The sequence below is a fragment of the Talpa europaea genome (genome assembly GCF_964194135.1).
Source record: "Talpa europaea genome assembly, chromosome: 11".
In the NCBI taxonomy this organism is placed as follows: domain Eukaryota; kingdom Metazoa; phylum Chordata; class Mammalia; order Eulipotyphla; family Talpidae; genus Talpa; species Talpa europaea.
The window spans coordinates 19381509-19452445 of NC_140078.1; the positions used below are offsets into that span (position 1 = coordinate 19381509).

The 70937-nt window shown below is 51.7% G+C and overlaps 2 protein-coding genes across 2 annotated transcripts; both read left to right on the forward strand.

The window, feature by feature from the left end:
• Positions 1-54: 54 nt before the first annotated feature.
• Positions 55-7488, forward strand: BPIFA1 (BPI fold containing family A member 1; the record flags this gene model as incomplete). The annotated part of the gene is made up of 8 exons (XM_084246662.1): positions 55-214; positions 378-537; positions 1960-2067; positions 2357-2506; positions 3376-3460; positions 4182-4245; positions 4468-4598; positions 7246-7488. 8 exons carry the CDS (start codon positions 55-57, stop codon positions 7486-7488), a joined length of 1101 nt encoding a protein of 366 aa, XP_084102788.1.
• A 20410-nt stretch (positions 7489-27898) lies between these two features.
• BPIFB1 (BPI fold containing family B member 1) lies at positions 27899-44044 on the forward strand (the record flags this gene model as incomplete). The annotated part of the gene is made up of 15 exons (XM_084246664.1): positions 27899-28013; positions 28716-28857; positions 29491-29598; positions 30469-30618; positions 31716-31797; positions 33231-33294; positions 34931-35016; positions 35947-36126; positions 37020-37073; positions 37531-37689; positions 38906-38973; positions 39829-39874; positions 40716-40785; positions 41686-41762; positions 44018-44044. 15 exons carry the CDS (start codon positions 27899-27901, stop codon positions 44042-44044), a joined length of 1428 nt encoding a protein of 475 aa, XP_084102790.1.
• Between the last annotated feature and the right edge of the window lie 26893 nt (positions 44045-70937).

Genomic DNA, 70937 nt, shown 5'->3' on the forward strand with positions numbered 1-70937 from the left:
ACGAATTCCCCTCTGGCATCCATAACACATGTCATTCTGTCTGCAGACACCAAGATGTTTCAAATTGGGAGCCTCATTGTCTTCTGTGGGCTATTGGCCCAGACCACAGCCCTGCCCCTTTCCGTGCCCCTGGGCCAAAAGCTGCCCTTGGCTGAGGCCCCAGCCCTGACCCCGGCCCTGAATCCCACAGATCTTGTTGGAAGCTTGACAAGTGGTAAGTGAGAGTCTGTAACAACCTCCTTCAGGTCGTGTGTGCATGCATGTGTGTGTGTGCGCAAGCACGCGTGCACCCATCCAATGGGGTCAGAGAGGATGAGAGAGGGCCCAAGGATCTGGATGTGATAGATCTGACCCTAGAACCCTACACTCACTTCCAGCTCTCAGCAATGGTCTGCTCTCTGGGGGTCTGTTGGGAATTCTTGAAGAGCTTCCACTCTTGGACATCCTGAAGTCTGGAGGACACACTTCCGGTGGCCTGCTTGGGGGCTTGCTTGAGAAAGTGAATTCATTGCTCCCTATCCTGAACAACATTGTTGAGTGAGTAACCCTACAACAGGGTGTGTCCCCCACCAGGGAACCCTCTTGGAGAACTACCGGCCCCAGATAATGATGCTGAGAAAGGAGAGGGTTGGCCCAGCAGGGGCCAGGACTCATCCTGAGACTCCTTGCACAGTCTGGCAGGGAGTGCAGCCCTCTGTGATTGTCCCCAACTCTGAGGCACGGCCCAGCATCATCTATAATCTACATGACAACCCTTTGAGGCCAGTTTAATAATCCCTAGTTTATATATGGGGAAACTGAGGCAGAGAGAGGTTCTGTGCTCACACAGCTAGAGTGATACAAAGTGAGGAGTCTAGTCTAAATGAGTCTAAAGTCAAGGCTATTGTCACCACACTATGGTAATTTTGTTTCCTTCACCTGTGGAATCCCTTAGAATGCAGATGGTCACGGATGTAAGCAAGAAAGTTTAAACTGCTCTCCTCAGTTACCCCACCAGTGTCATCCAGAATATGCTACCCATGAAACAGTCTAATGCAGTATTTCCAATGGACACCCGAGAGCTCTCTAAGCAAGAGACAATGGAAACCTTGATGCCAGCATGTTAGCAAGGCTTGGGTCCTTGATAGGGCTGGACCAGAGCCATCGCCAAGATTCCTACCCACCCAGATGCCTGCCCCTGACTTGAAGGCAGATGAATAGCTTTGAGTTTGATTTCCAAATGTGCATGTGCTTGCTGGGCAACCTGAGACAGGGCGCGCTCTCTCTCTCCGGGCTTGGTTTTCCTCTTAGTAAAATGAGATTATGGAGTCCACAGACAGGAGCTGTTGAGAGGTCTAAAGAAGATGCAAATCCCCTGCTTCAGATTCTGACTCAGAGACAAGGCTTACTCCCATCCTCCTCCATTCCTCCTGACTTCCTGCTCCTCTGTCTCCATGATAAGCGTTGTTCTGACCCGTAATTTAAGGTCTTAACAGAATGAGTGACTCCTACCCATAAATGTTTGTGAAGGACTTACACTCAACCGCTTACCTTTCCACCCACCCATTTGTGCATATTTCCTTCCATTTAACCACTTGCTTTTCCAAGCATCCACTCCAGATCCATTTCCCAACTTCTCATCAGTCAGTGATGGAACCATTATGGAATAGCCTCTTTCTTTGTAAGAGCTGTCATGTAAAGTGTAAACAGAATCCAGTCTCTATCCTGCAATACCTCATAGCCTTGAGATAAGGAGAAGGCCCAGGGAGTGTCAGGATTTAACTCAGTGCAGAGATTGGGAAAGACTGATGTAGAATCAGAACCCATAGAGTTTTTGCTGCAAGACCTCTCTCCTGTCTCCTCCACCACTTCTCACTGGGGGCGCCACTTCTGGAATGGGTAACATTGAGTTAAAGGTGGTTTCCGGGTTTGGAGCTAGAGGGGCTAATGTTCTTCTTCCCACCTTTGCCTGCTGAGCAGTATAAAGATCCTCAGTCCCCACCTGCTGGAACTCGGCCTCACGCAGAGCCCTGACCGCCACCGTCTGTATGTCAACGTTCCTCTGAGCATGGTCCTCAATGTGAAAGCGTGAGTGACCCCAAGGGGGGATGGGGAGACAGCTCATGTAGGAGATCTTGTTGGCTGTGGGTAGCCAAAAGTGGGCATGGGAATCTAGAGACATGAGCTTCCAATTTCAACCCACATGCTGCTATTCTGAGTGACTTCGGGTCACTTGGGAAACTCATCTGACCTGTTGGGAAATGAGATAAGTGCAGGTGTGGGCCAGATGAAGCAAAGTGAGGTTGTCTTCCTGCCCAGGGGAAGCGTCTCCCCTTGGAAGGTGGTGGGGCTGTGTAGCTGACTATCTCCCCTGCAGGCCTGTCGTTGGAAGTCTGTTGCGGCTGGCTGTGAAGCTGAACCTCACTGTAGAGCTGGCGGCTGTGAGAAATGAGCAGGGGAAGATCCACCTGGTCCTCGGCGACTGCACTCACTCTCCTGGCAGCCTGGAAATCTCCCTGCTGGATGGGTGAGGCCAGAGGGAGCTTCTCCTGCCCAGACACCATAGGAGGAGATGGTGGATAGATGGTTGGGAAGATGGACCAATAGGAGAATAGATGAGTGGGAGGGAGGAAGAGTAGGAAGGTGGATGGATGCATGCATGCATGGAAACAGGGAGGGAGGGATAGCTAAATTGTTGCTTGGCCTTCTTAGGTTGGGCTGATGAATTTTATGCTGGATTAGGTGACAAGAAATTTGAATTCAAGTCTCATCCATTCGAGGAGAAAGAGGAGAGGTAGAGGGCTCACTGTGTCAACTTGGACAGTGCTTCCCCAACTTGAGTTCAGTTTACTGAAACAGTTTGCAGAGAACTATATATGGAGCTACATCAGGGTTACTGAGATAACCCTCTAAGACAGTGGATATGATTGTCCCAGAAAGGGGAAAAATATGGAGCCTACCTGGGTCACCTGTCACCAGGGAGACTGAGTCATCATAGCCTGCAGGAGTCACTCCCACTGTGATTAACTTACTGAGCACATGAATGTGCTTCCCATGTAGGATTCGCTAAGTCCTCGTGATATCTACCTGCTAAGCATTGTTACCCATGTATGGATTTTGCAACATTATACTGAACACCTGCTGTGCACTGAAACTCTGGATTATTCTACACATGTGTCTACTGTGTGCACTGCTGTGTAGGGTGTCACTGTGTAGGGTGTGTAGGGTGTCACTCCCTTTGGATAGGCCCCTTGGTGTTTGCTGGTATGTGGGTCTAGGTAGACAAGTCCCAGTTTCAATTACTTGCTGAGGCTGCAGTGGACATGGCAGTTCCTCTGTAGCCTTCTCTGTGCCAAGCCCAGGCCACTGCACTGCCCTGTGGTTTTCCTCTTTCAGGCTTCCTGCCCTCCCCTTTCAAAGCACTGTCAACAGCCTCAGTGGGGTCTTGAACAATGTCCTTCCTGACCTGGTGCAGAGCAAGGTAAATGGGGAAAAGTGGGCAATCTCCTGATCCTTGCTCCATAGAGCTTATCGGGCTGAGAGAGATCCTGGGTGAACTTTTCTGAGTCCCTCAGTTTGATAAGTAAATTCCATCCATCAATCTATCTGTACATCTGTCCATCGATCCATTTGTCCATGTTCAAATGCATCCTTCAAAATGCATATCTCCCCTTGGAAGGTGGTAGGGCTGTGTAGCTGACGATCTCCCCTGCAGGCCTGGGGTTGGAAGTCTGTTGCGGCTGGCTGTGAAGCTGAACCTCACTGTAGAGCTGGCGGCTGTGAGAAATGAGCAGGGGAAGATCCACCTGGTCCTCGTTTTCCTCTGGCCCCTGCTCTAGGCCGGGCCCTGTGCTTGTCCCCAGTGCAGCGGGCATGGACTGACCCTTGCCCCGAGGAACTCCCAGTCCAGCCTTTATGGCCACAGACAAGAACTCTTCCAGCCTATGCTTCGCACCTCCTCTAACCAGAAACCCTATCAGAGTGAACAACAGCACATTATATGATTGGGTACTTCACAGGCCTTCAGTTTCTCCTTCTGCCCAAGGTAGATGTGGGAATATTCATCCATGGGAATGTTCAGAATCAAACACTCTTAGATAAAAGAAAATGACAGAAAATCTCCCCAGAGGACACATGCGGGGCTGATGCTGTTCCCAGGGTCTCCCTACAGATGTCTGATTCCTCTCTCCACCCTGCATCAGGTGTGCCCTCTGGTCAATAAAGTTCTTGGGCAACTGGACCTCACCTTGGTACATGCCATCATCGGTGAGTACCTTCTTCCAAGTCCTTGCTCCCTCTGCAATTACGTTTACCTTGATTCTCCTTTCTGTCACTCTGTGACCTTGTGACGTCATTCACATCCACCCAAGGCTTGGAGTGAAAGGCTTGAACTGGTCTTCTAAGGATCTCAAACAAGGTATTTCTTTTTTATTTGGGGGACAAATAAGGACAGTGAGTCTCCTAAAGAGCATGGTCCCTGCATACCAGAGGACAGCTCGGTCCCTCCAGACTCAGCTCTCCGCATCTCGGGTTTCCTTGCCTTGAATTGTCCGGACAATGTTGTATTGTTCGCCATCTGCCCTGAAATTGAGAACAGTGGGGCTCGTTGGTGGAAGGAGGTGTGGCCCCCCAAGCCCTGCCTGAGTTTGGTTGATCCCCTGAGTTAGTTCCATTCCCCTGGCCCCACACCTCAGGGGGGAACATTGGCTGTTTCTGACTGCTCCACTCTGAGACCATCACTCTGGTCTGTGATTGTTTTGATTTTTTGCTCTCCAGACACGCTGACCCATGGGCTGGAACTTGTCATCAAGGTCTAACCTTTCAGGAAGGGAGCCAGCATCTGCTGAGCTGGTGAGTGCTGCTCCCTTCTCCCCAGGATTTGGGGGCTGGCTGATCCCCTGGGCAGCAGCAAGGCACTTGGGACCATGATATTCAGAGAGAGACAAACAGCCACATAGACGTACACAGAGATGCACAGGGAAGTCTGTGGAAATGCTGACAGAGATGGCGCAGGCAGCTTTGCAACACAGCTGTAAGGATACACGTACACACACTCACACAGAGACACACACACTCACACAGAGACACACACACTCACACAGACACACAGACTCACACAAATGCCCAAACGTGTAGTCACTGAGACAGACATACACGCACACACTTTCACTCCAGCATGCACGCACTCACACACACACCCACACACACACAATATGCGGACACGCCACACACAAGTACACGTGGATCCACAGACACACACCCACACACTCAAACACATGCATAGGGAGCCTCGACACCAGACCTGGATTACCCTGGGGGCTGAGACAAGACCCCTAAACTTAGGGTCCCAGGGTCAGCCTCATGCCCTCCCTGGAGGGCAGGTTTGATGATAGACTAATACACCAGTATCTGTCGGGGGCCTCCCAACAGAACCATTTCCTGCTGCTCAGTCTACTCCCTGCCTGGCTTCCCGGGCTCAAGAAGGCCGCCACATCCTGGACTGTTTGGGGACCAGAGCAACCTTCTCTCTAAGGAAGCGGCTCCCTCTCCTTTCCCACTATGTTCCTTGTCAAATAAAATTGCTCTTCTTGTGCATGAAAACCTTGTCGTTCTTCACCATCCCTTGAGCTTTTATGGGCTGGAAAGAGCCCAGGCTGGGTGTTGGAACCACAGAGCAGTTTGGACCTTACCTTGGAGCCGGTGATGATCTTAAGCAGAACAGAAAGGTGTTGGGGTGAGTATGGAGTTGGGAAAGGAGGACGAGTGGAGCTGACACAACCACTTACCCCACAAGAAGACAGTGGGAAGCTGGAGGATGCCCTGGAGGCGGGCGTGGAGGTGGGAGGGAGGGAGCCGAGGGCTCCTGTCCAGGTCTCAGGCCGGGGAGGATGAGCTGAGTCCAGCCGAAGATTGTGCCTTTAGCTGTGGCCACTCTGGGTGGAAGTGCTCGGGAGACCCCCAGGGACACAGGGACCCCTCTTCTTGTGCTTACTTGGATCCAGTCATCCTGGCCTTGTTTCCATTCTTTCTGCAAGAGGGCACGACAGTGACAAAAGGGAAGAGTGGGGGAGGGCAGCCTGGCCCAAAGGGATCATTGCTGAGAGGCTTGAGGAGGATGGGCCCAGGGAGGAGTGAGTGGAGGTGAGCAGGAAAAGACTGCTGATGGCCTGCGTGTGAGTCATGTTTTGGGAGGAAGAATCCCAATTTTAAGAACCTCAGGAGGGCCTCCCCGGTGGCGCAGCGGTTGAGCGCTGGGTTGCGAAGCTGCCCGCAGCCTCTGCAGCCGGTTCGATCCCCGGCTGCTCCCCGGCCACCGGAGGAGGGTCCCATATGGCGAGCAGACCTCTCCTGCCGCCCGCTGCTCCCCTCAGCAGTGTACTTCGTCTGTCTGCCTGCTCTGCTCCCCGCTCTGGCTCTGGTGAATTCTCTCACCCTCCCGCGCTTCTGACTGTACCCAGTGCATGTATAAACCAAACAAACAAACAAATAATAAATAAATAAATAAATAAGACATGCCTCTAGAAAATTAAAAAAAATAAAATAAAAAAAAGTTTAAAAAAAAAAAAAAAGAACCTCAGGAAAGGAAGTTGAAACTAAAGGGAGATAAGATTATGAAAAATTGTATGTATGTAAGAAGGAAGAGCAGGGCTCTCCCCAGGATGGGGGGAAGTTTGCCCGCCAAATGAAAAGGAAATACCTTGTTTGAGATCCTTAGAGGACCAGTTCAACCCTTCCACTCCAGCCTTGGGGTGGATGTGAATGACCTTTCAAGGTCAGAGTGACAGGAGAATCCAGGTAAATGTAATTTCAAGCCTTGCCCTTAAGTCTGGGCTCTGTGAGCCTGTCTTGTCCCTTGGCATCTCCTCTCATAACCCAGAGGCCACTAAGGGCTCTGGGACCCATTGGACAAGCAGCAGACTTGCCAAGAGCCTCACTGGCTCCACCAGGGGGAGAGAAGCCTGCGGGTCTCACCAGAACCACCAGGGGGCAGCACCGGCCCAGCCGCCCAGGGGCCCTCAGAGCAGAGGTTCTCAGGAGAAAGGAGCAAGGCAGGGAATGCCCACACCTGCCTTCCAGCTCAGCCAGTGAGGGAGAAGCGACTGAGTTCTCGTCCTTACAGCACCCAGCACCCTCCAGTCCATCCTTCATTTCAGCCACTACTCCCACACGCCCGGGCCCACCACCTCGCATTATCCTCCTCAGTCTTCCTCAGAAAAACCCCAGATGTTTCTCTAACACCTGCCTTCATGCCCCTTCTACTCCCAGCTCCCATTCCTCCTTTTACCCACTATCTGCAACGGTAAAGACTCAGACGTGGCTCCCTCGTCTGAACTGGAATCTAAGCTCTCGCTCACGAGTGGGAACAGGCCGGTGGCTGCAGCAACAGGAGCCGAGGACCTCAGCACCGTGGCAGTGCCCGGATTCTTCACCCGCACGTTCACTCGCTTCCATCTTGGAGCCCCACCCTGTGGAACGCACAGCCTCACGGTCACCGCCACAGGACACTGAGGGCAGCCGCCTGGGCAGGACCTCAATAAGGACCCTGGGGAAGAGTGACGGCCTCACTCCCTTCACCTCCTGCTGCTCAGCCATCTTGGTGTCCTTGTCTGCTAAATAGGGAAGATTTCAGAATCCATCTTGGGCGGGGGGCTTTGGGAAGGCTAAACCAGCTAATGCTTGTAATATTGTGCCTATCACAGGGTCTGGGCTCAGGAGACAAAGGTATTATATCCACTCATGCTAACTTTAACATCTCAAACATATTGAGCCTCACTCCATCAGTAGTGTAAAAGTGCATGATAGTGTTAGGGGGGAAATGTTAGGGGGAAAAGGATGTTCTAAAGCTAATTCCATACAGGCTTTGTGGACTCCACCCCCACCCCAGGCCAAAGCCAAAGACACTGGGAACTCCAAATCCCATCACCACCAAAGGGAAGGTGGCTGGGACCTGAGGGTGGGGTTAAGCAGCCAGGTTGGTATAAAGCCAGACACATGGGCTTTGGAGGGGTCCCCCATTTTGGCTCTCCACCAGCTCGCAGCGTCCGGCCAGCTCTGAGAGTGCCTTTGGGTTTCCAGGTCGGCGGATCAGGTAGGACGCATTAAAGACTTTATTTCCCTATTTTCTCCCTGAGTTGTACATTTTCCTTATTTCCTTTTCCCTTGTAAATAAACCTTTTATTAACCTTTTGTGTGTGCCTGTTGTGGAGTATTAATAAGTCTCTTTTAAGCGTGCGGGTGAGGACCCACAGCCAGGCAACCTGTTCAATATCGGGGCTGCCCTATAACAGCAGTACCACAGGTAGCATGCTTGTGAACACAAAGCAATATGTACAAGACCTAGCACACAGTAGGTGCTCATGAAATCTTGCTGCCCTGAATTAACCTCGAAATCTCTCTGGAAGAAATCATTGGTTCCAGTGCCCCAAGACTGTGTACCTGCATCTATGCAGGCATATCTTTCCCTTAACAATTCTGTCCCTTTCAAAGGAAGCTTCTTGTCCTTTAAACTCTGTCCCTTTGTTCCTATGCAAACATCCCCCTTTCCGTCTTTCTCTTTCCTTAATAAATCTGCCCTTTAAAAAGGCAACTTTTGGGCCTCCCCGATGGCGCAGTGGTTGAGCGCTGGGTTGCGAAGCTGTCTGCAGCCTCTGCAGCGCCGTTTCGATCCCCGGCTGCTCCCCGGCCACCAGAGGAGGGTCCCACATGGCGCGCAGACCTCTCCTGCCACCCGCTGCTCCCCTCAGCAGTGTATTTCGGTCCTTCTGCCTGCTCTGCTCCCCGCTCTGGCTCTGGTGATTTTTCTCACCCCCACCCCCCCACCACCCCCCCCCGCGCTTCTGACTGTACCCAGTGCTTGTATAAATAAATAAATCTTTAAAAAACAAAAAAAACAAACAAACAAATAAATAAATAAATAGGCAACTTTTGCTTGTTTGTGGATAAATAAATATCTCTTTCCTTAATAACCTGTCATATCTTAATAAACTGAAAGGGAAACTCTGCTGAACCCTTTTCTTAAACCCAAGAACCCCACTCACTGAACCCCATTATAACTAACATTTGTTCTCTCTTCCCTACACCTCCTCCTAGTGATTAACCTTTACTTTGCAACTAATGCATTTCGCTCCAACTACATTCCCAGAAACTTAGAAAATTGCTTGTGTTACATCCCTAACAAAAGTTCTCTTTACTCCTTTGAGGTTGATAAGAGCAGCAAAAGCAAACATCTTCTGACTGTTGCTGGGTGATGGCCCCGGGGGACACTCCCTGCTGAGAAGGTAAAACACCTTGGCTCATGACCCTAGACTGCCCTTCCTCAGGGATGGAAACTCAAAGTCTTCCATTTCCTTCACATCCTGCACCCCCACACTTACCTCCCACCCCTTATATAATCACAGCTCTCCTGCCATTCAAACAGCAGGTTTTCTTAGGGTGCCAATCCTCCTGACTCCCTTGGTGGCCACCTTTAACAGACTCCTCTGTGAAGAGACATTCTCATGGTTTAGAGTTTGTCTTTCTGGGTGGCAAACAAAAGACCCAGTTTAGCTGCTTAGCCTTTGCTAGATCATGATGTGACTCGATGCTGGATCCAGAACTGCAATAGACTGGGCGTCCCTTACTTCCAAATGTTGTCCATTAACCATGAGCCAGGCTTCTTAGTTCCGTCTTCCCAGTGATGAAATGTCACCTCGAGGACAGCGAATACTCTTCCGGGCCTGTGCTCTGAAACACAGCTTGTCAACTTATGAAAAAAATCAAAGTTTTTTTCTTTGTTTAAAATGGGTATGTGTGTGTGTGTGGGGGGGGTGCATTTTTGTGCCATTGTTGCAGGCCTGCCCTGCTGATCTGCAAGATAAGCAAATAATAGATGACCATCATCACCGCACAGTTACGTGACCTATGGCCATCATACACAGTGCTTCGGGGAGCATCGCAGCGGCCAGGATGCTGCGCCATGGGGCAGCTCCCTCTGGACTGCCATGTTCTCCAGGTGGGTGCAGCGGTCTCATGGGAGTAAGCCTTCTGCAGCCCAAATGAGTCCTGGGGAATAGGTCACCCCTCCTGCATGTTTACCCAGCTCTCTGTGTGGAAAGGAAAGGTTGTCAGAGCCGGTCGAACATGCGACCTAAGGTCCTTATCTTAAAGCTGAGGAGAATGTGTCCAAAGGGAAGCAGCAAATTTTCTCCCCTCTCTTATCTTGTTGATAACCAGGGAATCCAAAATCTACAAGGCGAGGTGCACGCAAGGAGGAGGTAACATCTGTGCTGCTTGTGGCAGACAAGGCTTATCGATCACCACCCTTCCACTGAGTCCGGGCCTTGAGGACTTGTCCAGCAGCCGTCCCAGGCAAGTGTTCTGTTGTTCTGGTGGCTTTTTTGGAGCCAAGAAAGACCTTCTTCAACTGAAGACTTGAGCCCACTCAGGAATGGCCTCCTTCTTGTATTCTAAGACACACACACACACACACGCATGCACACATACACCCTTGTCCTCTCTCTTACTCGACCCAGGGATAGGGCACAGGCAGGACAGAGAGGCAAAACAGCAAAAGGTTCCCATCACTGAGCTTGTAACAAGATGGTATGCTGCTCTTTGGGAAGTAAAAGATGTTTAGAACAGAGTCTCCTGGTACTTTCATGGGAGCACTTTCCAGCATTCCACTGGGCCTCTGCCATGATGGCAGTTTGTCTAAGTCCTACAACCCTGCATGCAGCCCAGGCCCTGGTCCTCCACACCTCCTTGGCCAGCCCCAGGGGGAGACAGGCAATGACTGACACAGTCCAGACAGGACATCTTTCCTGCAGAGCCCACAGCAGATGCGTGGAAGCGCACACATTGGCCTTTACCTGTCTAGAGGGAGCAGAGAACAGTCTCTCTCGCTCAGTCACTGCCCACCACAATTTCACTCCCCAAGCAAGAGACAGAATACAGTCCACTGTGTGCCCCAACTCCAGTTACACAAAACTCAAATCACAATCATCCCTGAAAAGCCCCCTCCCTGTACTAGGACAGAAACCCACTGGGAACTGGGGGACAGGTCACAGCTATCTGCTAAGGAATATTGTCAAGATCTTTTCTGCCCTCTTTAGACTCTTCATTCTGGGTCAGGAGCCCTCACATGAGGGCCCATGGGCAGCCAATTTGAGGCCACCTGCTTGCACTGGGGTGGACCCTCTCCTTGGTCTATAGAGTGAAAGTGTTGGGCCCTGGAGGACAGTGGTGGTGGGGGCCAGGGGGCAGGGAAAACTGGGAGACAATCACTCCTGGGAGAGAGCTCGGCACCTGCAAGGTCCTGGGGTCAGAATGAGGGGCACAGAGGGGCAATGTGATAAGAGAAGAGGGGTGAGGGGTGGACAGCAGTCCCTGTAGGGGCCTTGGGAGCCTGGGTTTTCATCGAAAGCTTCTGAGGTCCCTGCAGGGTTTTCATAAATAGGGAAGGACAAGGTCTAAGTAATGTTTTTTAAAGTTAACTCTGCAAGTTTCCACTGCTGGGTGGAAATTTGATTTTGGTTGACGGAACTAAGAGCAGAAAGAAGGAGACAGGAGATGACACTGTAATATGTAAAGGAGTGAATGAACAATAAATGTGTGGATAGATAGATGAATAAATGGATAAAATGGACATTCCTCAAGATAGAGGAGGGACAAGTTCTAAGAGAATAAGTCGTGGCTTGGAGGTTCCCAGAAGGGTAGAGGACATCAGGTCCAGGTGGGGTCATGGTCAGAGTTTTATGCAGATACAGCCTCCTGACTGGGCCTTGGGTGTAGTAATGTTAAGATTTCAACAATGGTATTTATTATTGTTATTACTATAGCATTTGACATTTACTGAAAACATCAGTGTCTCCTTTTACATTCTTTTATGTGACCCTCAAACAGTCCCATTTTACAGCTGAGGACACAGAGGCTCATGGAGAAGAAGCAATTTTTCTCCAACTGCAAAGCTAATGAACTGCAGACTAACCACATCCAGTGGGCTCCACAGGCCTTCCTTGCCTGCTGCCCCCACAGGGCAAGGAGGCGTCCTCAGGGGTGAGTGGAGGAATCCCAGGAGGAAGACCCAGCCCAAGCCAAGGCCAAGACCAAGAGGTCCTGAGCGGTCTGAGAGGGCTTGAGTGGCATTGAGGGCAGAGCTGGGGTGACCCGGGGGTGCAAGTGTGCCAGGCTCATAGAGGTGCAGTCATGCTTGTGAAGCCAGCGAGTGTTTGGGGGATAAAGGCAGGAGCTGATGCAGGACCAGGTGCTGGCGCTGGGCTCAGGCTACCACAGAGGGGCATTGTCCATGGGCAGCAGGTGTGGCGGGACGAGATTCCAAGAAGGGAATTGACTCTCTGCCATGTTCCCAAGGGACAGGCAGGGGCAGAGCTGGGAGGATGTGCCAGGACAGAGTGAGCCAAGACTCCTACTAGATCAGGTCAGGGTAGACAAGAGACCAAAGAACAATAATTAAGAGTGGCCAAGTCTTTCCGCAAATCATCCCATTGACATAACCAACCCTAAAACACACCAATTGCTCTCTACCCTGCCCTGCGCTATGGGGACCTCAGGGGCACACTGTCAGGCAGTCCTTGCCCTCAGGGATCACCTAGTGTCAGCCAATGTGGAACATGCTATGTGCCATGGTAGGAACATGGTGGCCAGTGCCCATTGGAGCTATTGTCCGTCTTCTCTTTTCCAGTAGGAGAGGGAAAACAAACTTTCCCTGTGAACATAAAACATAAGATCTTCTGTTTTGTCTGATAGAGCTAACTTGCGTCACATGTCAGCCTTGAACCTGAAGGAACCACCATGCAGAGATGGGTTGTTAACAGCTTCAACTGGACCAGGAATTGGAGAGAGAGCTTGAGTCAAAACAGGATTCTGATGGGAGGGATAAAATTGAAGAAAGAAAGGGATAAAATTGGTGAGTGCATAGGTGGACGGATAGATGGGTGAATGGAAGATGGATGGGTGTTGAACTGGATGGATGGATGGATGGATGGATGGATGTTGAATTTGTTGCTCACAAATTCCTAACTGTTATCATCACAAACCAATAACTGCTAAGAGTTCTAGAACTACTGAAAAGATACAAGTTTGGGAACTTGATCATTAAGAACACTCTATCCTTGAAATTGTTTGGTCAATGTAGTCAATGTCTGCTCTCCTACTAGACAGAGTGCTGGTTTCTGTATTTTGCGCCAGCACAGAACCTGACACCCAGTAAATGCCTAACAATATTCTTTTTTAAAAAAAGATTTATTTATTTATGCATACAAGAACTGGGGTACAGGTCAGAGGTGTGGGAGGTGAGAGGATTCACCAGAGACAGACTGGGGAGCAGAACAGGCAGATCGACTGAAATACACTGCTGAGGGGAGCAGCAGGCAAGACAAGAGAGGTCTGCTGCGCCATGTGGGTCAGCTCACTGGCTGAGGATCAAACTCTTGCTTCAGTGGCTGCAGATAGCTTCATAGGTTGCATCTTAACCCCTTGCACCACCAGGGAGGCCCCTAACAATATTCTGTGAATGGTCTCAATACTCCTCACTAGAATCTTATGAGATAGGACTTTTCTCCACGCTTATTGTACAGTTGAGGAAACCATGACTCATAAATATGACAGATATAATTTTAATCAAGGTCTATGACTACAGATGCTTTCTTATTTGTGGGCAGCAGAAATATGGGGTGCCAGAGGGGGTGGCTATCTGTGCATCTGGAGAAGAGCAATGAGGTATAACAATAGTTCTTGCTGCTCTGCAGTAACCCATACGTCTTCTTGTAAGTCTAATCAAAGTGAGGGTCAAGTTAGTGTAATAAAAGCGTCATGTGGTGAGCTCTGAGGTTTGTATGAGCTGAGCAGGAAGTTATGGAGCCGATAGAGGACTTAAGCGTGCCTGTAGCTGTCGTGTTCGGCGAGCTCTATTATGCCCCTGGATAAATTTAAAGCAATCCTTGCCTTTAAGTCTGGACTCTGCGAGCCTGTCTTGTCCCGTGGCCACTAAGGGCTCTAGGACACACTGGACAAGCAGCAGACTTGCCAAGAGCCTCACTGGCTCCACCAGGGGGAGAGAAGCCTGCGGGTCTCACCAGAAACACCAGGGGGCAGCACCGGCCCAGCCGCCCAGGGGCCCTCAGAGCAGAGGTTCTCAGGAGAAAGGAGCAAGGCAGGGAATGCCCACACCTGCCTTCCAGCTCAGCCAGTGAGGGAGAAACGACTGAGTTCTCGTCCTTACAGCACCCAGCACCCTCCAGTCCATCCTTCATTTCAGCCACTACTCCCACACGCCTGGGCCCACCACCTCGCATTATCCTCCTCAGTCTTCCTCAGAAAAACCCCAGATGTTTCTCTAACACCTGCCTTCATGCCCCTTCTACTCCCAGCTCCCATTCCTCCTTTTACCCACTATCTGCAACGGTAAAGACTCAGACGTGGCTCCCTCGTCTGAACTGGAATCTAAGCTCTCGCTCACGAGTGGGAACAGGCCGGTGGCTGCAGCAACAGGAGCCGAGGACCTCAGCACCGTGGCAGTGCCCGGATTCTTCACCCGCACGTTCACTCGCTTCCATCTTGGAGCCCCACCCTGTGGAATGCACAGCCTCACGGTCACCGCCACAGGACACTGAGGGCAGCCGCATGGGCAGGACCTCAATAAGGACCCTGGGGAAGAGTGACGGCCTCACTCCCTTCACCTCCTGCTGCTCAGCCAACCTTGAGCTGGACGTTCCCTTGCCCTTGAGAGTCACAGGGAGGCAGGAGACTGACACTGGAGACCGGCAGCGCCACATGCTGGGGCAGGAGTGGAGCAGCCAGACGCTCGCCAACTGCAGGTGGGCATGGGAAATGGCACAGCCACTTTGGGAAAAGTCCTGGCAGTTTCCTCTAAAACTGTCATACCCCCCTCCTATGATCCAGCTATTCCACTCCAAGGTAAATAAAAACACTTATTCAGAAAACGATTCTTCTAAAATTGTGCAGTAGAAACTGTATTATCCCAGTGCGAAAGCAGCTCACCCACACGAAGACCAAGAGCAGACAAAACCACAATCAATGGTGTGGGAGAGACCAAAACCCATCCATGGGGCCTACCATGGAACTGTCTGGAAAGGAGAAAGTAGATCTTCGGGGGCGGGGGGGAGTGAAATTCTATAACTTGATCGGGGTCTGGGTTACAGAGGTTGGTGTATTTATCTAATCTCAGCAAATGGGCTCTTACTGTCTGTGCTTCTCATTGTATACTGAAATGTTATCCATTGCAGTCCACAGAGCGGGCAGTGCCCCCAAATCATTTTAATGGTTCCAGAGTCTTCTCTGGATAAAATAAGTGCTGCTTCTGCAGGACAATGTGGATGGTGTTATCAAAGTGATATTCCCCCTGTGTTTCATGTCTCCTGCTTCTTTGAGTCCCTGTGTGGCTCCTGAGGGCTGTGATAATCGGCCTGAGGCATAAGATTCCCCTAATCTGGACTGGGTGTTCCACCATAATCCTAGAATTTTCTGGGCCCCAGTTGCCTCTGTGTTATCCTCCTTACCCTTTTTGGCCACAGGAAGCCTATCTTAGAAGCCAGGGCAGGCAGTGTACCCACTGCCCCACAGAGTTTGCTCTCCTTGGGTTGAATGTGGGCATCACAGAAGAGGTGGCTTGAGTCAAGTAAACCCGGATGTCGGACAAGTAAAGAAAGGTGAGCCTCAGCCTCCTCTGAACTAAAGCCCTACTGCAAACAAACGTTGAAGTCCAGGTAATGATAAGCAAGCTGATGTAATCAGTGGGGAGGCTGCTCAAAGCTGAACCTGAGTGTGAAATGCATGCAACACAGTAGACGCACAGGCAGAATACAGGTGGTAGAGAGCATGCTATCTATAAATGCTTCACTCTGCCCTGGAAAACGTTCATAAGAAAACAGGAGGAAGGGAGATGGTTCTGCCTCCCCTGCAGAGAGGAAATCTGGGGGGTCAGGTCAGTTCTTCGGAGACCGGTGAGGAGGCTGCTGCAACTATAGCAGCCAGGAAAAAATGAGTCTTGTGTCAGGCTAGGCAGTGGGCCAAGACGAGAGGAGGGAGACCAAGGACCCCATTGGTGGGGTGACTCAGGGGGTGACAGGGGAGGTGAGGAATGAGTGAAAACAGAAGTCAGGGCCTCTGTTGTTTTTCCACCTTTTGTCGTGATGCACAATTTCCCTGGACAGGCCTCTCAAGAGCAGCAGGTGTTGAAAGTGCAGAGAACCAGAGCCGATGGGGTGGGGCATGAGATGAGCTCCTGTGATATCGCCACCTTCAGGAGGGTATCCAGGTTGACCCACTAATTTCCTCTTTCTCTGACCCTGCAAACCCAGTGACTAAGTGAGTTAATGTTAGCACAGAAACCTAATCCCCGTGCGGGTGACTTCAAGGGAGGTGCCCCATGGGTCCCCTTCCTCCCCTCTGATCCCGCAAAGTCCAGATAAACAAAGAGCAAGACATTGGCTGTTCAGGGAGATCTCAGTCCAAAAAAGACCCAAAGGCCCAACAGCATTTGGTTGAGAGTCCCCCCTGGTGCTGGTGGACACCCACCGCTGCCCTCAAGGTAAGACAAGTTTTCTGGTTCTGACAGCCTCAGAAAGAGCTCCCAAGCATTGCTGACGCAAGGTGATGGCTTGGTGTGGGCTCTTCCAAGAGCAGGACTACCTCGCACTCATGTGTGTAGTGAGAAACTGGGTGGCCTTCCCGCTCCTACTTAATCCTTCCAATCCGAGGGCTGAGTAGCTGTAGCAAGTCGCCAGCACCCCTGCTCCAGCCTCCAGCACCCCTGCTCCAGCCTCTAGCAGACAACAGGGCCAGCCAGAAATCAGCAATGCGCTCCTCTTGGTTCTCTTTGTTTTCACTTCAATTGAGGGAGCTCCGCATATCTCCTCTGAGAAATGAGGCTACAACAGTGCATCCCGCCGCAGACATCGGTGTGGGCTCCATGGGCTAATGTGAGCAACGGGCCTAGAAGAGCTGTAAGTCATTCTATCCTCACTGCAGTCATGTCTGCACCTCCTACTTATGGGAAATGATGTTGTTTTTTCACCTTTTGTCTTGATGCACAATTTCCAGTTAGAAATAGAAATGAAAATGTTTATAAATTTTGAAATGTGATTCAATTTAGCAAAATGCATGTTGCGTATATAGTAAAAAATAACCCCAGGGTGGTGGATATCGTAAAATTGAAGGCAGGTGGGATGGGCAGGTGAAGTAGAACAGCCACCAGGTGTTGGGGACCTGGTGGCTGAAAGACGCAGAGCACATGTTCCAGAGTCGTGCGGACCAGAACTCAGACACTGGCCACGTGTGCATGAGGCTGTGTGACTTTGAGCAGGTCACCTACCTTTCTGCACCTCTGTTTCCTTATCTCTACAATGGAGTAAGAGCAGTGACCTGGCAGGCTGCAGGGTCAGCCTAGCAGGCAGTGAGCACCCAGCAACGGTAGGACCCAGGGCCCTTCCTCTTATTTTGCTTCTTGCAGCCCCTCCTCTAATACAAAATGGTGCTCCAAAGTCAGATATGTGAGATGTGAAAGGAGAAATTTGTAAGGTGTGTGTGTATGTGTGTGTGCAAGTGCAATGCCTGTGCGCGTGTGCATGGTTAGTGGTGGTAATTGAGGGAGGGCATTCCAGCCCAATGGGTTAAACCACTTAAACCTTCAAGATGCTTGAAGGACAGTTCCAGATTTCCACACATGTTCTTGATTTTGCTCTGCCCTTAGTGTGGGACAAATGCAGGGAATCCCTCTGAGAAAGAATTCAACAGAGTCTCCCTTCACCCGCAAATTTATTAAGAAAAAGACACTTGCATAGACACTAACAGGCAGTTCTCTAGGGAAACAACTGAGTTTTTTAAAGGAAATGGGTGGCCTTATAGATTGTTCTTTAGTTTCTCATTGTTCTTGGCGGGATTTCTCACTTTGGGGTTGGGTTGGTTGCTGTAATAACTGCTTATCATTTCTACCCCCCACCTCTGGTTCCTGGACTTGAGAAGATTCCATAGAGGTATCCGCAGCTGGTTTGACATATTAATCCTCCCTAAGCCCACCTCCGGCTCATCCGGGAGGCAAGCAGTCCAGGTAACAGGAGGAAATGTGTCTAGCTTTCCTGGCAGGGTATTTTCTCAGCAGTCAGCGATGTTTTCTTCTGATGCCACTCTCAGCCCAGAGGGATACAGAGAATCATATTAGGGATGCAACACAATCAATTTTGCAAGTTCCCAGGAACGCAAGTGGAGCCAGCTAACAGTTAATCATGAGGAAGGGGTACAGGGAGAAGACTTCAGTGAGTTAACAGTTAATCCTAATAATTCCATTTATTCCTAAATTTTTAGTCAAGGTGAAATTTTTTGCTACAAAATGGAGGGGAGCTGATTATGTCTTCATCAATGCCACTGCTGGACACTGGGTTTTTATATTTCTTTTGCATGTTTCTGGCTCACTCTCTGTCTCCCCGGGAGAGCATGGGTTTGAGTCCAGGGAGATCTGTTTGTCATCTCTGTGTCCAAAGCACCATCACAGTGTCTGGGGGAGTGTCTAGGGGGAGTTCGCAGATACCAGCAGTGCTGCTGGCTGTGGGTCTGCCCCCCATGGAGCTGTGAAAGAGAATGAGAGAGTCAGAGAGGTGTGCAGGATGCACTCCTAAAACAGCACAAGCACCCACCTCCAGCCCCCACCAAAGTCACAGGTTCTGGGTGGAGATGGCTCTGGGCCTGCCAGGGGCTGCTGTGAGGCCCCCACCACCACCTGACCTAGAGGGAGAGCTGGGGGTGGGGCAGAGTGGGGTTTGCACCAAGGGTCTATTTCTGACGATGGCCCTTTTGGGAAAGAAGAGGCTACATAGCAGAGACCCCCTTGATCCCAAAGCAGAGCCCACCATTTCCCAGCTAAAGGCAGGCGGAAACCCCTAGGACAGTTCTCCTGACCTCCCCAGCGGTAAAACCATCTGTTTGCTCTGTGTTCAGTTGCAGTGACACAATAGCCACAACAACAGCTGCACTATCGTCATAGGAAGCCACACTGCAGGCCTTGCGGACCAGACGCTCATACGCATGCACACTCCCAGCGCCCTCCCTGCTCCGCCCCAGGCTGCTGCTGTCCAGGGGCTACACAGTCTGAGGCTGAGGCCACCCTGGGAAGGGGCGAGCCCTCAACCTGAAGGCTCACAAACCTGCCCCAAAAGCTCCAACTTCTGGGCCTCCCCTGGTGGCGCAGGCGGTTGAGCGCCATGCTGTGAAGCTGTCCGCAGCCTCTGCAGCGCAGCTTCGATCCTGGTGGGCCGGCGAGGGTTCCACATGGCGTGGCAGACCTCTCCTGTCTCGCCCGCTGCTCCCCTCAGCAGTGTATTTCATCAGTCTGCCTCTTCTGTTCCCCACTCTGTCTCTGGTGAATCCTCCCACCCTCCCGCACATCTGGCCTGGACCCCGGTTCTTGGGTTCTTGTGTAAATGAATAAATAAATCTTTAAAAAAAAAAAAAGCCTCAACTTCTAAGAATGGAGCGAGCTGTGTCGGGTAGGAACGACAGGCTCTCAGAGCGGTGTAAAGAAGTTAGGAAGTTATTAAAGAGAACGAGAGTGGAGCCCAGCCCCGCAGGGTTACCCGTGAGACACCCATGAGGCAGTTTGTTAAGCTGCTTTCTATTTTCTTTCTAGGTGGGCGTCTGGCTTCCTGCTGCATCAGCGCTGCTGAAGCCTTTGACATCCTCATTCCCAGCTGTTGTTGTTTTCTCATTTCTGTCTTTCTCCTTGATCCGCAGAGGTTTTCCTCTGTTATAGGGTTTGGCCGGGGGTCTCCAGCCAGTGGAAACCTCCTGGGTGTTCATCTTACTATGTGTCTCAATCCTTGGGTGGTTCCCCCCACGTGTACAGCTGAGCAAAGCCAGACACCCCTCATGGAGGAAAGCAGAGCCCAGCCCCTTCTGGCAGGACACTTGCCCAAGGCCACACAGGAGGGGATCACCTCTCAACACAACATTATGCTCCCCAGGGGGGTCCCCCAGCTCCTTACTGAACCTCAGAGGTAACACCCAAGAGAAGGTCTAACACAGGGACAGAGAATTGAGGGAGGAGAGAAAAAAGAGACAAGGACATTCAGAAACCAGAGACCAATAAAGGGAAGGGGGTGTCCAGGCCCCTTGGAGAGCTGGCACCAGTGTTCAAACAAGCAGGGCTGGAGGCCTGGCTTTGGAAGTCACAACAGACGTCCCTCTACACCACGGAGCGATTCAGGGACCAGCCAGGGATGCCAGGACACCGCTCGTGCTCAGTTCCCATGCCCCACCATACCCACCTCCAGCCCTGATCACTTTCTGGTGGAAATGGCCACATTCCTTGTCCCTGCCATCCACTCTGCCTCTCCACAAGTACAGAGGAGTTCCCAGACCCACGGTCTCCTGACCCACTCCTTCCAGTGAAAGCCCACTCCTCACCCACCCTGTCAGTCTCTTATAATCACCCTGAAACCCAGATCAACTGTCGCCTCTGCCGGGAGCCTTCCCTGAACTGTCCACTCCTCACCTGGGCAGCCGCCCCCATCCTGGTGACCACCTGTCACACAGTGGTGGGTGAATCCCCCCATCCAGTGCTGAGCTGAGCCACTCTAGCCTTGATACCCTTGGCCCGTGGCCCCCACTCTCTGCAGTCCTGCCCACACTGCCTGTGCCACCTCCAGTCAGCCCTTCCTCCTGGGCCTGGCTCAGCGCAGGTCAGCACTGCCACCCTGTTGGGGCTCCTCCCCAGGGCACTTCCTGCGCCTAGATGACCCCATCCCACGCTGCCCACTGCCACTGGCCTCACATGCCCAGTCCCTGTCCGCATGCTCTCCCCACTCCACCTCCAGTGACTGAAAGCTCTAGGGGCCAGGCTTATCTGCTCTTTGTCTCCTGCACGTCTGCACATCCAGGGGTCTGGTGTAGCCAGGGCTCATTGGCACTGAACCTAATCTATTCCTATCCCACAAAAGAGGGATTAGGCCCCGGAGGGCCCAGTTCTGCTTTCTTTCTTTCCTTCTTAGTGGTTCCGGAACTGGGGTGACGGCTTTTGTTGAGACTCTCAGCCATGTGTTCACAGAGCTTCCTGGAATACGGAGTTGGTTGGGAACAGGGGTTGCCTCTAGAAGAGGAATGTGACTTCCTCCACTCCCTTGACCACCCAGCTTTTATTACTCATTCTCAAGCCACTCTGTGGAAGTGTTTACTGATGAAAAAATGTATTTACTGGAAAAAAATTTAATTCTAAAAAGGCAAAGAAGAGGATAAGAGTCACCTGCGATCATACCACCAAGAAATAAACATTGTTGCTGTTATGGCTCCTTACCTACATCTATTCTATTCACTTGCTATAAGCTGAATTAATTTCTCTCTATTGTTTTGTAAGCAGCCAGGTAGCCTGTGATTTATTCAATACAATCCCATTGCTGGTCAGGTAAGCTGGCCCACCTGCCGCTGCTATAGATGGTGCACAGCGAGCCTCCTAAGGGTTCAGGTGCTGCACTATAGGGCAGCTCCCTCAGAACCCCACCTACTCTGTGTCAACGGGTAGGAAGGAGCCTTCTACAGAACAGATTAGTCCTCAGAAACAGATCATTCCTCCTGCACATTTGCCCAAATCCCTCTGCTATAAGCATAGGATAACAGAGCAAATCTGACCCCCAGTGTCCTGGAGCCCAACTTTCTTATGTTACAGGTGGGGAGGATGAAGTCCTAAGGTTACTGTCCACAGGCAAATAGCAAGTTTCTTGTTTTGCAGAAATTTCCTCCCCTCTCTGTTATCTCGTTGATAACAAGGGAATCCAAAATCTACAAGGTGAGGTACACTCAAGGAGGAGGTAGCGTCATGCTGCTCACGGCAGGCATAGCTAATGGATCACCACCTGACCTTCCACTGAGTCCAGGCCTTGAGGACTTGTCCTGCAGGACTTTTGCTTTCCACAATGGACAAATACCTGGAGGGACTGGTTTTCTTTCACACTGGAACCTGGTAAAAATGTTCATCTGAGACTGCATCCCAATATCCATATATTCAATCTTCATCACCATGGAAATGGTGGCAAAAAGTGAAAGGGGGGAATTGTTAGGGGGAAAAGGATGTCCCAAAGCTAATTCCATACAGGCTTTGTGGACTCCACCCCGACTCCAGACCAAAGCCAAAGACACTGGGAACTCCAAATCCCATCACCACCAAAGGGAAGGTGGCTGGAACCTGATGGTGGGGTTAAGCAGCCAGGTTTGGTAAAACCGGACATGTGGGCTTTGGGGGGATCCCCCATTTTGGCTCCCCGCCAGCTCGCAGCGTCCGGCCAGCTCTGAGTGCCTTTGGGTTTCCCGGTTGGCGGATCGGGTAGGACGCATTAAAGACTTTATTTCCCTATTTTCTCCCTGAGTTGTACATTTCCTTAATTCCCTTCCCCTTGTAAATAAACCTTTTATTAACCTTTTGTGTGTGCCTGCAGTGGAGTATTCATAAGTCCCTTTGAAGTGCGCGGGCAAGGACCCACAGCCAGGCAATCCGTTTTATATCAGGGTTGCTCTGTAACAGTTCCAGGCAACACTTCAAGAGGGGAAGTATTTCTTTCATTCTGCTGGCCTCTTTGGAGACAAGAAAGACCTTCTGCTGAAGTTCTGAAGAAAGTCAAGCTGAAGACTTGAGCCCACTCAGGAATGGCTCCTTCTTGTCTTCCAAGGCAGTAACGGCCCAGAAGTCCTGAATTTCCACTCCCAACCTGGCCCTGTCCCAGTGTCCCTTCTGCTTTTCCACCAGACCACAGATTCCCAGAATGGGATGTCCCTCTTTCCAGCTGGAGGGGACGGGTGACTAGGACAGAGGGCAGAGCGTGGGCTCCAGAATCAGAGTAAAACTATATCCAGATCCTGGCTCCACATTTTATATCTACAACCTTGAGCCAGTCTCCTCCCATCTCAAGAACTTTCCTCATCTGAAAACTGAGGGTAATAACTTTGCTGTTTTCTCCTCTCTGACCCTAGTTTTGTCTTTTCCATGCTGCTACTTACTGTGTCCAGAGAAGAACATCTTGAGCTGACCCCCTGCTTGGCAGCCCAGCATCTAGTCCTTGGCAGCTGGACCCACCCAGTGGATGGTGCTGGGAATGACTCACAGTCTAGACCACCTCTCTGTTCTTCAGGCTCCATACCAGGCCTTTAGAATTATACACACACACACACACACACACACGCACACGTGCACACACGCGCACGCACACACGCACATTTTCACCCCCTCCAGAGGGAGCAGAGAGCATTGATTTTCCCTGACAAAGGCCCTTTGCCCAACATTGTTGTAGGGTTTTGGGGTTCCTCAGTCTCTGACTATGGTGTGAGAAGAATTCACAATTACATCTTTAGCAGAAGCAAAGTTTACTTAGAAACAGAATAAAGGACACCCATGAAGAGGTGCCCAGACAGCAGGCTCCAGAAAGCTTGCTACATCCCTTCCTGAGGTGTACTGTGTGGGCGCTCCCAGGGTGTTGGTTTATTGGTCCAGAAAGCAGGTTTTAAGTTACCCCCTTCTGCTGTGTTCCTGGTATGTAGGGGTTTAGTTTTATCAGCTCAGCAGCTGGGGTTGGGGAGAAAGGGGGGGACCGTTTGGCTGGAGTTGCCATGGTGTCAACCAGCTTTGCCCTTCCCTTGGGGCAGCATTTGTGTTTTTTAGGGGAAAATTACTTTACTATCCAAAAATCTGCCAATGTCAAGGAATCCCCTCCTCCACCACTCTACCCCACCCCTCACTTCTTGCTCTCCTTCGGCTTTTGCCTATAGGTTGGCGTCCTTGGCAACTCCCCAGACTTTATTGAATCTAGCAAGTGTGTCCTGGGGTCCTGGGTATAGTTGGCTATGCAATTTTCTTTAGGCATTGCCCTCCCTGCCCTAAATGTCTAAGAATGCAGTTTTAGCCCATCCACTGCCTTCTTTCAGGCAAGAGACCGAGTCCAACCCATTGCATGTCCCAAGTCCCAAGGACAACTCCGCAAGTCCTCAAATGGTCCCTGAAAAAGCCCCTCCCGCCAGGCTTGCACCAGGCAAACGCGCCCACTTCTCTCCTTCCTGGGAGTTGGGAGGGGGAATCACAGATATCTCCTGAGGACTAACCTCAAGATCTTCTACCCTTTTGGTGCTTTTATCAATTCATCCAGGTCAGGAGCCCTCCCAGGAGGCCCCAAGGGCCACGCAACAGGTTCACGGTCAGCTACCAGCACGCGGTCTGGTGGGAAATTATAGACTTGGATTCTCATGGGGAGCTACAGAGGCTTGCAGGGTTTTGAAAAACAAGGAAGTGACAAGGTCTGAGTAATGATTTTAAAACTTAACTCAGGCTTTTGGTTGGAAATTGAATTTTGGTTGTGGCAACTAAAAGTGGAAAGAGAGGGACCGAAAAGGAGTTGGGATATGTAAACAGTGGACATGTGGCTGGAGGGATAGGTGGGCGGGTGGGGGGGTGGGTGACTAGGTAGATGGGTAGATGGAGGGGTGGGTGGGTGGGTGGATGGATGGATGGATGGGCAGATGGACGGACAGGATGGATGGAGAAAATGGACATTCCTCAAGACACAGGGGGAACAAGTTCTAGGAGAATAAGGAGTTAATGGCTTAGAGGCTCTCAGAAGGTCAAGAGGACTTCAGGGACAGGAGGGGGCATGGTCAGACAGATTTATGTAGATATTTCTTCTGAATTGTGCCTTGAAGGTAAGCAATATTATTGTTTCATATTAATATTATTTACCATTTACTAAATTCTTTGAAGTTATAATCATGCATTCTCTTCTGTAACCCAAAATGGTCCTGTTTTACAATCGAGGACACAGAGGGTCAGGGGAGGAAGCAGTTTTCCCCCAGCTGCAGAGCTGATGAAGCTGGGAGCAGGGCCAGCCATGCCCATGGGGATCCTCTTCCTGCTGCCCCCACAGGACAAGAAGGAGTCCTCAGGGCTGGAGGAGGCGTCCCAGGAAGAGAACAGAGCCCACACAAAGGCCTGGGGCTGGGAAGGGCAAGCCAAGACAAAAAGGCCCTTAGCGTTCTGAGAGGGCTTGAGTGGCATTGAGGGCAGGGCCGGGGTGACCGGGGGTGCAAGTATACCAGGCTCATAGAGGTTTAGTCATGCTTGTGAAGCCAGCGAGTGTTTTGGGATAAAGGCAGGAAGCAGAAGCTGATGCAGGACCAGGTGCTGGCACTGGGCTCAGGATCCTACAGAGGGGCATTGTCCATGGGCAGCGGGTGTGGAGGACAATATCCAGAAAGGTTTTACCTCTGTGGTGTGCCCAAGGAACAGCCAGTGTCTCTCCTGGGAAGACTCTTGGCTCCCAGGCCTCTCCCCTTAGGTGTGCAGGCACTTTCCAGCTTATGACACAGTAGGATGGCCAAGTGCTTGCCTTATCCCTGTGAGGATTCCAGGCAGGCCAGAGCACAGGCCCCAGCCATACACTGGATGATCTCCCAGCCCTCACTGCCTTCTCATGCCCTTGCACATGGTGACAGGCCTTACAACCAGGGTTTTCCCACTCTGAACAGACCAGATTCTTGACTGCAGTGGGGCACCAAGGGCGACACCCCAGATCCTACCCAAAGGCATGTGTGACTCCCACCCCAATACTAACCTGGAGACAAGGGCAAGGCGAAGTGGTGCTAAAGATTGAGAGGTTTGGGAATAAGTCCTCCTCACACAGCATGGAACGGTGGAGAACAGACTGGAACTCAGTCAGTGCCCAGGCCCCTCTTTATCTATCAAGCTGTGGCAACATCCCAATGGGCTTAGAAGTAAGATTTGGGCTTGAATTCTGGCTGAGCCAGAATTTCTGACCATGTAAGATTGGGTCCTCCATGGTAATGCCAGGAGGTCATAACTGACCAGTGGGTGTGGCGGCTCCTGCTCCCTCAGAGAGCAAAGTTACTATTGCCACAATTTATCGTTAATATAAGAGTGGCTGTACTGTGAAAGTACATAAGTCCCTCTTCCCCTGTGTGCTGGACTGGACAGCCAACGACGGGTAAGATCAGAAATGATTTCTGACAACCTAAGACAGGCGCAGTCCCCAAGGGGATTTTAATGGTTCCCACCTTTTACCTATGGAAAATAACTGATGGAAAACAAGTCTGGGAAATGTTGAGACACAACCAAGGCATGTTGTTAATCATTAATAGTCTAGGTCTTGTACTGAAGAAATTCAATTATGGTGAGAGAAACTGGTTCTATGACTTCTAGCAAATGTGTAACCAAGCAGAACTATAGGAATAATAAGTAGTACTAGAAAGAATAAAAATATGATGATAAAGATATGACAGAAATGTATAATCATAACAAAAATCATAATATCAAGGGAAGCCTCCACTGGGGGTGTTACGATGAGTTCTTGATTCTTTGATAAATAATAAACAATGTGTTATGTTATTCATGTTTCACTGCATTGACGATTATCTGACGTATGATTAACCACATACCGTGAAAAACATATTGAGGTAATGACTTTGAAAATGTATAAAAAGAGAAGGCTGATTCCAATAAAGCGCACTCAGATTTTCACTCTCCCTTGAGTGTGTCTGTGTGTCATTCTTTCTTGTCCCTCGCCCTAATTCCTTCGACCACCTTTTGCTCGTTCTCACTCAATCCCTGAGACTGTCTCGATCTCCCGCCGCCGCTGGGCTGGTCCACGGCAAGTGGGGATGTGGCTCCAGAGACAAGGCTGATGGGAGGCCTGGGGGCACCTGCATCCTTAGGTTCTCATTACTTCCCAAGGGAGTGGCTGTCAGGAGGCAGGGATCCTTGCACAGGCCGCACTGCTGTTCCAGTCCCCTGCCATGGGCCACTTACCCAGCCCAGCCATCACGTTGGCCATACCCTCCATTCTCCAAGCCTCAGGAAGCTGGAGCCCAGCAGCTTCCTCTGGGCAGGGCTGGGTTGACTGGTGCCACAAATATTTACCTTGGAGACCTGAGCCCAAATGCAGAGGTGGCGCCTAGTGAGGGTGAGCGGGATATAAGGCAGGCCTTTTCAGCCCTGAGCCCAGGTGAGGAGAGGTGTGGGCTGAAGACTCCAGCTGGTTCAGGTAAAAGTGCACACAGATTGAATACCTAGGAAGGTTCTGGGGTCAGGTCAGGAGCAGGATGAAGGATGGGTCTGAGTAAGGGTCCTATAGCCACCAGGACCCTCTAGGGGGACGGCAGGGAGGGTAGGGCTGCCTGATGCCCTCACCCAGAGGCCAAGGAGGAGTGACGAAGGGATCTGACTGTCTGAGTCCTTCCCTGATCTCATCCCACTGATGTCACCCACCCTGTGCTCACCCATTGCTGTCTGACCTGCCTGTGCTATGGTGACTCCAAGGACATGATGCCAGGCATTCTTGGTCCTCCAGGATCACCTAGTATGGACCCATGTGGGACATACTTTGTGCAAAGAAAGCCCAGGGCCATGGTGCTGGAGGGCTTCCTGTAGGAGGTGACGTGCGTGTTGAGAAGCTAAATACAAGTTGACTGGACAAAGGAAGAGAGACAGTCCTTCAGGGCAAAGGGAAGAGCATAAGCAAATGACAAGGGTGAGAAACAGTGCAGTGGATGTGAGCACAGCCTGGTTTGGGGGAAGAGCCACTTGTCCCCAGGAAGGGATGCTCCCATCCGCTTGGTCCTGAGTGCCTCTGTTCACTGAGGCAGCATGGTGTGCATGACAAAGGAGGCAAACAGGGCCAAGGTGCTTTGAAAGATTATAGCAAGGGGTTATGTACATGTTGGGCACAGGTGGCACAGGACACAGACCCAAATGTTGGGCTCCGGAACCCACTCTCACCCACTCCACTAAGCAGCTTTCCAGGATGCCTGCCCCGAGTCGCCAGGCTTGCTGGGCCTGTCCTCAGTCTCTCTGCCTGGTTGACGGGGTCCTCTGTGCTCACCGCAGGTTCTGGCACCCACCACTTACTGCTCGCTGACCTCCAGGAAGATGACCAGCCCGTGGACCCTCACCCTCCTTTCTGCCTTGCTGGCAGCCACCTTGGTTGGAGCCACCCTCAACCCTCCAGCAGTTCTCAGCCTCAGCTCTGACGTCATCAAAGAAAGTAAGCCCTGGCCCAGAGGTCTCAGCACCAGGAGGCCAGGCAGTGGGGGAAACGGTCCTCCAAAGGAGACCAGGACCTCCCTCAACTGGGGGTGTGCTAGGCACACTGGACTCCCGGGCTAAGGCAAGACCTGAGCGGATAAGCCATAAAGATTAGGGGTGTCTGTGCTCTCCATGGTCTGTGATGGCATAAGCCTGCCACGCTGAGGCACCTTGGCTCTAACTCAGATCAAAACAATGGCTCTTGCCTCCCTTCTCTGCTCAACACCTGAGGCTCTTTGGACAAGGGGCCCGTGGGATGGTGAGTCCAGAGAATGTTAACAAGTGTTTTTGTAGCAACAGAGCCCCAAAAGGGGCCTGGTAGACAACCCGCCTCTGAAATCTATTACTGTTTGCTTCTCTAGAAGCTGCTCGGGGTACAGCTCCATGTGCCAGGTGGTGTGGACAGCATTCCCAACAGAGGCTGACAAAGCTCCGGTGAATGGTCCCACCTAAGCCCCAACCTCAGTCTTTATGTCAAATGGCCCATCCTAGCCATTGTCCCAAGGACACATTGACAACGAAGACAGCCAGTATGGAGCTGTCCTTCCTCTCACCTTAGTCCAGGTCCTACAGCCCTGAGATGCCACACAACCTGCCTGGCGCCCCAGGCCAAGCATCTACTTTCCCTCTTGCTGGTCACTAATCCTGGATCTGCCTCCAGGGCTGGCACAGCAGCTGAGGGATCACAACGCTGTCGACATTCTCCATCAGCTGCCACTGCTCAGCGCCATGCAGGATGAGCCAGCCGGGGGCATCCCCATATTTGGCAGCCTGATCAGCTCTGTCCTGAAGTATATCGTCTGGTAGGTGGAGCAGAACCAGGTTGGGAGGTGACTCAGACTCACACCTCTGCCCATATCAGGTTTAATTGATCGGTCAAGAGCATCAGTTGGGATTGACGCTGCACCTGACCGTGATGAATGGGTCAAACCCAGTCCCTCCCTCAGAGCTCCCAGAGGAGTTAGCAATGGCCAGAAGGAACATCACAGCAACCCCAGAGGAAGGTCACCTGGGGTGGGAGAGCAAAGGGATAAGGTGATAACGCTCATGGAGGTGACAGGTGAGCCAATGCCTCTGCGCTCACCGAGCAACAAGAGGAAATGGCCCTGCAGGGACAGGGTCCTGTCTGGACAACGGCACAGAGGAGGGACACTTAGCGGGGCTGGCACTCAGCCCAAGGCCAGGAGTGGGAGATCAGTGGGGTCAGGCCACAGAGGGTCCTACAAGTCCCCCAGGGAGCCGGGGTTCATGTCCTAAGGAGAGCGGTGTGAGCAGGGGTGGAGGGGAAGAGAAGAACAATAACATACAGGGAGGAGTCAGGCAGTCCTGAGGGTCCAGCTGCTGCCTGGCCCCAGAAAAGCAGCAACAATGAATGTTTAAAATGAATCTGAGTTGATCCTGAGGCATGAATCTTATCTCTGCCGCTTCCCATCCAGGATGAAAGTCACTTCGGCTAATATCCTCCAGCTGCAGGTGCAACCCTCCGCTGACAGCCAGGAGTTAGTGGTCAAGATCCCCCTGGACATGGTAGCCGGCTTCAACACGTAAGCGTCCCCTCAGTCAAGCTCAGTGAGCCCTGATGGATTCCTCCACCTGTTCCCCTCCTTCCATGCTGACATACGGGAAAGGGAATCCCAGCAGAGGGACAAGCCAACGCAAAGGTCCTGAGCTGAGAGTGCCCCTGCCTTGTTCAAAGCATAACAAAGAAAGGGAGCATGGGGGAGTGGTGGCAGGCCAGGCCAGCAGGCAGCCAGGGCAGGTCACACAGGGCCGTGGGTCAAGGCGAGCACACCACCGAATGAGATGGGAGCCAAGGAGGGTTCTCCGCAGAGGAGGGTCATGACATGGTTGAATGTTTTTCACAAATCCCTCTGGCTTGTGCCTGGGGCAGGAGTGGGGGCCGGGAGGCCATCCAGAAGGAGGAGATAATGAAAGCTTGGGCCAGGGTGGTGGGCAGAAGGTGGGAGAAGTGGCTGGATTCCGGATGTGCCCTGGAGGCAAGTCCAGTCAAGAGGATTTCCTGAACAATAGAACAAGGTGGGGGGTGGGAGCAAGAGAGGAGGCAAGCAGTCTGAGGAACGAAGGCTGATGTGCAAGGGCAGGAGGGAGTGGACAGAAGGAAGGTGGGGAAGGTGACGAGAAGAGCAGGTTGGGGAAACAACCAGAGGTCAGTTTGTATTTGAGACGCCGTGAGGCATTTGAGTAAGGAGTTAGGTTTCAGTTTGACAGCTGACAGCACGTCAACTAGGAGGGGAGAGGAGCCCACAAACTGAGGCTGGGACACTTTAGGGTAGAAATTGGGGAAGATGAGAACCCAGCGTGGACACCAAAAGGGAGGGAAGAGTCAGACGCACAGGTGGACATAGGGCTGCTCCGGCCTGGGCTGGCGGAGCTCACAGCACCTCCCCTCCCAGGCCGCTGGTCAAGACCATGGTGGAGATGCACATGGAGTCAGAGGTTGAGGCCACCATCCGAGTGGAGACCAGGGACAGGGTCCACACCAGCCTTGTCCTCAGCGACTGCTCCAATAGCCACGGGAGCCTGCGCATCAGCCTGCTGCGCAAGTGAGTGACCACTTCCCGTGGGCCCCCCTGTGCCTGGGAGGAAAGCCAGACCGCCGTGCCCACTTTACACGCAGAGAGCACTGAGGCCAGAGAAAGAAGGGGATTTATCTCTCCTGACTCTTGATCTGGGGCTCCTTCCAGGGAACCTGTGATGCCAAAGTGAGCTCAAGGCACCAAGGGCAGCAGCAATAATGGTGGTGATGGGGGATAAAAAGAGGAAAGTTGAAAAGGAGGCATCACAAGACCAGAAGCTGGCTCACCCAAGGCCAGAAGCTGGAGATAGGGGTGAAACTAATTAACATAGTCATTAAACAAGCTGTATAGAAAAGTAAACAACCCCGAAGTAAATTGTCCTCCTTAACAGTCTTCTTGGATTCATCATCATTTTGGCCTGTTTAACTTTTTCTCTAGTAGATCACTAAGATTTCTTCTAACTAGACAATAATGTTTCCAAGGTTTTAGCTTCAAATAGAAATGTTCATAATAAGGCGAGTCCTGCTTCAGAAGCAGACCGTCGCCCTGCCTGAGATACGGGTACCGATAAGTCGCCGCGGTTCCGTCCACAGAGGGATTTCAGACATCATGCCACGAGGTTGGGCAAACATTTGAAGATGGAGAGGAGCCTCCCTCCCAGGACCCCTCCACCTCTCCAGGCAGGCTCGGGTAGAGCTTGGTTTCGAAAATGGTTGGGAGTCAGGAAAGCCAGGAAACCCAATCCTTCACTGTCTGGCCAGGTGACACTGGACAAGTCACCTTCCAGTCTCGCCTTCCAGGCCTTGGTGGCAAAATTAAATCAGACGGAGGCCAGAGCAGTAGGCAGGGGGCAAGGCACTCAGCAGCCGCTGCAAAACATGGTGCTTTCCTCCACTTCTCCTTAGCAGGACAGCAGAGAGAAACCCCAAGTGCCCACACCAGTGTCTAGCACAAATTCTAAAGACAAGAACTCTCTGCTACTCTTTACACCCACCTGGCTCAGCCCCATCTTTCTTAGGCTGTATGACCGTCAGCAAAATCCCCCCTCCCCTGGACTCGGTAAGGCAGGTGACAGGTGAGCATCTCTAACCCTTCCTAATATGACACCTTCTCCTCTCTGGTAGACTCTCTTTCCTGGTCAACTCCTTAGCAGAAAAGGTTACGAACCTTCTGATGCCAGCTCTGCCCAAATTGGTTAAAAGCCAGGTGAGTGGATTCAGGGCCTTTCTGCCTTGCAAACATTGCCCCCCTGTAGGGTAGAGGTGGAACTGCAAGCTGGTGTTAAAGGTCTTGTGTCTCCTTGAGTGAGAACCCCTGGCCCTTGGTCGTTCCTTCAGTAAGGGATCCTGAGGTCAAGGTGATGAAAGTGCCGTTACTTTGAATGGCACTTTCAAGATCTTGAACACTGATGTGCTCAGAATCTGAGGTCCCTTTCAGTGTAAATATGTGGGTCCCAACCCCAACTGCACATCAGAACCTCCTGGAAGGACTTTAAAAAAACTAATAGTAAGGTTTCACCCAAGGGTGCTTATGTAATTGACCTGGGTGGGCCCTTTTAGCCCAGAGGAATGTATCCTTCCCCTACCCCCACCAGGAGTCTTAAATGTGGGGGAGACCTAGTGCTGGAAGCAGAAAACGGGTTTGGTTTGGTTTGGTTTGGTTTTTAGAAAGTTAACGTTTCTCAAAGTGCATTGTCTTTTCTCAAGAGTAGCAAAGAGTGTGGAGCAGAAATTTCTTCTCTTAGGAAATTGCACCTGAGACAAAATGGTAACATTTCAATATATTGCCCTAGAAAAGGGGCTGCCTAGAGTAGAAAACAGGGCTTTTTGGGCCCCAGGGACAAGTGGGTCAAATATTTAACTTCTTCCTCAAACATTCCAATTGAGACCAGGGTTTCCCCATTATTGAAATTTGGGCCATGTAATTCTCTGTTTTGGGGCTGTCCTATGCTTTTCATCACTTGGAGGGTGAGCGTCTATGTATGCGTGTAACAGCCTCTTCACCTCTTCCCACCCTAAGCCTCTATCCTTCCTTCCAGTTACACACATAACACACACATACCCTTCCAAGTTGTAAAAACTGAAAATGTCTCTAGAAATTTCCAAATGTCCCCTGGGGATCAGAATCACCCCCTACAGAGAACTTTCAGCAATTTGTGGGGTGAGAATGGTTCAGTGGCCAAAGGGATATGTTGAGGCTAGAGGTCCACAGAGACTGTTCTCAAGTTTGCGGATCTGTCTTGCTGGCCTCTGTCCTCAAGTCTGCTTGGGGAGTTGCTCAGTGATGACTTGTTGAATGAATAAGTGAACAAAGGCATTAATTCTCTATTTCCTTTGAATGGAAGACATGGGTTCTTGTGAACAAGACCAGGAGGAAGCAGCTGGCAGGCCAGGAACACCCTGGGCACAGGGCAAGGGACAAACTATAGCAAAAAAACCTCGGGGAACACCAAGGCTGGGGTGAGCTCTGAGCACCTGTGATGACTGGGGCTGTGGGTGCACCTGAGTCCTCAGCCCCATGGTAGAAAGTCTGGCTGGGATGAGCACAGCACAGGACCTAGGATAGGTAGACTGGGCATTGGTCACAGGGGGCTGTGTCCTGCCCTGGCTGATGGAGACTCTACATTTGTGCTATTGCAGCTGTGTCCTGTGATCAAGGAAGCCTTTGAGGACATGTGTGCCCATCTGCTGGGCCTGGTGAAGGGTATGTGCACTGCTTTCACTTCCTATAAATCTGAGCCACCCTCCAGGACAGGTCTCAATCCTGAGAAACCAGCAGCAAGCAGGACAAGCATCAGTTGATAGCCACCCAGGATAAGCAAACAGGAATTCATCATGACTGTGACTTCTTGACCACCTACTATGTGCAAACCTCTATGTGAGCCCCAGATAAGCCCAATTTCAAATTCCAATTCTGCCACTGACCTAGTCTACACTTTTGAGAAGGCCAACTCCACCTTCTTATCCTCAGATTCCCCATCTGTAAAGGGGGGCTTATACATCCCTAATTCACAAGATTGTTGGTGAGGATAAGAGTTTCCAGAAAAGTTCAGAGTACAGAGAAGTGCTTTCAAATGTGTGCTGGGTGGATGGATGGATGGATGGATGGATGGATGGATGGATGGATGGATGATACTGTGACTACTATGGGCTATTAAAAAAGGGAAAACAAGGGAGTAAGCTGTATGCCCACACACACCCCTCAGAGTAGAGATGGGTGAGAAGAAGTGAACTCTACCACCTAGTCTTTTGGGCTGTGAAGAGGTTCATTCAAGGGCCGCCAGAGAGTAGTGGGAAGAGGGAATGGTAAGGATAGGCATGGAGCAGCCATGGCGCACCTGCTCTGGGCCAAGCCCAGAGCTGGGTGTTTTGTATACATTGTCTCCCTGATCCTCAGACAGCTGCATTTGGGGCAATCATTACCCCACTTCACAGAGTAAGAAACTGAAGCTTAGAGAAATTAAGTCATTTGTCCAACAATAGGAGAAGGCATAAACCCACTTCTTTGAATTCTAGAATTGGTGTGATTCAGATTTGAGTCAACATTTCCAGGTTTCATCTAGAACAATCTGTAAACCTAGGAGGCAGGTGTCACATTGTAACACTGCATTTTAAGTTGAAGACACTGAGGGTCAGAGGTGGGAAGAGATTAGCCCTGGCTACTGCAACTCAAACCCAAGTCTAACAGGCCTATCTGCTTCCCAGGGGCCTAGTGGAAGGTGCCCCTGGGGGAGGGGGTTTAGACTGGTGAGAGAACCACTCCCTGCTCGGCCCCTGAGCCTCTTAGTCATTCTCTATGTTCTCTGCCTTGGGCAGATGAGATACATTGCCATCTGGTGGTCAAGTGAGGAATCCAGAGGCTAACAGATCTAGTGGACAGACCCAGAGCCTGCAGGGTGGAGGTCAACCATCACACTCTGCTTGGGGAGGGGGAAAGGTATAGGCTATAATTCAGTTTTATTTCAAACCAAGAATTTGCCATAGGTCGACTATGATGCAAATTCTTTCATGGTATGACCTCGAGCAAGTCATTTCACTCTTCTGAGTCTCAGTTTCCCCATCTGTAAAATGAGGGTATTAATGGGACCATACTCCCTAAATTATTTTGAGGATTAAATGCCCTAGCACATGTAAAGGTTAGCACAGTACTTGGGACTTGATCTGTGCTCAGTAATTGCCAGTTATTATCACCATCACCTCCATCGCTGTCATTATCACTATCATCTTTACTTAATTCTCTCCCCACACAATAATGCAACTCCAATCAAAGGCAGCTCCCAAGCCATCCCATGCAATACTGCCATCCAACCTTACAGAACTTTCTTCTTGTCCCTGAGCAGCACCTGTTTCCCTTGAGTCTGACCACTTAGAGTTTGACGTTCTGTCTCCTGCCATCAATGGTAACCGTGTCCAGCTCAACCTGCAGGTGAGTGTCATGGTGCCTGGAGAGCGAAGTGCAGACGTTCCTGTCCTTCTCTGACCAAAAAGGCTCAGATTCCATGGGCCTGTTTCAGGGAAGAAAACACCAGAACAAGGGGCAATTTAGGGCCATTTCAACAGGCTGCCTGTCTCCTGTAAACCATTGAGACAGAGAAAGAACACAAGTGGAATCTAAAGGCCACTCACAGAACACTGACCCTGGTGACTCTGATTTCCCTAGTCTGGGGTTGGAGTGTGCACACTGGGGCTCTTATGCTTTCTCTCAAGCAAGCCCCTGCCAGGCCCCAAGTATCTGATTACCTTGAAACAGAAACCCAGAATTAAGACACATCATTAAGGATCACACAGACCTAAGATTCTCTTCCAGCTCCACAACTTCACCTTTCTGAGCCTCAACTTCCTCTTCTGTAAAATGTTGTCTATAAAAGTTACCAAGGAAAGGATGAAATGAGACTGCATGGGGCCTGACAGGCAGGAAGAGCCCAGTAACTGTCTGTTCTCTGTAAACTGTGGCACTGCACCCTTAAACTGGCGTTGGACTTCCCAAGGAGCCAGGCAAACCTAGGAATCACTTTGAAAACTGCAGTATTCAACATTTCCATCCATTTTGTTGTAGTTTTTCATTTTCCCTTTACCAAAAGGGTTTGTGAGGTAGCTGAGACATTGAAAGACATTGAAGACTTCTAGGTTTTGGGAAAAAAATAGAGATTATCTGAGGTGAGTAGGTGGAGTATCAGTTGCTAGGTACCTGAGGTAACTTTTCACCTATAGCAAGACAGTGAACTCCAGGTTAAGCTTCCTGGCAGCAAATGCAAAAAGGGAAACAAGCTGAATGGTGTCATTACCATATGGATTGTTATTGGGTAGGCTGTAGAGTTAGAGTTCCCAGATGACTCTATCCTCTGTGTCTCCTTAGGCCAAGTTGTTGGACTCTCAGGGGAAAGTGACCAAACAGTTCAATGAGTCTGCGCTTTCACTGACAATGCCTACCTTGGACAACACCCCTTTCAGCCTCACTGTGAGGCAAGATGTGGTGAATGCTGCAGTAGCTGCCATACTTCCTCCAGAAAAACTCATGGTCCTGTTAGACTATGTGGTAAGCCTCAGCCTGGGACAAAAAGTGGTGCCCCCTCTCTGCATCATGGGAATTTTCTGAATCAAATGGGACACAAGGACTCCTAAAGCCCCAAGCATGAATCCTTTGTCAGTCTCCACCATGGAGAGTTCACGCTCTCTCCTAAAATATATCTCTAAAGAAGAAAATTCCCCATAACACTCAGGCCCCTTTGGAACCTGTCAAATGGGCTTCCTCTACCAAAAAAACAGTCCTGTCAAAGGGCACCAGGTAATGAATGGTCTGGGGATGACAACTGTGCCACTGTTCTCCATTACTGGGCCCTTGGCAGATATCACTAATCAATCAAGGCCCTCTTCCCTATTGAACCTAGATGTCAATACAGCTTTGAAATTCTTCTCGACTCACCACAGCAGGAAACAACCTCCAGTCAACTAGAGTGTGCCACCTCCTTCATGCTAGCCGATGGGCAAACTGTGCCTATAATTTTGGCACAAAGTTATAGGAGAGTGTCAGGACTTCAGACTGAGAGCGAGCTCTTGAGGACTAGAACTTTGGATAAGGGCTGGGTTGGTGAGGAAATGGGAATGATGGCCAGCAACCACATTCACGACTATTGTAAGAATCAGATCACTTCTCTGTGTCTTCTGGGAGCAGGGAGCTAGCTGCCTGCAGACCCACCAGCAACAATAACCCTCAATAAAAGTCTAGGCCAGCAGGGACTCCAGACCCCATATGCCCCACAGGAACTGACTAAATAAAGTTGCCTTTGTTCTACCAGTGAAAGATGTGGCCTGGACCACTGAGCCCACTCAGGTTTTCCAGGGTTCTGGGGATCACAGTACTAAGGCTGCTGGAGGCATATCTCCCCTCTCCCCACCCAATGACCTGCTCTGGCTTCCTCTCACTCTCAGTTTCCTGAGTTGGCTCGCCGGCTGAAGTCGGACATCAAGGTGATCAGTGTAAAGGTGGGTCCATTTGCCATTTGCAGCTTGATGGGTGGCTGCTGTGGTCTGGCCTCTGGAGAACAACATGCATGTGGGACCACTTTCCTGCCTTCCTACACTGGTGACTTCTACAGGCCAGGCCGAAGATTTCAGTAAAATAGGACAGTTTAACCATAATTACACAAATAATACTTCAGCTGCAAAGGACAGGGGTTACAGAGCAACTGGCATAGTCCAGATTACGGAGGGCTCCCCTGGAGGGAAGAGCTTTCCAGACAGAGTGAGAAGCAAAACTGGAGTCTGTGAGATGGAAACTGATGGTTTAGTCCAGGGTGAGAAGGGGATAATGCGACTAGATACAGCGAGGATGCAGGGAGGTCAGGGGGGCAGGCAGGGGTCGGGCCACATGGGGCCCGTGGGGATGATGGGCCCCAGTGAGGTATTTGCAAGGTCATAGGAGGGTCCCATATCCTTCCAGGCTGCGAATCAGCTGGAGCACACACAGATCGTGAAGGTCTTAACTCAGGCAGCCCCAGAGCTCTTTCTGGACCAGGGCAGGGCCAAGGTGGCCCAACTGATCGTGCTGGAAGTGTTCCCCACCAACGAAGCCCACCGCCCACTCTTCACCCTGGGCATCGTAAGTTCAATTGCCTTTGACTCTGGCAGCCATCTGGGAGGCTTTTCTGTTCCATTCACTGCTCCTACTCACCCCTCTTGCTTTGCTAAATGTTTCTACCTTCTTGCCACCCAGCGGAGCCGGGGGGAGACTAAACCAAGAGTCAGGAGTTTGGGGGGCCATGTTCTGACCGGTGACCTTATCAATTCTTTGGGTCTTTTTACCCTTTTGCCAGTTAATCATGATCACAAGAGTGCTGGGGGAAAGCAAGGGCAATGCGCCAGAGAAGGGGCCAGTGGGAACTCAGCACTCAGCTGTGGGTGGATTCCCCACCCTGTAGAGGGGATGTGAGTGGGGAGCTGACCACCTCCCCTGCAGAGGACAAAGAAAGGAGAGTGGCCAGCAGGATCCTGCTTGGAAACTGGGACTCTGCCTAACCAAGAAGGTCCACAGTGCATGGTTGTTAGTAGAGGGTAATCTTGACCCTATCCTCATAGTAGGCCACTGTGTACAGCTGTGCAGGTTGTCCACACACATTTCAGTGGGTACCATTCAGAAAGACCATGGGGGGCAATGTAGCTGGGCTTCCTGTATGAAGAATGTTCTGATGCCCTGACCTTTACCGGGAATGGCCTGCCCGGTCAGCTCACTCCCTGCTAACCTGGTCCCTCCATGGTCAGTGGCAGGGACTTCACAAAACACCCCAACCCAGGCCTGCAGGATAATTTCTTCTCTGGGTAGGCTGACCTGGAGCTGGAGCCTGGTACTGTCCTCAGCCCAGACTAGTCCACAGGTCAAGGTGATGTGAGACCTGACTTGCTTCTGATAATAATAATGGTTAACAGCAGGGGCTTATGATCTTTGTCCCTGAGAAACCATACCTCTATAGTAGGGAATAACAGGAGGCACTCTTCATAGCCTCAAAGGAGGGAGTCATCATGTACTTAAACACTGCCTGGCACAAAATGATGGCTCCGTGCACACTGGTGCTGTTGCTGTCACTCCCCACAGCAGTCTCGTGTGGCAATGTGTCCAGCAGGGAGTGGGTCTAGGCTCCACCTCATTTGATAGAGGAGTTCAGTGAGATCTGGAGAGGTCAAATCCTTTCCTAAGGTCACAGAGCCAGTAGTTAAGATACAGACTATGTCAGCTTGATCTAGAGCCTCCTTACGCAACCCCACTCTCCACTTGGCTGCACCCTTTAAAAGACATAGGGCCTGGGCTTCTCTTGTTTCAGGAAGCCAGCTCAGAAGCTCAGTTTTTCATGGAAGGTGATCAACTGATGCTCAACTTGAATGATATCAGGTAAGCATGTAAATCATGGCGAGGATTCTGGTAAAGAGTCGTGCCTGGTGACTTAGGGGTTCTTGAGATTCCTGGTGTTTTGAGTCTGTGGGGCATGAGCATGAAATGAAGGCAGCCTTGCCGGGTCTGTTCTGTCAAGGTCTAAGGGTGAGCCAAAGAGGACAGGGAATCATCTTGCAGCAACCAGGGAGCAGGTGACCTGACACTTTCCCCTTGGCCTTGGCGAGGCCCTCTGGACACCTCCAAGACAGCAGCGGCAATAGTCATCCAAATGCTAAGGTCACACAGAGCCCACCCCAGCAGCCCCCAGCTCCAGCTGCCCACTGCTCCTGTGGTCCCCCACATCACACCCCCGGCTGCTGCTGTGGGGAGAGGCCAGAAAGTGGAGCCTTCTGGGGCAAATCAAGTCCAGAGATTTGTTTGAATCAGCCTTTAGGGTTAGGTTTTTTATTAACATAAATTTGTTGCCAGTTTATAAAAATCAGAATGGCTGGTTTTCATGGCCCTATCTGTCCCCACATGGCAACAAACTGTCTTGCTATGATTCGGGTACCTCTTTAAAAGGAGACTGAGCTCCTAGGTTCACCACGATTCCAGTCCTAGGGGTGATTTTTCTGCTCTCTAGGCAACTATGTGTTTTCTATCTCTCCCTCCTCAAACACACACACACACACACACACACACAGAGGCCCATTATAATGTAAGCTTCACAAAGCAAAGATTTTATTTGGTTCACTGATCTATAGATAGAGCCTGCCCTGTACCTGGTACATAGTAGGTGTTCAATAATGGTTGTTGAATGAATGAATGAATGATACTCCAAGGGGCCATTCTCATGTGCATCTTCTGTTGCAGCTCTGATCGGATCCACCTGATGAACTCTGGCATTGGCCTGTTCAACGTGAGTACTGATAGGTGTTCCTGGAGGTGCCGCATTGGTGCCTCTCAAAAGGAGACATTGTCTAGGATTCACCTTGAACAGGGTTCTCATGGGCAGCCCTCTGCTGGGCTGGCTGGTTTCCATGTTATCCATGAAGTCCAACCTACTGGTTCAAGCATTTACTAAGCACCTACTGTGTGCTGGACACAGTTGCAAATATATAGATAAACACTCACTTTCCTTCTGTGATGATTTGACCCAAAATTAGAAAACAAAACTCTCTTTGCAATCTGATTTTGCTTACATAGATTCATCTCAATGACCCTGAGCAGCCCTCCCTCTGGTCCTCAGTTCCTCATCTGAATCATACTGAGTCAGAGATCTCACAGGGGCTGAATCCTGTCTTCTGATGTGGTGTTTATTTGTTTGGATTTGGTCCTTCTGTTTTGTTTGGTTAAATTTTTTGTTGAGTAATATTTTTAAATGGGGAGGTTTCCACATCTAAGTCAGGATTTCTAGCTTCCCTCGAGAAGGTAGAAACAACAAACACAGGGTTCAATATTCTCTTAGGGGAAATTCTGCTGAAACAGAGCAGTGGAGCCCTTAAGGGTGGGGTGGGGAGCAGGGGATGCACCCCTCCAGTTCACCCAACCCCCCACGTACTGGGACATGGGGCCAGGTGAGATGGGCTTTCTCTAGCCTGCCTGGTCCTGGAGGCCTCGCAGATCTAAGCTGTAGGACACCTGGGATTCCAGCATTTCTGCCTCTGCCCTCATCTGAGGTTCGGCTGTGCCCACTCAAGGAGTAGCTGGGAGGACTCCAGTGTCTCCACCAGGGTGACAGCGCCCCTTCTCTCTCACAGCCTGAACTTCTGAAAGACATCATCACTGAGATCCTCGTCTCTGTCCTGCTGCCAAACGAGAATGGTGAGTCCCTTTACTAACCTCCCCATCCCTAGGGCAGGAGGTTGGGGGCCTCACCTTCCTGCCCGGTCTCCCTTTGGGGCCACACCCACTCTTTTTCCACATATCAATCCTAGTTCAAAAACCACTTGGCCACCCAGGCAGCTATGAGCTCCATGTCCAACTTCCAGGCCGGGTCTTTTGCTAATGCCAGAGCCCAGATGTGAACAGAGGAACCGGGCAAGGCTCCAGCCTCACAGGCTAAAAGCAGGAGAGAGACAGGGGTACAAACACACACACAGCCGCTCAGAGTGCCACAGGGCCCGGCTCTCCTCCTGGCAGCTGCCTGGCCTCGGCCAAGCTGCTCTATCACCCTGGGCCACAGATTCTCCATCAGCGGAATGGAGAAGAGTAGCTTCATCAGAGGCACGAGGAGGTGGATTGTAGGGGCAGAAGGAGTGCCCTAGCACAGTCACTGCTTCCATCTCTTCACTGCTCGTTCGCATGGCCGTTTGTGTTACTAGTGGAGGAAGCAACGAGAAAGGGTGGAATTACTCATTAACCCCAGGTGTGGGGGTCAAGAAAATCAGTAATCTGTGCTAACATCAACTTTTTTATTTTACTCAAATGAGAATCTCAAATCATACATGCTTCTGCTGTGGATAATGGGAGCCTCTGATAGTTCTTGAGAAAGAGTTTGGGAGGATGTGTGGGGTCCCCTTTGGGAGGAGCCTAAAACCAGCACTAGAGGTCAAGGGAGTGGAGTGAGGCTGGGTCTGTGCTGAGACTGGAGACCAGGTGGACGGAGATGAGATGGACAGTCCAAACCAGGCCTGTCAAGTCCTGGGGTCTGCTCTGGGAACTGAGAGCCTGCCCACAATTGCCCAGCCCCACCCAGCCCTGCCACCTCTAACCACATTTGCATTTCAGGCAAATTAAGAGCTGGGATCCAGGTGTCAATGGCGAAAGCCTTGAGATTTGAGGCAGCATCTTCCTCCCTGACCAAGGTGAGTGGGCTGAGCACCCAGCCCCAGTGGGGCACAGTCTCTGGGGGGACCCTGGGCTGGGGGCTACACTCCAATCCTGGTCCCTCTGTTAGCTCAGGGGCACTCTGGAAAAAAATCCCTTCTCTCACAGCCTCAATCCCTCACCTGTAAACATGGGTGTGTGATTGGCCCAGCCTAGGGTCAAAGGCCTCCAGCCTTGTCCACCCTACCTGGCACACCACAGTAGTCAACAAATGTTTGTTCAGAAAAATGAGTCTCCTTGGCAACTGCTGAGGAGGGGAGCTGTAGCTGCAAGTACCCCCAAGTATAAGCATTAATTATACTAAATCACTCATCATCATTTAACAGCTCATAGTCATTTTGTGCCAGGCGCTGGGGTATGAGCAGCATCTTTCTGTCTTCACCCCACCCTATGTGGTAGATTACGCTATAATCCACATTTTGCAGATGGGCAAACTGAGACTCAAAAACAGCATGTCAGTTTCTAAGGTCACATACCTAATGGGTAACAGAACGGAGACTTGTTCTCAGCACCTGCTCTGGTAATGTCCATGGGTTCCCAAGTCAACCCACTAGCAGCCATTTACTGAGCACCTACTCTGGGCTGGGCACTGAGCACAACTGCGAAAAAACACACAGCAAGCCCTGCCCTCTGCAGTGTCTAGTCCAGTGTCTGTGGAGTGGGAGTGACTGAAAGCAGAATGGTTAACAAGAATATCTACAGGTGCCTGTTTACCCTTCCACGGCCAAGGTGCGCACCCAAGACCAGGGAGACACTTCTTACCCAGAAATTCTAGTTTGTCCTGATTTGCCCAAAGCTGTGCACTAGTTCCTCTAAAGTGGGAGCTACATAGTTGTGGAGAGATCACCAGAAGGGAGGGAGTCTCAAAAATGCTCCCCATTGGGGTTGCATTTTGGGAAAGGGAAGAGGCGTTGTTAACTTCTGCAAAGGCAAGACTGATGTTTTATCATCAGCTGCCCACTCTCAAAAGCCATGTCTACACACAGCTGTTTTGGGGCGGGGGAGAAGAGCGTCAACAGTACCGTGGATGGTACAGAGAGGCTGAAAGTGCAGGCTCAGGCACCGGGGACGGTTTAAATCTGCCTCTAGCCAAGAGACCTCAGGCAGGCCCTTGGGTCTCTCTGAGCCCAGCTTCCTCATCCTTAAAACCCAGAAGACCTGAATACGCAAGCACATGGATGACAATGACCTGATCGCAGTAGGAGCGGTTGATCTAAGACACACAGCCCTTGAGTCACATTGGATGCACAACTGGTATTCATGCAGCTGATGGCTGGAGTTTGACTTATTTCATGCAATGCTTTTTTTTAAAAAAAGATTTATTTTTATTTACTTATGCTTACAAGAACTGGGGTATAGGCCAGAGGTGCCGGGGTGGAAGGGGGTAAGAGGATTCACCAGAGACAGAGTAGGGAGCAGAAGAGACAGATCTACTGAAATACACTGCTGAGGGGAAGACAGGAGAAGCAGGCAAGACAGGAGAGGTCTGCTGCGCCTACTGCATGTAACTCTTATTAGAGGAGATTTAGCCACTGTTTTTGTTGGGTTTTTTGTTGTTTTTTAAACTACTTGCATCACATAACCAACCACTGCAAGTTGGATGGGAGAGATCATTTCATCCTTTGGATCTGTTTCCAAATTTCCTGTTTCATTCTATTCATTTGTTTTAGATGAGCAGCATATCAGCTTCCTTTTTATAGTTTTACAATATGCTTTAAAGTGCAATCAAAAATAAATAGATATGAAACAGAAGGTATGGTTTTTTAAAAGCTAATGGTAGAATCTAGGCCACGGGTATATGTGTCATTGAAAAATTCTTTTTACCTTTCTGTCTATTTGAAAATTATCATGATAAAATATTGGGGCTAATCTAACAGGTGAAGTATTCATATTATACTTAGACTTGAAAACAATATCAGTATTGGTAAAAATTTAACAGCCTGGGCCCTGATGGATACAGCCTGGAAACTCCATTTTATGAAATTGGGGAGCTTTGCTGATTGGCTGGGTTTGGGCCCACTGTCCCACACACTCACCCACAGGCCTTACAGGTGCCCTGGACCCCTACATGGTGTCATTGTTCACACAGAGACCCTCCCAAGAGTTCTGTATGAGTGAGTTCAAGGTCATAGCCCCCAATGCCAGCGGTCACCTTGGGGAGACCCACATAAACCACAATAAGGGATGAAGTGAAAAGCAAAACAAAGCAGTATGACTTCTCCTCCCGTTCCAGGATGCCCTTGTGATCACCTCGGCCTAGTTGTAGAGCCCCGGACTGCTGTCCTCTCCCAGTGAGGAATGGAGGCGACCGTCCAAGACAGGCTGGCTCCTAGTGAGATGTGTGAATCAGCCTGTATACCCTCTCTCTCTGCAATAAAATCACTTTCTGTGACTTCTGCAGTCTCTGGAGTGTATCTGTGTCCCAACCCAGAAGTCATTTGGCCCCTGGCAGCCTTAGGGGTGGACAGCCAAGCCATCTGGGTCATGTCCCAGCCATGTCTGGGCCACATCAGACCACAGATGGACAAGATCCAAGGACTGGGCCACATCCCTGGGCTGCAGGAATAAGAATGCCACTTGCCCCTCCTGCCTTCCATGTCAGCCTCAAGACCACCTAGGGTAGGTGGTCTCCTTGGCGGAGGCACACTTTCTCCGCATCCTGGTGGTGTGGTGGGTCCAAGCCTCTCTGAGGAGTGTGACTCTGGGGATGACTGTGAATTCTGGCCTGAGATGGGATGACTGTGAAATGTGGCTTCCCCTCTGTGGGCCTCAGTTTCCTTCTCTACATTGAAGAAAATCCTCCTTGGAGGTCTGTGGTGAGGATGAAATGAGAGAGATTGTTCCTGGCACTTGGAAGGGGCTTAGACAATGACATCTTGGGCAATGTCCCCATCACCATTGTTCTCTGGCCTCCAGGATATTGGCCCTTATCATTGAATTCCTTCCTGCTTGGACATCACATGACTGCCACCGCTGTCTCCCTGGCCTCACTGAAGTCGCCTGGATCAGGACAGACAATAGAGTCCCTGTTCTCCAGCCCCTGGGCCTGGTCCAGCACACAGAGCCCTTCATTCATGTGAGGGGTCTTGGAGGAAGGGATGGGTGTGCATTTTGGGAAAAGGCATTTTCTAACTTCAGCATAAACTGGCATAAGAGGGGCTCACAGCCTGAATAGACTGTCCGGAATGAGCTTCCCCCATCTAGAAGGTTCCATCCATGGGTTCCATCAAGGAGACAAGGAGGGGCCAGGACATGACCTTGCACTTGGTGCTTACACCCTGGTAGTGAACACATGTGATGGCATCTTACACCTCTCTGTGTCCTTCCCAGGGTCTCCCTTTTATGGAGATGACCCCAGGAACCTTCCATCTATCAGTAGAGATTAGTCAATGAGGTAAACAGAATCCAGCCCAATTCTTCCCTTCGGTCCTATTTAGAGGTGAGATTTTGGAAGGGAAAGGAGACTTCCATGCTCCCATTGACTGCCTATACAGGCCCCTGAGTGAGACAAGGAAATTAACCCCAGAAACTTTCTCTGCTTCAGGCAGGAGGACGGCACTTGGCACGTTAGACCCAATAGAAAGAAAATGAGGGTGACCCAATGGACTGTGGTGGAGGTCTATGGGGGCTTGGGTGGGGGTGTAACAACATACATTTATAGAGGTGTGAACATATATCCCTGAAACATAAGAGTAATAAACCAACACTACCTCAATAGATATCATTTTAAAAATCAAAATAAAGCAAAGCGTCTTCTACCCAAAATCCATGATTTTGTGACTGACATTAATGCAGAAGCCAAGCCACAGCAGCTGTGACACTCAGAGTGGCAACGTCACAACTCCTGCCTCAGAGGACTTTTGTGTAGCAGTTTGTCTGGGGGGTTGGGGGGTGAGGACTCTGGGTCTCAGAGCAGTGCTGCATAGTAATAGCCAATTTCCCTGTCATCGGGGGCCAGCCGGTCCCCTCTCTGGGCCTGGATTACAAGTCCCAGTTTTGCCACACACATGCAACGGGCCCTTGAGCAAATCACTGAACCTCTCTAAGGCTCTGTTTTCTCATTTATCATGAGAAATAAAAATTAATAACTTTTTCTTGACTCCTTCCCATGTACCAGGCCCTGCCCGACATCTACATGAGTTGCCCCGATGGATCGTCACAACACCCCAAAGATTTAAGTAGAAGTATTATTCACAATTTGCAGACATGAAAAGTGAGACTCAGAAGGGAAAGTAACTTGCCCAGAGTTACACAACCACTAAAGGACGCGAGGGGGTGGACCCCAGGCCTGTCTGGCTGCAGAGGCTCGGCCTGGACAACATATAAGGAAAGGCATACGAAATGGCCACCAGAGGGTCACCCAGAGCCTCCCTGCCTCCCCCTCTAGCCTGCTCTCCTCCACTCCCCCACACACACCTTTACTCCCTGGGTTCAGTGACTGCCACATCCTGTAATAGGAGCCTTCTCGGGGCCCTGCCCTGGGCTGTGCAGCTCTGGTGTTCCTAAGGGACAGGACCCACCCCCAAAACCACAGAGCCCCCTCCCACTTCCTCCCTGGGGTCTGTTGGCCTGGGCCCAGAGCCTGCCCCTTGGGCCTCAGGGCTAGGCCCTATCAGTTTTGGCCAGAAGCCCGTATCCACCCAGTGCTGAGGGGGCCCCCCCTTGCCCCCTTCAAAGAGCTCCTCTCAACACAAGCCCTGGCAAGGGGACTGGACTCCATGTGCCCACCCACCCAGGCTGCAGAGCTCAGGTTATAAAAGTTGGGTCTTTCTGGGACGCTAGAGAGAGTTCCAGACGAGGGAGCGATTCCAGACAAATTTGTTCATTGGCAGGTAAGGACAAGGAGGCAAACATGGGCATTTCTCAGATGTTTCTTGAGCACCTGCCATAATGTGGTGAAGTCATGCATCGGTTCTTAGCACCAGGCCAGCCTGGGTCCAAATCCAGGCTCTGGCACCAACTACCTATGTGACTTTGGCCAAGTCACTTCTCCTCTCTGAGTCTCAGTCCTGCCATCAGTGAAAGGTTCCTGCTATCAATGACCCCAGATGGTTGTGGTGAGGACTCAGTGAAGTTATGAAGCTCACGAAGTTCTCAGCATGGTGCCTGCCATACAGTAAAGGAAGACTCAAGCAGAGGTCAGGGCGTGGTGTGAATAATTCAGGGCAGGATATGGAGAGGGCAGGAGACTGAAGTACTAAAGACAGGAAGGGAGGAGAGACCTGACTTGGGGGAATTGAGAAATAATCAGTCTTAGGGACTAAGTACTGGTTGGGTGAATAGTGAATGAATTTAATTATCGGCTGGAACAAAATATGAACAGCTAATGCCATGAGTACGAATTTCCCCATGCAAAATTCACTCACCTCTGCAAACAAACCAGAAAACTTTCTTTTTCTATTATCCAGTTTAATCACTGTTCTGAGCTCCTCTGTCTCCAAGCAGCACTAAGCTGGATGTTGCCAATTCAAGGCAGTGCCAGGACATTCTCGAGCAGCCAGAGTAGGCTCAGCCACCTCAGAGGGCTCCTGTCCTTGTTCAGGGGGACAGGAGGTGTGTTCAGGGGAAGCACTTACCCTCTGGGTGGCTTCTTTATGGGTGTGGCTTTGGCAAGGGTAGTGGTGACTCCTCAGAGGATCCTGCTTATGTTGGCACCTGCCCTGCACATGTCTGTACCTGGCTGGTGCCCACCTTGCAGTTTCTGGGCCTGCATCTCCCAGTGGCACACTCAGAGAGCCCCTCGCCTACAGACTCTGGGGTCCCAACTATGCCTTTTTAGTCACTTGGGCCAGGCTTCGGCTCAGCTGGCAGGAACAAGGACAAACATGCTGATTGAAATACTGGAACATTTCCCTAGTTGTTTGAAAGCCATGGTTTCAAGTCCACCAGTCATTATGGTGCTTCCCTCAGAACCCACGACCCGGTCCTCCTCAAGATCCAGAACCTCTATTGTTAAAAGGAAGTCTACATCTTTTTTAACCTCTCACAGTGTGTCGCCTGGCCACGTGAAAAGCTATTGGCTCCGCTGCTTTCTAAGTGCTTTGTGCCTGCTGTTGAATGTATTCCTCCAGCAATCCACAATTGCCTTCCTTTTATAAATGAGAAAACTGAGGCATGGAGAAGTCAAGTAACTTGCTCATGATTGCACAGTCGAAAGCGGCAGAGCCTGGACTTGAGGCACATCACAGGATGTGCAAGGAAATGGAAAGCTCAAATGTGAGGTGGTGAAAAGGGCAGGCTGTGGTCAAGGACAAGCAGAGCAGGAGCAGGGGAGACAAAGAAAAGCCAGTGGAGAGCTGGTTCTGGGGAGCGTGAGGCAATGCGTCCCTGGTGAGGACACAGCGGTGTCCACTGGGGGTCCCAGCTCTGTGTCCACAGGTCCTGGCCAGGAAGATGCTGCTGTTCTGGGGACCATTGTTATGCTGGGGGCTGCTGCCCCAGGCTCAAGGGGAGGCCCAGCACCCGCTCTGCCTGCGGATCAGCATGGATCAGCTGAAAACAAGTAAAATTTAAGGGGTGGGCTGTGGGAGAGAGCAATTTAAGGAAAGGTGGGGGTGAAGAAAACACTCTTGTCTCCCCCAGGCTTTTCACTGGCCCCACTCTCACCAGCATCAGAATGGGCCTTTCTTCACTCAGATCTGACCCACCCTTGCCCAGCTCTAATGCTTGCTGTGGCTCCCCAGTGTTCTCAGGAGAAACTTCAAGCTCCTCACTCAGACATTCAAGATCATGCATCACCAGCCTCCACCACCTCCTGTACTGACAATTCCCATAAACTCCCAGCCACTTTCCTTTCCTGTGCTGTTGCTTCGGCCATACAACGCACTTCCCCTCCTTCCCAGCATCCTTTGCGGCACAGCTCCAGTGGTCTCCCTGATGGCAATCCCTCCCAATATCCCCGGGCAGAAGGAGACTCCGTCCTCTGGTCTCCTTCAACCCTGTGATAAAGCCCCTTATATGGCCTCATCCTAACATCGTACTTGTCCTATCTGTCTGTCTGTCTCTCCCTCTTGGCCCTGAGCTCCTTGCTGTCCAACCCCTCCGACCCATTCACCACAGTCCAATCTCACTAAGCTTTCCGGTTTATAAATTTATCAGACTCCTGACCACAGCAGGGCCTTTGCACATGCTGCTCTCTCTACCGACATCGCGCTCCTCCCAGACCTTGAGGATTCCTTCATTCAGATCTCAGCTCCATGCCTCCTCAGAGCCGCTCTCCTGACCACCCTGCCTGAGACAGAGCCTCACCCCCATCATGGTCCAATTCAACTCCATCTTACTGTCTTTGTAGCACTTTCAAAACTTGCCTGTTTGCTTATCTCCTTGCTGGGTTGTTGTCTCCCCGCCGAGGAGGTACACTCCTGGGGAGCAGGAACCACATTGCTCCTGTTCCCTGGGTCCAGGAAAGAGGAAATGCTTAATGAGAACTAGCTGTTAAATGACCTTTTAAATTGCTGAGTCCGAGCAGGTGCTAGTGGGTGTCTGTCGAATGACTGAAGGAAGGCGAAATCCAAACTGAGATGGGCCTGTGTCCTCAGACATCTCAGACCTGCTTGCGGAACACCAGGTCCTGGAGCGCATGATCAAGGTTCCCCTGACTGGAGAGGGCACTGCCATCCTGGACCACCTGCCCTACGTGAGAGAAGGCCTCTCCAAGAAGAGCAGCGGGCTGGACCTGTCACTAGTCGGGGACCTGCTCTCAAGGAAGAGCCTTCCAGCACTGGGCAAGCTGCTCCAGGCAGGCAGGTGAGTCTGGAGGCCACTGTTGGCCTTTCTCTCCGCCTCGGGCATTTCCCTGAGTGTCCCCAGTGTCATCACCTGTCAGTGAGCACCTGCAGGGTGGGAGGCCTGGGTGTCCCTGTTGGCTCTCTGCAGCCTGGAAGGCACTCAGAAGTGCATTTTTTTTTTTTAGATTAAATAAAGACACATTTTAATCCAGGTTAGTTTTGGATAACTGAACTGAATATAAAAGAAGTTAAATGTTTAAGAACACTGAAAACCTTTACCAAAGATAGTAGAAAATATCAATAGTAAAGGTATTCATATCTTTATTATTTTTAATTCATGATGAAATTTGCTAATATTATTGGTGCCATATTCACTGAATATGCCTAGAATCTGAGTCACAGAAATTAAATTTACAAAGTACTAACTAATAGACTAGCAAAAAAAATTCCAAGCCACTTGAAATCTGCCCAGGAACAGAGCAGGATCTGAGACAGGGATTCCAGCCCGCCACCCTCCGCCGACAGCTGGCTACTGCACACTTGCATCGTGTTTTTAAAAATATTCTAGTGAATTGCCAATATTGATATATCTGGAGGTTTTTAGTCAACATCTAGGTTTTCTGTTGTTAGTTTATAGGACTGCCATAAATAACCACAGCCCGAGTGGCTTAAACGGCAGAAGTTTGTCATGTCACCATTCTGGAGACTGCAAGTTCAAGAACAAGGTGTCAGCAGGGTGGTTTCCTCCCAGGGGCTGGGAGCAACAACCTTCCCCTGCCTCCAGTGGTTTGCCGCCTGTGCCGGTGGGCCCTGGATGCGTCACCGGCTTGAATCTATGATTCCAAAATCCCTAACATTTTGGGATCCTCTCAGCTCAGGGAGATGCTGGGACCCGAGGCCACTGAGGGGAGCAGAAGGCTCAGGTCGTCCCTCCCCGGTGCTCAGTAGGGCCGATCCCTGAGTGGGAGGCAGTGAGTGGCCGCCGTCCCACCGCCTCGATTCTTGCCTCCTCACTTCTCTTTTGCAGCAGGTTTATATTTGAGTCCAGACAGGCGAAAGTGCAGAGGCGGTGCCTCCACTGTCTTCTCCCCAATTTTTAGAAGAGGATACTGAGGCCAGAGAAGAGAAGGGACTGGTCAGGTCTTCCAGGCTTGGCGGCAGGAGCAGGAGCGCAGTGTTCTGTAGCGGGACTGGAGATCAGAGAAGAGGTCATCCCACAGCTGCCCCCCGACCTCCGGAGTCACCCTATTCCAGCCACCCAGGCCACATTCTTCAGGTCACACCAACACCCCCATTCCTTTTACAGGTTGATCATAGAAGATGCCCGAGGGCCTGAGGTCACCCTGAAAATCCTGAGCGACAGCCTGCTGCAGGTCACACTTCGAAGCAAGCTGTACCTCTCGCTCCAGGGGTGAGAACCCAGGTTATTTCCCCCTACCTCCTTGGTGCCAAGCGGTCAGGCAGGGCTCGCAAATCCCCCTGTCATCATCTAGGCCCCGATAATCCTTTCTACCTGGGTACATTTCAAAGTTATTTTTACTGTGGGGGAAACGGAGGCACAGAATGGGAGAGGGACCCGGCCAGGACTGCGCAGTGAGTTGGCAGCAGAGGCTGAGATAAAAACCTCTGATCCCCTTGCCGGGGGAGATGCACCCCACCTGCGGTGGCATGTAAACAGGACAACCTGAGAGGGTCTGGCTCAAGGGTCTGGACTCCAATCCCTCTCAGCACCGAGGTGACTTGAGAAAAGGCATCCATTCCCTAGGCCTCAGTTTCCCCATGTATAAAATGAGCGTGCTCAGGTCCCCTGTTGCACTAAACTGTGGAGAGTTCGCTGCCAAGCCCAGAGTCTAGATCGCTCACTGAACGTGGATGACGCCAACGTGGAGCTGCAAACAGAGGAGGCAAAGGCAGGGTACCATGGGTGACGTTTGCACATGAAATGGGAATATTCTTGTTCCCTTTAGGAATATGTCCACTTCTGTTTTCCTTGGACGTTATGGCTTTCTTGGTCCAGCTTCCCTCTCTAATAGATATGTGAGCACAAGGATATTTCTTTGATAGATTCATGGGCACATATAAATATTCCTCTGCTATACGATAGACATTTCATTGCTCTTGTAAATGCAACTTGACCTTGGCCTAGTGGGGACAGTAGCAAACTAGAGAGCAAGTGGCCCATCTCAAGGTCACTGTCAGTCCAGATGACTCTCACCTGTGGGGACACCAGCCTCGTATTGTCAGAGCTTTCAGGTTTCCTGAAATTGAGCCCTCCATATTTTTAATGAGCTCTCCTAGTTTTTTCATTTGTGCCCTCCACACAACAGCAGGCCACCAGTCTGTGACTTCTTAGACACAAACTTGGACTGTGGCCTACAGCCTACTCAGACATGCTGCCCTTACAGGATCCTGCGGCTCAAAGTCCTCAAGAACATCCGTGCTGGGGTTCGGCTGGAACAGATGGGGAGCGAAACCCAGGTGGTCCCGGAGGAATGCCAGACCCCACCAGGATACCTGAGCATCACAGTTCTGGAGAAGTGAGTACCTGCCCACTCCTACTTTCGCTGGGCAGGGCCGGGTACCAGACCTCCCTGCACTGCTCCTACTGCTCAGCTGCTCACGAGACTTAAGGCTGAGGCTGCCTCTCCCCAGCCCGGTGACCATGGGATGCTTGGGACAGGATCATCTCCAAGGCCACAGGCTGTACACACCACCCATCAGCATCTCCTGCTTCCACATTACAAATTAAGAGTGTGCATCCACCCAGGTTCAAATCTCAGCTAGCACACTTCCTAATGCCCGGCCCTGGCCAAACTAGATGACTTCTAGGAACCACATTACCTTACAGAACCCAGCCAGCATGGGGTGGTTGTGGGGAAGAGATGAACTAATCTTGTATCCACTCAGCACAGAACCTGTCACATAAGGTGACTACTCTCTATGATGTTTGTTTTTATCCAACCACTAAAACTACCTCCTCCAGGAAGTCTTCCATGACTTCTACTGCCAGATGATCGCTCTCTCCTTGAAAATCCCAAAGACCTTTATCAGAGAGAGAAATGAAGAGACCATGGTAGAAACAGAGAATCAGGAAGAAATAAAGAGGAGGAGAAAGTCAGGGAGAGAGGAAGCAAGAAGGCACAGGGTTGGGGGTGGGAACAGAAAAGGAAATGGGAGGGTTGGGAGCAGGAGAAGAGGAAAGGAAGAAGACAGCAGCCAGAATGGAAGAGCCCCTTGGGGTTCCCAAGTTACACAGGCTTGCTAAGGCCTTCCTTAGCCCTGCCCTGGATTCCCCTGCCTCTGGCCACAGTCTCCCCTTCCATGGTCTCTCATACCACACCTGCTCTCCCCCACCCTTAGGAGGGACACCCTTCCTGCCTACCTGGTGAACAGTGTTCTGGAGTTGGTGACAGGTTTTCTGGATGGGGTACTGCCCTTCCTCCTACAGAAGATGGTATGTTGTTCATCCTCCCCCGCCCTTGGGAGAGGAGTTTGACCCCAAGGGAGAGCCCCCCACCTCACCCTGAACCCAGTGAGGACTCCCTTATGCCTTCCCTCCAGGTGTGCCCCCTGGTCTCGACATTACTCAACTTGCTACTGGAAGACCTATTACACATCACACTGCGTATGTTGCTCCTGGCATGGACGGGATTATCTGTCCCCCTACTGTGTGTCAGTGATGGCTCCAGGCTCTGGGAATATGACAGGGAACAAACCAGACAAAAACCCTGACCACATGGAGTCTACTTTCTAGTCAGAAAGAAAAGGGGGACTATGCCCTATAACCTTAAAATGTCATCAGGGCCCCCTCTCCAAGTCTGTTTGTCAGTCTGCAAAATAGACCCACAGAATAGGACTATTGCAATTACACATAAATTTAAATTTATGTTTTTAATTTATAAATGCACATATAGGTAAAAGCAGGCACAGTTATTCAATAAACATTCATTGTTACAAGAAGCTCAGGCCCAGCCCACAGGCCACTTAAAGCTAAGCAGAGGAAAAAGGAATTTCTCCCTTTTGCTGCCTCCCACACCCTTGCAGCCACCCTCCAGGGGAGGCTGAGACCCAGCTTCATTTCTACATTGCAGCCCCGGCCATCTCGGGCCCAGAAGACTTCCAGTACTACGTCACCACCACGAGATTCACAGAGGAGGCCATCGTGATGGAAGTCCAGGTGAGCCAGCCCCTGGGCCGGGGCAGACACTTGGAGAATGCCCCCTGCTCTGGGGGACGATGGGCACAGAGGGGAATGAGATGGGGCTCCTCGGGAAGGAGGCATTGAAGGGGAAGGAGGCGAAGGGGCGGCGAGGGAGGTGGCAGCGAAGAGAGAAGAAAGGAGTGAAGAAGGGAGAAGAAAGGAAGACACAGCATGAGCTCCCAAAGGCTCACGAGCTCATGCTCAGCCCTGGGTGTCCCACCTCAACCAGAGGGAGCAGACGAGGCCCCAGGGATGTGAATCCTGTGAACAAGGATCAGGGTCCCAAAAAAAGGGCAGGTGGGGAGGCTCAGGACCACAGCACCACAGGACCATGCCTAAAGTTCCAGCTGGAAGGGGCCCCTCCGATGGGGAAACTGAGACCACATCTGCCCAACTCCTGTCCACTGCTCTTTCCCTGTCCTCACGGAATGATGGGAGGTGGGTCAGGAGCATGGGAAGGGTTTGAGTGGTCAGGAGGAGGCACTGGAGACAAGGACGCAGCGGAGGGAAAGGGGTCAGAGGAGGGAGAAGTCACTTCACCTTTCTGGGTTTCGGTTGCCTCGTGGGTGAAATGGTAACAAGAGTCCCGTCTCCTGGGCTGTGGTGAGGCCCCAGGGAGAGTGCGTGTAAATGTTCAGCATAGCAGCGGGCACTGAGGGGGTATGACCAGTTGTTGGCCAGGAAGGGAGACTGTTCCACTGAATTTCTCTTTCCTTGACTTCTCTAAAGCTCGTGACCCGCTGTGGCCCAGGCCAGAAAGCACCAGGGCCTGACTACCTGGACCCCAGTTCCCTCCCCACATTAGCCCAAGGCAGCATGGCAGATTTGGCCTTCTGGCCGGAAACCTACAATGTCATCCTGTCCTGCCTCCACAAGAGCAAGGAGATCCACGTGGATCCCCAGGAAGCCACGGTGAGTGCTTGGGGGAGGGGAGTGGGGCTGGGGTGCAGTTTTAAACCCTGTAATTCCATATCTATAGAAACTTTTACACCAGTGGGAAAGACCGTATGTGCAAGGCTGTTGTTTAAGCTTCACTTATTATGTGTCTATCAACAAAGAATTAGCAATATAGGTCAGTTTATGTTCCTATAATGCAGAAGACTAGGCAGCTGTTATAAAGAAGTAGGTTAGAGTTCCCATCTACTCAAGCTCACATGAGTGTAGAAAAAGGACTATCAGGAGATACCCCAAAAATGTCAACTGTTGTTACCCCTGAGAATAGGATTTAGGGGAAAAGGAGAAGAATTGTTGGGTAGATTTTTACTTTTTACTTTATACATTTTTGTGGCGTTTTCTATAATGACTTATGATTTTCAAAAATCAAGGGCACATCGATAGGCAGAAATAAGATAAAGCAAGCCTAGGAAAATAGCAGAACCTCAGTGATAGGTGAACAAATGCTCCCTATGGAATTATTTCAATGGCTACATGTGTGGAAACTTTCATAATAAAATGTTGTAGGAAAAGTCATTGAAACAGGGCCTCCCCTGGTGGCACAGCGGTTGAGCGCTGGGCTGCGAAGCTGCACGCAGCATCTGCAGCGCTGGTTCGATCCGGGGCCACAGGCAAGGGTCCCACATGGCGCGCAGACCTCTCCTGCCGCGCCCGCTGCTCCCCTCAGCAGTGTGTTTCGTCGGTCTGCCTGTTCTGTTCCCCGCTCTGGCTCTGGTGAATTCTCTCACCCTCCCATGCTTCTGACTGTACCCAGTGCTTCCATAAATAAATAAATAAATCTTTAAAAAAAAAAAAGTCATTGAAACAATAAAAAGTGAATCTTTCCAAATGAATCGTCATGAAGAACCAGATGAATGGCTCCTCCCATACAGAGAAGGATGGGTGTGCAGATGGTGCATCCAGTAGGGGACAATTACATCTCACGGAACCCCAATGTTCCCTTCCCTGACCCTGCTCAGAATAGACGAGCTGGGTTCTAAAATTCAGCACATGCTTTGCCCTTTATCCAGGCTGCTGCCCTCATTCAGCTGCTGTCACTGAGAGAGCTGGAGTCCAGTTCCAAGGTGGGTGTTGCCAGTTTCCCTTTCACCACCCTAGTTAGGATCTCAGGGAAGAGTCAAGAAGAGGGCAAGTGGGGACACGCAGAAGCGGTTCCATTTAGCCAGAGTTTCCTATTGTGGCTGCCACAAATCACTGAACTCACTTCAGGGGTACTGTCAGGATTAAAGGAAGTGGTTCAAATAAGATACAGATGTGCAAGGTGGCTAATAGCAGCGACTGTGTGCGGTCCTTCTGGTTATGTCAGTGTAACACTTGCGTCCCTGCTTTTATCCGTGAACACACTAGGTCCAGCAAGGAAATTCACTTACTCAAGCTCACATTGCTTAGCAAGAGGCAAAACCAAGATTTGAACTCTTCCTGGGCTCTAGGTCAATATCCATGCTCGCTATTCTCCAAAGGCTTTTAGAGCACGGCCTCTGCTGGATAAACAATTAGGACAGTCACTACAATAGCTAATAAGGACAGAGTTCTGTTCTAAGCACCCACATAGATTAACTCACTGAATCCTCACTACACATTTATGGGTGATTATTATCTCCATATTACAAGTCTCAAATTGAGTCACTGAGGGGTTAAGAAACTTGTCCCAAACCACACAGCTTGCAAGTAGTGGAGCCAGAACCCTGGCTCCAAAATCTATTTTATTATGTGTTATGTATGTCCAGAAGGAGGACCTAATCTTACCTCAAAAGAGCTCAGGGGAGGTAAGCGACTATCCCAAGGTCACACGGCACCATTCCAGCTGAGCTAGAATGAAAACTAAAACACCCTAGGCATCCTAAGACGGCCTGGTCCCATCGGCTGCAAGCTGGGGGCTAAGTCATGCCATCTCTTGTCCCCCTGCACCTTTTCTGCTTTCATCCAGCCTTATAATCAGTCCAGAGGACATGTGACACTGACCATCCGCACCCCAGATGCCCCCATGATCCACCCTGAGAGCAACATGGCCACAATCATCCAGGAAGGCTCCTTGGCGCTGTCAGGGTCCAGCCACACCTTTGTCTCAGTTCCGTGGGTGAGTAAGAGCTCCGTGGGGCACCTGTGTCCCCTCCAGCAGCCTGGGGCAGAGTAACAGGAGGGCTGCAGCAAACCTCCCCCACCAGGTCACTCACTCATATCAAGTCAACCCACATTTAAATAACAATGACTGTTGTTAAAATAGTAAAATGCTTGAACTCCTGCTCCCCTCAGTCCAGCAGCCAGTGCTCCCCATGGGCCTCCTCAGCAGCTGAAGGGCTTTGCCTCTGAGCCCACAGCACAGGGCCTTTGCAGGCCGGTCGTTAAGTCTATCACCTCTCTCCCCTGGACGTGACTGTATCCTTAACCCTTGGCCACAAAAAAAGGAGTAAGAAACAGAGTTCCTGTTTGTGTTAGATGGGTCTCAGGTTTCTCTATTCCCCAAAAGAGAGTGACCCAAACTATAAAGGGCTGGACCCTGGCAGGGATTCTGGGAATACAGCCCACCCGCAAAGTTTCAATGTCCCCATTCTAAGTTCCTTTAGTTTTCATTTAGCTTGAAATTGGGGAGGCATTCAGATAAAAGGGCAGGAGGGTCACCCCACCATACATGGTGAGCTCAGAAGCATCCAGTGTGGACAGCAGATCAGAGGTCTCAGTTGGCATGATCCTTGGCCAAGAATCCAGTCACCTGGGCTGATGGTGAAAGTGCTGTCTCTGGCTTATACGGTGAGCCTGTGAGTTATGGGGGCCCACCGATAACCCCTAAAAACCACAGGGTGTGCTTCCCGCATCAGAGAATCAGAGACCCCACACCCAGTCACTCAGTGGTGCCCCTTCCTCCTATCCAGCCCTGGCCTCCCCTGTCCTGCAGCAGCACCCAGCACCTACCTGTGCCCTCGCCCATGGCAGCACCCACACCCACAGTCATGGTCTGAACACACGTGCTGGGTGTTCCGGCCAGGTGAGGGGGTGCCAGCCCAGGGAAGGATGTCTCAGGGGTGGGGGCAAAGGAAGAGCTCTGGCTAGATTTCCTGTTCCAATTTCAATTCCTCACAGAAACTCCTTTCAAAAGCTAAGTTTGTCTCAAGAAATCAGAAATTAACGCTCCAGTCCACTCCATACAGGTAAATGAATTTTGGTCTTGGATACTCAGAAAAAAGTAAGATGCTAGAGAGAGGGATGAGATGGGGGGAGAGTATGGTTAAGGGGTTGCTGTGCCTGCCATCACCTGAAATGGGGGCAAAAGGAGGAGGAGGAGTGTTGCGACCTGCTGCACCCCCAAGCAGCTGCCACAACCTGAAAGCGTAATCTCTTTTTCTCTGGTAGCACCAAGATCATCCTCGGTCCTAACCCTGCACTCACAAGGCAGGTGAGTCTCTTTCTTTCTTCCATTTCTTGCCCTGAAGCCTCCATGCCCACCAGTATGGTAGGAGCCCCTCCCAGTGAGGAAAGGCTGAGAGGTGAAAAGACAACAAAACAAAAGGGCTGAATAAAAACAGGCACCGGGAAATGCTTTAAAATTATCACCCCTGTCAGATGCAGTCGTGGAGCTGGTTTTCCTTGCATCAAATCCCTGAGTTTAGAGGTCCTAAGGATTATCTGCCCAGGTCAGAGATTTCTTCCATAGCATGTGATCAGACCAGGACTGCTGTGCATACAGTTGCACGGGTTGTGCACTGTTCAAGCGACCCACATATGCTATATTGGGGAAAGAGTTGATTGAAGTTTTCCCCAGTCTGTCCAAATAGGCTGGGGCAGGCCTGACAAAGACCTTTGAATCACCCTGGTCACAGGAGACTTGCTACCTCTTGAGACAATTCCTGCCCCATTATCAGGCTGTTCTCAGTATCGGAGAGCAACTCCTTGGACTGACCCAAAGTTCAGGTGCTGTGAAGCTCTGGCCCAGCCAATTAACATAGTCATTGCAACCTGAGGTGAGGGTGACTCTTTCAGGTCCCTCAACTTTTTCTAGTCCCTTCACAAATGTCCCTTCACATTGGCTCCCTTGCCCTTTCAAAGAGGAGCTCCCAGGACTACCCCTGAACATTAGGGGTCCCCCATTCCTGTGAACAGAAGTGACCTTCCTGTCCCTCTTTCATCTGTTTCAGGAAACACATCTAGAGGCCCTTGTCTCAGAGCTTCTGCAGGGCAAGTTTTGTCCTCACTACAATGGTGAGCACATGTTCTTCTCCTCTGCCCACACAGCAGCAGCTGGTTTCCACCTTGTCCCCAGGGTGGGTTAAGAATTACCCATAGGCAAAGCAGAAAGAGGCAGGCTGGAGACTGAAGTCTGGGGTGTGGTGGATGAGGAGTGCAGGGAAAGTGCCCTGTCTGCAGTCCTGTCCTCCCCACCAGCAGCAAGTGGTGAGAGAAGCTCAGAAGTAGGGCAAGAGCCTGGGAAAGGCTTCTGCTGGGGTAGTGGAAAGTAGAAAGTGAGAACAGGCGGGGACCTCACAGATGGTGGAGCTCACAGTTCAGGGCTCCAAAGCCTGCAGGGGCCAGGAGGTAACCTGCCCTAAGGAGCCGCCCAAGGGGGCCTAAAACCTCCAGGTGCTGAACAAAGTGGGCTTCACACACTCAGCTCAATCAAATGTTGCACAGGGCAGCTATTTTTTATGTTTGAGAGATGTCAGAAAGCTGAATTTCTTTGAGCTATCACCCCCCTCTAAGCATGAAAAACAAATGCAAATGTATCCAAACTACTGCTGTCTTAGTTTGGGCTCCCCCAGAAGCAGAAATTGAAATAAAGGAGTACAGTCATTTCTCGGGAGGTGGTCCTGGAAAGCCAGAGAAGAGTGGGCAGGGAGTTCCATGGAGCCTAGTCAGGATCCTCTGCTCCACAGAACTCACTGGCTACCTTGCCTTGCATCTCACCTGACAGCTGGGGATACACAACACCAGGGGATGTTAGTCACACTAGAGTCCTGTCCAAATCTCACTTACTAGGAACAAAAGAGTCAAAGCTGCTGTAGAAATCCTGGAAAGCTACCTGGAAGAAGTGGCTTGAGGGTGAGAGAACTGGCAGGGCAGAGATTCATAAAAGCCTGGTCAGTGCAGAGGAGAGAACAGGAAGGCCCAGGCCAGGTCCTCAAGGTCAATCTCAGAAACTCCATTTGCCAAAAACTAAGGGGCCACAATTAATTCATTGAAACTCAGCTTGCAAAATGACCAATTCTCCAAGTTAACCACATTGATCAGTTTACCAAATGCTTGCATTAAGACTCTTTTTCGTATATTTGATCACTGAGTATATTTCTTCTTCAATATATTTAATGACTATTTCCTTATGAGTACACCTTTCTGGTGCTCTAAGTTCATATCAATTTCCTTCTAATCCTTGCCTGAGACATTTTCTGGTCTGCAAACATTTTAGTGTTTTTAGGCACAGATAGCATTTTCAAAAAAACAAAATTACAAGAATAAAATTCATTAAGAGATTCATAAGAAGCCTTCAGCAAGCTGAACACTCAAAATGCTGCTAAGAGATCTGTCTTCATAAAAGTGTGTTCCTACTTACTGAATATCTGTAAGATAGATTTTTAATTGATAGGTGAAACAGACAGGTGGAGACCTGGCTTTCTGGAGTGGGGTGGCTTGATGGGGGATGAGATGGTGCCCCCTGAGGAAGGGATGGGAAGAAGAGGGCACACCCAGTCCCTTCTCTGTTCTGGGCAGTGGAACAGTCAAAGGTCAGGGTCAGTTGGCCTGGCCCCAAACTGCTTCCCAGCCCTACAGCATAGACTTCTTTGCCCACAGGGCTCTGAACTCCTCCCCAACCTCTCTTGCAGAGCTACTGAGAGAACAAGACCTCCCACTGCCCAATATCAAAGGCATCTCTTTCAACAAGGCCCAAATGGAGGTCTCCAAGGTAAATGCTGGGGAAAGGAGCTCTCAGAAAAGGCTCAGGGACACTTGCCCATGGTGGCAGAACCAGATGCCAACTGGGATTCATCTGATGTCAAAGGCTTAACACTTACCCACCCACCACACTAAAACTCCACACACTGTGTCCAAATCCCAGAACAGGGCTATTGCCTGTGGCACCTGCCATCTGTGAACCCCCAGAGGGTGGGAGCCAGGGCAGATCCCATTCTGGCTGAATACCAGGGAGGGAAGATGTGGCCACAAACAAAACAAGCAGAGGAATCAGGAGAATTTGCTGCCTTCTTGGCCCTCTTACCAACCCTCGGTGGGATGAGCCTAAGAAGAGGCTGTTAGGAGTTGGTGGATGGGGCAGAACTTAGAGATGCCATTGATTGCTTCGTTTCCTGCCTTTGAAAGATTCCCATTCTGGGAAGGGATCTCCCCCAAATCAGAGAGAAAGAATCAGACAGAACCTCTCTGTTTCTCTGTGTGTCTCCCTGCTTCTATCCACAGGAGTCCATGCTGCTGACTGTCCCAGAGGAATAGCTGGTTCTTCCCAAGGCGGCCTCTCCCCTCAGGGACAAGTCTCCAGATGCTTGAGAGCCCACGTGTGGCCACAGACATGGTGAAAAACCCACTTTAATAAAATATTTTAAAAATTGGAAAAAAAAAAAAAACACTTTAAATAAACATGACTCTTGATTGAGAGGAGTCTGGACTCAAGTTTGCTAAGGGGCTCCGAGAGGGGGCAGGGCTGCTTGAAATGTTTAAAGGAACAATTCCCTTCGTTCTCACTTTCCTGTGCACCCACTGACAAGATTCTTTATGCAGAACTAGAGTCTCAGGAGGGGGAGCCTCCTCAGAAAATGGAGAAAGGGCTGGAGCTTCAAAAGCCAAGTTCCAGCAGGGTTGGCGCAGAGAAAACATAGCAAATGTATCTGCACCTGCACACGCGCGCGCGCGCGCACACACACACGTGCATACACAAGATTCCCTGCTTGAAAAGGAGAAAGAAGATGGCAAAACAGAGGGGCTCATGAACCCAGAGATATTTGGGAGGGCCTCAATGCCGAGGAAAGAGGGTAAAGGCAGCAGCCAGATCTCCAAGCTGGGAGCGGGTCCAGCTGGGTGGCTATGGGGCAGCCCCACCTCAGACTCTCCTGGTCCCAGAAGGTGTGGTCAGCCCCACGGTGACTTTTCAAGTGCTGAGATCAGTGCTAACAAGGACGAGAACCAAAGCCCTCCCCACAAACGGCCCGGCCCCACAAGACCCAGGAGAGCAGGACAACAAGCAGTGAAAGGCTGGGCACCAGAGGGCTTTGCAGTCAGAAATATAAATTACTCCCTGGTTGCCAAGGGTGGAGATCGCTAAGAAACCAGATGTTTCTGCCCACAACTGGGCACTTGCCAAAACTCACAGCAAGTCAGAACTGGCCCCCCAAAAGACAAGTGAGCAGAAACTGAATTCTGAAGAATCCCTAGGTCAGGCAGGATGGAGTCCCTGTGGTAGAGTCACTGTGTTGGAGAGACAAGCAGTAGGCACTGGGTGGCCTGGGTGGCCCCTGGAGCTTAAGTGGTTGTCAGGGAGGCCCTTCTGGAGACCAGTTCTCCACATGCAGCCTGAATCACAGAAGACTTCTCGTGGGCCAGCTGTGAGTTCGCTATCTTGTAGTAGGGGTTGAGCCCAGAGTGAATCATGCTGTAGATTCTTTATTTGATTCCCTGACCCATTTTACAATGCCCAGCCTTGAAGGAAAAAAGTTCCCAACAGGCAGCCCCCTAAGACACCTTTGAGCTAGCGGGCAGGACCACGCTGGCCTTGGGGTATGAACCACATACAGATGTTAAGGTGGAGGCCAGACACAGGTTCCCAAAGGAGACCTGAATCCTTAGCCCAAACCCTGATTTCCCACCTGTGTGTGAGCAGGTGGCAGGCACAGGGTCGACACACTGTGTATCACTAAACCACAGGAATGGGTTCTGAGAAATGCTGTGTTAGGTGAATTTGTCATTGAACATTGGAGTATCTGTACACTTACAACACCAGGTGATCTGGCCCACCCCACAGAGGGCTGCCTGGACTGGCCCACCCCACACCGGGCTGGCTGGTCCAGCCCACCCAACACCCAGGCTGGCTGGCATAGACTATAGGGCGGTCATCAGATATGTGCCCATCACTGACTAAGTGTCGTGTAAGCAATACATGACTATTCTGAATACAAAAAGGTGGAACAGAGAGACATCCCCGGGGCCTTGAAGAAAGGTGGGCCAGCCTTGGCTTGCCTCTGGGCAGGAATGATATGGCCAGGAGAAAACCTTCCCATCAGCCGTGGATGCCCTGCTAGGACTTTAACAGGACATCTCACCGTTGTCTGCTGAGAGCACATCTGCGATCCCGTCAGATCCTCAGGAAAACGCCCAGTGGTGCCTGATGCATTGTCCCATCACCTCTATTTCCAGGGGCGTCTACAGAAGAGTCAACTATTGGCCTTTTCAAAAAGCATGCTCCCTCGTAGCCAATGGACGACAGAGTAGCAGAGACACGCAGAAGGAAAGCAGCAAAAATAAAGTGCCATCACCACCTGCGCCTCTGAGAAGGAATGAAAACTCCTTTTGGCACAGACGCACTCGACTTTCCTTCCCCAGGGAGACCACAGGCCCACTAGACAGAGACCTCTGTGGGGCACTTGGGTGGAAAAGACAGAGATCTGCAACGTGTCTTGAAGCAAATACTGAGCCTTTTTGTGACGCTGACACGTGAGTGTCCAGGTATGTGCATGTTTGTCGTGGAATGATCAAGGAAGGTCTGTGCTCCCACTGAGAACAAAAACTTCAAAGTGATGCTAAAGTGTGTCTTACACGTGCCTTCACACGATGAGAATACTGTAAACTGTCGCTTTTTTTTTTTTTTCGGGAAGGAATCATAGCTAAAAACCCATATTTTGTTCTTGCAAACAAGGTGTAAATAAGGAAAGTCTAGGCACGTGGTATAAAATCTGACGGAATGGTACGGGAAACACTGAAAATACCTGATGCATCCTGGATCAGGGGGAAGGGGAAGGGGAGGAAAAAAAGACAAAAGAAAGGGGAGGAGTGGAAGGGAGGGGAGGGACGAGTGAAGGGAGGAAAAGGAAAATGAAGGAATAACCACTTGGGAAGCAGGTGACACCAAACTGAATCATTCATCACGTGTGATTCTAACGCCTCCCTGTGAGAAGTGTAATTGTTCCGACGTACGGACGAGGAAACGAAGGTGCAGGAAGGTAACACCCCAAGCCGCACCCCAGTGGGTGCTGCACCAGGATCCACAACCGGATGCGACCCACACCGAAGGCCTTGCAGAGGCCTGCAGAAACTGATTCTTCCCCTTTGATAAATCACATTCCACTGAACATTTCAAGGCAGATACGACCCTGAGAAGCAGAAATTAAGGCAGATTTTACAGGCCATATAAGAGTGTCAGGGACACCGTTTCTCTGCAGGGGACCCGGGTGAGGCCCGTGACTGGCAGTTGCGAGTGGAGACACCCGGAGAGGAAGGAAGGACTGAGGACTACATGTGATCGTCAAGGTCCTGGAGTCGACATCGACCCAAGAACACACAAAGAAGCACAAAGGAGTCCCGGGGTGTGCGTCACTAAAGAACACTGATGAAGGTCAGTTCCTGAAGGTTGTCACCAGAACACCCAAGCTCAGCGCGTCTATTGAGACATCTTCAAGGCCATTAAGGGCTGGCGCTGGCCCAGATTCCTATGTGCCTAATCCACATCCAGCCTTGAAGAGTCTTCAAAGGGCCCTAACCGTCCAGAGTCAGCAGGTCAAATCACTTAAGGTTTGGGAACAAGCAGGCCTTTGTGCCCAGTGGAATAGAAGACCTGGGAGAAAGAGCTTCACGTGGATCCTGGATTAGTGCAATTCAATGGCTGGCCCCCTCCTGAGCTCGGAGGAGAGAGACAAAGAGGCGGGAGCCAAGAGGCCCATCAGTGGTCATATCAGGACATGTCCCTTCCCGCCCTCTGCCATGGGGCTACTGCTCGTGTCCAGAGAATCACCGGAGGCGCACAAGTCCAGACTGCACCCACCCAGGTGTCACCTATTTTACTCAAAAGATGACTCCCACTGCATCAGATGTCCAAGACAAATAAGACCAGGACAGTTGGGTTTTGTCTTCTACTTATTGCCATGTGTGACACCCTCGGTTCTGGCCTCTGAGGAAAGATCTGACCTTTCAGTAATGCCTAAGGGGGTTCCTTAGTCGAGGTTCACACATGAGGACTGCCATGGGGCTGGGGGCCTGCAGCCAACCCGCTGGGCCTACTGGGAGGCAGGGACCTGCCCAACTCTCATGCTGCTGAGGGGGCACAGAAGAAGCCACAGCCATCCCCGTCCCCCAAATCACCTCCCCGTCCACTCTGTTGCATCTGGTACCTGGGAAGACACCACAGGGCACAATCACAACAGGGAACACGTCAGAAAAGTTCTAATGGCAGGAACCTAATGGATGTGGTCTTCTCTGAAACAGGGGGAAGCCTGGGGTCCAGAGAATAATCCTCCCCAAATGGGGGTCCTGATCAAATCATGGGCACAGGACCCAAATGACATTTTCTAAAGAAGACAGTCAGAGGATCTACAGGCACAAGAAAGTTGTAGATCACCTGTTATAGGGAAACACAAATCAGACCCACTAGGGGCAGCTACCTCACCCCATGAGCCCGGCCCCTCTGGAAAGAGCAGCAGCACCCACATCTGGAGGATGTGTGGAAAGAGCTCTCAGCCACCATCGCTGGGAGTGCAGGTTGGTGCAGCCCCTCTGGAAGTGGGGCTGGAAGTGGTAGAGCGTCTTCAGAACTTTAGAAGGGGAGCGCCATATGATCCAGCAATACCTCTGCTGGGTATTTACCCCAGGAATATGAAACTCGAACACGAGAACGCACTCCTGTGTTCACAGCAGCTCCTCCACAATTGCCTAGTGAGCAACCAGACTAGGTGCCGTGGAGACAGGAGGTGGCAGATCAGAACTGCAGTTGTGCCCTCCGCGGGCACAACTCAGCCGTTACCACTCAGCCGTTACCCAACATGAGGGAGGACCTCTGGGGTGAGCTGGGTGGCCTTGAATGGATTACGAGAAGTCAAAGTCAGGAATTGAAAGGCAGTTACGGGGATATAAATAACAGAAAGGCACACACTGGCAGAGCACAGCCAAACAAGGGGTAGACTTCATGAAAAATGCACTAGTTACCGAAGGGGGCCACGGGGACCCGGGGTTGGGGAGGGCGGGAGAGGGCACGGCCTGGGGTGAGCTGAGGGCCAGTGCAGCACGCGTACACGTTGAGGAGTGAAGTCGAGAGCCCAAAGTTATAGGGACATGTAAACCGCTGCCAAAGTTGATGGAGAGGAGAATAAGGAGGCGCGGAGACGGGCCGTCCCTGAACGTGCATCTCCGAGAGCCACGAATGTCACAGCCGCCAGCAGGTGCTGATCTTGGAAGTCAGCCGGTGTGACGCGGCCCTTATCAGCACACTTGGCTCGTGTCTGTCACGTCTGACGACTTTCCCGACAGACCCGGGCCTATAAAAACGGGCTGCGACGTTCCCCTGACAGTCCGAGCTAGGGCAGGAGGAGAGGCGGCTACCGGAAGGCCTGCCGTCCACCCCGACCCATCACTCTCGGACCAGGTAAGCCCGGGCTGCCGCAGATTCACCAGGGAAAAGCTGGGGACTCTGAGGCAGGAGCCAGCCTAGGACAGGGCCAAGGAGCGTGGCCTCTGGGACGCTGCCCCTCGCCCCTGCTGACAGTGGCACTTTCCTGCTGCAAGTCCCCCCACACCCAGGTGCCCATGATCACAGGCGTGGGATGGCTTTACGGAAGGGGTCCTGACCAGATTCTTCCTCCATCCCACTCCAGCCAAGTCTACCCATGGGGCCAAGTCTACCCGCACACTCGCAGGCACAGAGGTTTAGGGTTTTTTCCCTCGCAGGACATTTGCGTGTCTCCAGAGCCAAGAGATTTCAATTTCTCACAGAGGGGGCCGGATGGGAAAGGTGGAACCGGGGCTGACATTCTTCTCCCCTGAAGCCTGACGTGCTCAGCGTGAAGGGTAGTCCCGGGCTGCCCACGGTGTCCTCTGCTAAGCGGCTGCCACAGCAGCTCTTCTTAAAGTGTTGGTGCCGCAGCCACATGCATCAGCAAACCTCCCCGTCCCCACAGCACCCAAGAGCTCGCACCCTCATATGGCACCCCCGTGGGGAACTTGGGGTCCCACAAAGTCCTCCTTTGCAGATATCAGCCGCCAAGATGCTGATCCTCTGGACCACGGTCGTCACGATGGCCGTCCTGGCAGGGGCCCAGATGCTGCCTGCGGTCCCGGCATTGCCGGAAATACCTCCTCTTCCTGTGGATATCAAACTGAGCAGCCTACCCTCCCTGGGCAGCCTACCCTCCCTGCCAGCCCCAAGTGTCCCCCTAAGTCGGCCAGCTCCCGCAGACCAGACGAACCAGATGAACACAAAACAGGGCGCGAAGACCTCAAAGGGCAAGTGTTCGTCGGTGGCCAGCATCTACATCGCTGACACCAACCTCATGGCAGGTGAGTCAGCAGGGTCTCAGCTGCCCAGCTTTGCCCTCCCGCCTGCACGTGGGCCCATGGGCTGCTTTTGCCTCGGGCCTAGGGCCTCTCACAAGACCAGGCAGGGCAGCCCCCTTGGGGCTTGGGAAGAGAGCCCCAGTGCACGGGCCCCGTTGCTGGCCTTTCAGGTACTGTGGTGCAGGAGTGGGCCTGGGAATGTGGGTCTCTCGTGGGCTCCAGCACCTGCTTGTGCTCGGAACACACACTGGGTGGGTGGGACCGGTGGAAGGAACCCGGGGCAGGGAGCGCGTGCATCCAGCCACCTGGCTGCTGCCCTGCCTTTGGCGCGACTCTCATCCACCTGACACGGTGCCAGGGGCCCTCGCCACTTCTCACGTGAGGTACCGCAGCTCATGTCAGCTCCCCAAGGTGCTTCAAGCACTTCCAACCTGCGGGTGCTCATTCCCTCAACCCCAGTGGCAGCTTCTATGGCGCCAGGCCCAACACACAGGGGCCCAGATGGGGCCAGGCCAAGAGGACCCTGCCTGCTTCAGGTCACTCGGCCGGCAGGGGCCTGAGCCTCGGCTGTGTGGGGCTCTTCCTGCGCTAGGGGGCTCCAAAGCTCAACCGGTGCTTTTCTTCTCTGGCCACATCCCTTCAGAGTTCAGAGTGACACGCTCAAGTCCACATGGGCCTCGGGCAGGGGCAGTGACCATTGCCTCTGAACAGGAGCCGCGTGGGCTTCTGGGGACTGGCGACCCTGGGGGCGGGCAGCAGCAGGGATGGCCCGATGTACAGACAGAGCCCTCCTGCCGTGGTTCAAAGGGGCTGACTCTCTGGCTGGGAAGTTTCCCTGCCTCCCGCAGCCGGGCGGTCCCGTAGCAACGTTTCCCTTGCACCCTTTTCAGGACTAAACGAAACGTTGCCCGAGAAGATCCAGAAGATCCTGACGTGTTCAGAACTCGACCTGGGCGGTCTGCTCGGCGGCGTCATCGCCTCGGTGACCGGCACTGACCTTGGCTCTCTGCTGGGTGGTGCTGGCGGCGGCCTGACCGGCTCTCTGCTGGGTGGTGCTGGCGGCGGCCTGACCGGCTCTCTGCTGGGCGGTGGCGGCAGCAGCGGCCTGACCGGCTCTCTCCTGGGTGGCGGCAAAGGCGGTGGACTGACCGGCTCTCTCCTGGGCGGTGGTGGCAGCAGCGGCCTGACCGGCTCTCTCCTGGGTGGCGGCAAAGGCGGTGGCCTGACCAGCTCTCTCCTGGGCGGTGGTGTCAGCGGCGGCCTGACCGCCAATCTCCTGAGTGGCGGCGCCACTGGCGGCCTGGCCGGCTCTGCGCTGAGCGGCGGCCTGAAGATCCCTGATGTCGCTTCGGCAGTTGCAGGCAACGTGGCACCCATCTCAGTAGACAGGGCGATCGGAGGTGGACTCCAAGATATCCCTGCTGCAAACGGTCTCCGCCAGAGTCTTACTGCAAATACACCCCTTGACGTCCCTGCTGCGATCCTGTCCCGCGATGTCCCCGTGGCCAGAGAACTCCTCGATGCTACCGCCCGTGCTCAGAGCAACATCGCCTCCCTGCCCGCAGTCCAGGCCGGTGCTAAGGCCATCGACAGCGTCAAAGACTCTGCCCTGGGCACCGCCAAGAATGCCGCTGGCGCTGTGGCTGGTGTCTCCGGCTTAACCTCGGGCTTAACCGACTCACTCGACTTGAAAGCGTTGCTCTTGGAGTAAGCGCCCCTTCACCCTGACATCTGGCACAGGAAGGAGGCTGCTGCTGGGCCACACTCAAGCTCAGTCCCCAACAGTCCCGGGGAGAGAGACGGTCCCGTGTTCCCCGAGCAACATTCTCGCTCTGGGCTGAACTGAGGGTGGACGGGCCGGGCCAGGGTTTCTGGAGCCTTAAGAGCTGGCTGTGGAAGGGGCCTGGGTTGCCCCAGGGGCGGGTGTCTTGGTAGAAAGCTGACAGGCTGCTTCCCCTCTGTTTCTGCGGCTGCCCGCGCTGATGCCATGAGGCGGGACTCACCTTGATGCTCTCACTTTGCAGATTAAAGCCTGGACATGTTCGTGTGGACAACTTGAACATCAGCACGACAGACGGTGAGATCCAGGCCCTGGCCTCATTTGACATGGACGTTACCGCAGACGGGTGAGCCTGTTTTCCCGCCGCTGCACTGGGAGGGCCTAAACCGGGCACTTTGGACACAGTGGACCAAGGACAGGAAGGGGCAACGCAGAGGGAGAGTGTACCCTGGAGGATGGGGCCGAGGGGCCCCTCGCCTCCATCCCACCGGGCCAATCAGGAGACAGACCCATGGAGCCACATGCTCAGGTAGCAGTAGCAAAGCCAGGAGCCCAGAGGTCCGTGCGAACTCTTTCCGGTTGTGTGGGCAGGGCCCTGAGGAGAGGAGCCGCGAGGCTGCCTCTCGCGCTGACATCCACGTCGACGTCACGGGAGACGGGCCTTCCCTCCAGATGATCCCGACGAGATTCCACCCGCTCTGTACAAACACTGTCCCGGGCAGCTGGGGGAGACGGAGCTACATACGGGCCTCAGGAAGCTGCAGTTTCGACATGTACCCCCCACCCACACAGCTGCTTGGCTCCCCGTTAGTGCATAAACCCCACTCTAGCCCGATGCTGTGCCTGTGGCACAGAGGAGGACCCCAGGCGGTCCTCGACCCCGGGAGCACGATCATTCGGGAGGAGCAGAGGAGCAGTGTCAGCCTGGGGCGCGTGGGCAGCACGAGAGGAGGGGCAGGGGTGACTTCTCCCACTGACGGCAACACATGGTGTCTCACCGAGCGCTCCAGGCAAACACACCCTGAACTGAGGCGCGGTGAGCTCCGTCAGGAGAATGGTCCCGTCTCTGGGCAGGAGCACATATCACGCTGGCAAAGCCACTTCCACGGCCTGCTCCAGGGCACACGACCACACAAGGGCAGCGGCAGGCCGGGCACCCAGCACTCTTCCCGCAGAGGCCGGGTCTGGGCCCCGCACAGCTCTCCGGGCAGAAGGAGCCGCTTGTCTTCTGCAGAACATCTGACTTTCTTAAGAACAGGCACTGGTCAATGTGGGTGCTTCTTACGCTCTCCCTGAGAAGGTGCACGGCCAGCTGGGTGCCATGCAGGGCAGGGTGTTTGTCCCCTTCCCTCCAGTCTCACCCGCCTCTTGCCCTCCACAGCGTCGTGGGCACCGTCATCAGCCTGCTGTCCTTTAAAGTGCGCGGGAAAGTGACCCTGAAACTCACCGTCTCCACCAACAACACCCAGTGCCTGACCCTCCAAGTCTCTGACACCAGCATGAATGTCGACGAAGTGACCGTCGGTCTCTTGGGCACGTACGTGAGACCGTTAATTCCCTTTCCACAAAGCGGGCCACAAAGTTCCCGCTGGTACCGGCCTTAGACGTGAGCCTAGGCCTACCCGACCCGATGCCTTGAACGGTCTAGAAACAGGGTGTGCGGGGCCTAGGGAGGGTGCTTCTCTTGGGATCGGCCTGGTGGGTCGGAGGACAGCCTTGCCTGGCTCTGCTGCTTTCTGCCAGCTCAGCTAACTTTTTCTCTTCGCTTCTCTTTGGTCGCAAAACAACCCATTCTCCTGGGTCACAATCCCAGACGTACCAAAAAGCCTCCGGGAGGCAAGTCTCCCTCCCGCACATGTCCGCCAGCTGGCTAATGACCCTCCCTGGAAGCCACCAGAGGGCCCAGCCTTCCGCTGGCTTTCCCAGAGACCGTTTGCATATGCGGCAGTTTCCACGTGTGCGTGCACACGCGCCTGTGACCTCGTGTGCATGCACACGCACCTGCGACCTCTCACACGCACAC